This window comes from Myodes glareolus, chromosome 7 (assembly GCF_982192425.1).
Source record: "Myodes glareolus chromosome 7, mMyoGla1.1, whole genome shotgun sequence".
NCBI classification, from domain to species: domain Eukaryota; kingdom Metazoa; phylum Chordata; class Mammalia; order Rodentia; family Cricetidae; genus Myodes; species Myodes glareolus.
Window position 1 is genome coordinate 54,379,477 of NC_142032.1, and position 53,460 is coordinate 54,432,936.

At 40.3% G+C, this 53,460-nt stretch overlaps 1 protein-coding gene across 1 annotated transcript; it reads left to right on the forward strand.

Annotated features, from left to right (window-relative positions):
* The first annotated feature begins 5,519 nt into the window (after positions 1-5,519).
* LOC125415959 (solute carrier family 22 member 19-like) lies at positions 5,520-31,569 on the forward strand. The gene is made up of 10 exons (XM_048458575.3): positions 5,520-6,151; positions 7,173-7,276; positions 18,724-18,878; positions 18,979-19,147; positions 20,792-20,915; positions 25,919-26,034; positions 26,774-26,988; positions 28,642-28,750; positions 29,668-29,871; positions 30,804-31,569. The coding sequence occupies exons 1-10, from the start codon at positions 5,750-5,752 to the stop codon at positions 30,859-30,861; spliced, it is 1,656 nt and encodes a 551-aa protein (XP_048314532.3). The 5' UTR covers positions 5,520-5,749; the 3' UTR covers positions 30,862-31,569.
* Positions 31,570-53,460: the final 21,891 nt, after the last annotated feature.

The following is a 53,460-nucleotide window of genomic DNA, read 5'->3' on the forward strand; positions in this document are numbered from 1 at the left end:
AACCAAACTCATCGGATTTTTGTTAAAGAGATACCAGTCAGGGCAGCCGTGCAGCAGGTACACAGGACAGGCCATGGGAGTCACAAGAAGGTGTGGTAGCTGCCTGTGAGCCACACGTGAAGTTGGCAGCAAGTCACAGGCACTGAGGGAGCCACAGGAAGCTGCTAGGGGGCCAAAAGAAGCTATGTGGGTGTTGTGCGGGGTGACAGCAAGTCAAAGTGCCACAGGAAGCCATAGGTTTATGGGCAGGGCAGGAGAGAAAACTAAGCTGGGGTAGATGGGAACTGGGAGCTCTAGTTTTTCTCCTGAACACAGCGGGCTAGGTTTGGATCAAGCTCTGGCCTATGCCAGTGGCAAAAAAAGCCTCAGACAAATGGTCTTTTTTGTGAATTCATACCCCAAACATTTGGCACCAAATGTAGCATAATTAATAAAAACCCAAAGACATATATTGGGGTTCAATGTAAAGGTCAGAAAAAAAAAAAGGACAGCTAGCCACTGGCTCTCATCTCTACCTCAGTCCAAAAATGGTGACACTGCCTTCAGGAATTCTCAGAATGAGACTGTGTCTGAGAACTGTTGAAGGAACAGAACAAACTCCATTTAGAGAAAGAATTCCATTTTAGACAGGACCCAACTAAGAGGGTGAATGCAGCCCAGCAAAGTCACACACATTCCCAAGAACCTGTGCCTGCCCTGGTCAAAGTGACCCACCAGGGTGTCCAAACAACATCTTCTTGCTTCAAATGTCCTTGTAGGTACCTGGTAACAACTAGTTGGTATACTTTTACCCAATCTTGAAATGTCAAGGCTTGTGCCACAGTGCCTTATGGTTTTTCTCTTTAAAATTCTCTAACTTTGAAGCCACAGGACCATTCTCCCCCACCTACTGCAGTGGTATTTTGGATTACGGTCTGAGTCAGCTAACTTGTAATCAATAAAAACCCAGTGTGTTTGCATAGGATACTGGCTCTGTGGTGGTCTTGTTTGGGGGTCCTGTGACATGGGCATGACATTTGGGGGCTCATCTAGGATATCCAAGACCCCAGATCTTGGCCTGAGGGGTTCTAATCAACCAGTAAGTCTCTTTGTTTGTCTTGGTCTCTGCCCCTGCCTGTGTTTGTGTTGGCCCTTTCATTTTCTGGAGGGTACAAAGGGTGTGATGTGGTCCAGTAATGGTTGATATCAGAGGCAAAGTGGATTAGAGTCCCTAAGAATGCCAATCCCTCGCTGTTTTTAAAACTTTTTCTGTCATCTTATTTGTCTTCTTATATTGTCATCTTCTCCTGTGCCCTTGGTCTTTTGTATTGTTAGTGTTTATCTGTATTCCTGTTTCTGACTTACTGACGCTATGGGACAGATGATTTCTTTCACTTTCTCTTAACCCACTTCCTGGATGTGAGCTCAGGTACCTTACAATGTGTTAGTTCTGATTGTGTAGAGTTTGGGGGAAAGAAGATAAGAGCTTGAATGTGGGGAAAAGGGGGAGAAGGAAGGCAGTGGGAGTGGAGCAGATGAGAGGCTGGCTAAGCAAGCTGGAGGACAATAACAGGAGAGGGGCAGACGCCTCCAAACCTCTCCCATCCTGCAGGCCCTGTTTCTGTATCTTGAGGGTTGCACAGAAATGCACACATATGAAGGAGGGAGAGACCTGCATGAAGAAGGCAGGGAATTGACTGCCTGCAGTTGAAAAACTACATGAACATAAAACATGGGATTTGAGATGTGGCCAGAGAAGTTAACAAAAAATTTCAGGAGTATCGGTAGTCAAGGACACACTCTGCCCCCCAGTGCTGCTCCCAACTTTTCCTTCCTAAGTTAAGTTTTTCTTCATTATGGTAACAGTCGAAATATCTTCTGCTGGTTAACAGTTTTTCCATCTTAATCCTTTTCTATCTTGATACTGCTTGAAATAGAAATGTTAAATTATACCAACCTGTATACTTTGTGAAGAGTGGATTCTAAATTAAATGTCAAAAATGCACTATGTATGGGAAAAAATACGCTTTTGTTTCCAGATGAAAAGAAGCATATTTCTGCTTTTGTTTTAAATTTTATACCTATGCAATGATGCTATTCTGGCTTTTATGATTGCTGACAAAAAGTCTGAGGTAATTCTGACATTGCTGACTTTGTGTGTGAGTAGATGCCTTTCTCTTTCTCCTTTAAGGATTCTTTATTTACTTGTATTTTGGCATACTGACTATAACATGTTAATGCCGCAGGGCGATCGGTAATGAAAAGTCCCCAGACTATCTTAATACAAAATATACAGCTTTAATAAACAGAAGTAAGACTTACACCAGCTTACACCAGAATCCAAACGATCCGTCTGGACGCAGGAGCCAGGTGAGAGAGAGCTAGAGGAAGTGCACTCGCCAGGTTTATAGGTAAACTTTAGCCTAAGGGCGACACGCCCCATGAACAGAATGTGATTGGCTGAACTCCCATATCAACATGTTACAGAGTATTTCTTTTCTGATTATGTCTGATTGGAGTTCTATATGTATGTTTGGATGTCTGCCTTCTATACATTTGGGGAACTTTCTGCTATAATTTACTTAATGGTCTGTCTACTCCATTACATTTTACTTCTTTTTCTATACCATGAACTCTCAGGCTTGGTCTCTTGGACATATCCCAGAACCTGTTGGGGTATGCTGTCTTTGTGCCCTTAGCAGGATGCTAAGTCACAAATGCAATGAAGTCAATTTTGCTAGATTTTTTCCCCTGAATTCTGTTTTATGTTCTAAGGGCAAGAACATTAGGAGTCATTGGAATTGCTAATAATGTTGGGGCAGCTCTGTCTCCCCTTGTTATGATCCTCACAATGTACTCTGTCTTCCTGCCCTGGATCATCTATGGAGTCTTCTCCTTTCTTGGTGGCCTTGTCCCTCTTTTCCTTCCTGAGACCAAGAATCAGCCTCTGCCTGACTCCATCCAAGATGTGGAAAATGAGTGAGTAACCACTCTACCTCCCACTTAGGGGGACTTGTGTGTCAATGGTCTATGATGGCGAAAGCAAAATAGCAGTCAGACATCTAGGCTTTTTTCCCAGTTGGTCACTGAGCTTGGCTGTTTAATTGGGGTGGCTTGTTTACACTGTTAGAGGTTCAGCCCATTATCACCATCATGGGGAGCATGGCGGTGTGCAGGCAGACTTGGTGTTGGAGCTGAGAGAGCCAGATCTTGCAGGCAACAGGAAGTCAACTGAATGTCACACTGAGTAAAGACAGAAAAAAGACCTCAAAGACCACCCCCACAGTGACACACTTCCTCAAACAAAGCCACACTTTCTTATAACACCACTCCCTTTGGGGGCCGATTTCTTTCAAACCACAACAGTATCTGTATCAGCAGTTAAGGCAATAAAGACCTTCATTGACTCGGTCCCAATATGTTTCTTTTCCCCTAGGAAAACAGAGCAAGAAGGAGTTACTGGCAACCATCCCAGGTCAGGATATAGGTGCAGAGGACAGATGCCAGAAGGAAAGTTAAGGCTTTGAGTTTGTCAGAAAAGAGGAAAGGGCATTCTAGTCTTACAGATCTGAAGTAGAAAAGGGAGCACAGATTAGAAAAGGGTAGATCCCTACCCCTAAGTCTGTTCCTACTCCACTTCCAGGAAGGTGTGGGGTCTCTCACAGGAGAAAGATAGAGGCCAGGACTGTCTCTGAGTCCAGAGCATGATAGGTGCTCAACCAGAACCAAAAGTGGCCAAGGCAGTGTGGATGGTGTGAGGAATGGGATGTCCCCAACAGACGGGATTCTGAGGGTGACAGAGGGAGAGAGGAAGGAGATAAGTGATATAGATCCAGGGGGGAGTGGGGGTAAAGGGATGGAGTAGAGGGCAGAAGTGTATAGAGTTTAGTGGGAAAGGATGGAGGGGTCTGAGGTTGGAGAGAGGAGAGTGAGACTGGAAAGATTGACCTGAGGATGGGAGAAGTGAATGTAGGTTTTAGGGAAAGGCAAGAGAAGCCAACAGATGGCCCTAGACTTCCAAAGTGGCAGGACAGGTGGCAAGAGGTGAGTAAGGAGGTTTTAGAAACCCAAACAGTAGGATAATCCCTAAAAGTGCAAATCATAAGCCCAGCTAATGAGTTTTGAACAAATTTCCAAACATTTATCAATATAAGGGAACTGATCAGAGTGTACCAGGGTCACTGTGACCTTGACCCAGACTGCTTGTGAAAGAGCTGGACCTAGAGATCTGGTAAATGGTCATCAAGTTTCATAGGAGAGCCAGTCAATCTCACAAAAAGGTGTACATCCCTTTTTTTTTTTTTAAAGCAAATCCCACAGTCTTACCCAGAGTTTTGGAATAAAAAAACTTAATTACATAATTCTTTATTGATTCTTTGGGAACTTCACATCTTGTACCCCAATCCTGCTCACCTTCCAGTCCCTCCACATCTATTCCTCACCCTGAAGCATCCCTGCTAAAGAAATCACCCCCAAAAAATTAATTTAAAACAAAAATTACCACACCCCTCCATCTTTCTCACCTCTCTAACACCTTTCCACCCGTGCTAGTGCTATTTGGAGCTGTGGTGTATCACACAGTGTGGTGGCTTGAAAGGAAATGGCCCCCAAAGGGCATGGCACTATTAGGAGGTATGGCCTTGTTGTATAGATGTCGTCTTGTTGGAGGAAGTGCGTCACTGTGGAGGCAGGCTTTGAAGTCTCATATGTGCTCAGGGTATTGCCCAATGTCTCAGTCAGCTTCCTTCTCCCTGCATATCAAGATGTAACAACTCCTGCAACACCAGCTCTTCCTACATGCCACCATGTCATACCATGATTTTAATGGATTAAACCTCTGAAAATGTAAGCTCTCCCCAATTAAATGTTTCCTTTTATAAGAGTTGCCTTAGTCATGATATCTCTTCACAGCAATAGAAATCCTGGGACTCTTTTGTCCAGTCAGCCCCACCCACAAATGTTCATTGGTCTTGATCAAGGCTTCTGGCACACCATCATCACTGGACCCTCAACAAAACTCCTTCTGTTGTTGCCTCCAAGTTATGGAGATCCTGTGGCTATCGTTCTGCAGGACCACTCCTTCACTTGCTCCAGAAGGTCATAGAAGTGAGAGATGCTAGAGTTTGCAAACCCAAGGCCCAGGATGTTGATCTTGATGGTAGCTGAGTCTCCTCAGGTGAGGGAGGGTCAGCTCTCATATGCCATGTACTCAGATGGCTAACCAGACTCCCTGCATTCACATACCCCTCCATGGTAACAGAAGTCACAGACATCAACACAGACCCTGGATGTGGTGAGAACATGGACAACCACATTTTACTTCCAAATTCTGATGGTTTTCATTAACTCTTTCACACAAATTCAATACTAAGCAAAATATTAACTTTCATGAAGCAGAAAAATGAAAACCACTTTACTTTCAATTCTGGGAAATTGCAAATTCTGTAAATGACTGCCTGAAATAGTAAGTTAACTTGACTATTTTCAGGAACTTTGAAGATCAATGTCCAGAGTAGGTATGGGACAGTACACTGACAAAATTTCTCACAAAACAGATCATTAACAGATTCTATTACAGAAAGCAAATCATCCGACTGTTTCTCTTGGTGGCTCCAGAGCAATCAGCTCCCTACCTAACCCTGACTCAGAAGAGGGACACATGAAAAAGAGCTTGGAATCAACCCGTTTAGTGTGTCTTAGTGAAAAAAAAGTTTTAGAAACCTAGATATAATCATTTTTGCCTCCCACTGGAGATAGGGATTCAGCCTAGATGGCCTTTCAGGACCTTCTTATTCACGTTGGCAGTCTAGGGAGGTTCCAGATCCTTCAGATGGCTTTCCTTCTGATCTGCGTTGGCATGGTGTTTCCCCACTCTCTTTTGGAGAACTTTACTGCAGCCATTCCTGGTCATCGCTGCTGGGTTTCCATCCTTGACAATGACACTATCTTTGTCAATGACAGTGGGATCCTAAGTCAAGATGACCTCCTGAGGATCTCAATCCCACTGGACTCTAACCTGAGGCCAGAAAAGTGCCGTCGCTTTGTCCACCCACAGTGGCATCTCCTTCATCTGAATGGCAGCTTCTCCAGTGTGACAGAGCCAGACACAGAGCCCTGTGTAGATGGTTGGGTGTTTGACCGAAGCACCTTCCTCTCCACCACCGTGACCCAGGTCAGTCAATCCCTTTTCCCATCAAGCATTCATGATAGAACTTTAATAAAGGCCTAAAAAATGCACATTTTGAAAATAGCCTTAATTTTTAGTCATTGTAATAATTTCTCTACTTATTATGAAACACATATTTAATGCATTTAGTGGTTGTTTTGAAAATGTTAATAATTTATTCTCCTTGTCCTTTTATTATAGTGATGGCCATTGTTTAGGAAGTAATTTTTATGCCAAGTTAGGTTAAACAAATACTTCACATGGAACTTCATAAACATAACAAGTTGGTATCATTACCTTTAATTTCAAACTTAAGATATCTTGAAGATTACACAAAACTACAGAGGCTGACTTGGAATGTGGCTCAGTTGTATAACATGTGTGAGGTCAAGGATTCAAACACTAACACTACCACCCCCCGAAAAGACTTATGTTACCTTCTTTATGGACTAAAATGTAGCTAGTGGCTAGCATACTTCACAAATGTTAAAAGTCCTCACCAATAAATAGATAGGTAGATAAGTAAAGTCAGTGACAGTCTCCACAACTGAAGTAGTCATGTGAGAGATTGTGCACTGACACACAAGATCCAGCAAATTCTTTAACAGTCTAAAATCACTGCATGATATTTTCATATTTGAGAACTTCTTTTACGGGAGGGAGGGAGGGATTCAAGACAGGGTTTCTCTGTGTAGCCCTGTCTGTCCTGAAACTCACTCTTAGACCAAGGTGGCGTCAAACTCAGAGATCTGCCTGCCTCTGCCTCCCAAGTGCTGGAATCAAAGGCATGTTCCATCATTGCCTAGCCATTTGAGGACTTCTTAGCACAAGTTACAAGTCATTAATATAACAGAATTGCAGGAAGATTCCCAGAAATAGGTTTGTTTACGCTGACATGAGATGGTAGAAGTCAGGTGATGATAAAATAGAAGCTGGAGAGGAAGATGGGGCAGGTACCAGAAGTTCATGTGGAAGAATCTGAACAAGTTACATGACAGGTTATCATGCTCCTTTTCTTCTCTTTCAGTGGGACCTGGTATGTGGATCTCAGGCACTGAATTCGGTGGCTAAATTTGTATTCATGATGGGCCTTTTTACAGGCCATATCATAGGTGGCCGTTTATCAGACAGGTGAGTAGCTGTGCTCGACAGCTAGCTCTCTCTGCTTGTGGGTATTTTTATCATATGTGAGTCATTCATTCATTAAGAAGTAGTCATTGTAAATTAATTTCTCAATGTGTACCTTTGAGTCTAGAGATCACTGAACACAAATGGAAATGTTAAATGTTAAAAGTCCATGTACAAAAAAATCCATGTACTGTGTGGACACAAAAGTAGCTATGCAAGATACAATTTAGAGAAGAGGCAAAACAGTATGATTTAGAAAGATGAAGAGTTAACTATGAGAATGAGACAAATTGCTTCACCATATAGAATTCACCCTATTTGAACATTTAAATGAAATATTTAGTTGAAAACACCATTGTCACTCTTGGTCTGGGTCACTAGGCCCCATACCTCTCAGACATTGCCCTGAATAGTCATGACGACAATAGAATATGAGTTATGCTTTAATTGCTCAAGCATGACACTGGAATATCCTTTGATTCAGGCGCCACACAGGGAAAGGTGCAATGCATGTGCTGGGAATCCATGCCTGTTGTTTCCATTTTTGTTTCTCCCACAGGGAATTCTTATTTTTTAATTGAAAAGAAAATCTTTTCATACAATATTTTTATCAGGTTTGCCCCCCCCCATTCCTACCAGATGCTTCCTACCAATCCAACTTTAGGTTATCTTTCTCTCTCTCTCTCTTTCTTTCTCTCTCTCTCTCTCTCTCTCTCTCTCTCTCTCTCTCTTTAAAACAAATAAGAATACAAAAATAAAAAACAAGAAACATGTATACAAACAAAACTCAAAAAGCACGAAAATGGAAATCAAAAAAGAAACAAGGAAAAGACCAATGAGACCAAAAAAAATGCTCAAGTAAAGCAAAGTAAGATCAAAAGTCTGCAAAAATACCATTGAGTTAATTTTGTGTTGGCCAACTACTCCTGGGCCTGAGACCTACTCTGAGGTGTTTCTAATCCACCCAATGAGATCCCATTGACAAAAACTTACTTTTCTTTCACCAGAGAGTTTATATTTCAGAGAGCTTCTTGATTAGAGCTGGGAGCCTGTGCTCACTTCCCCTTCTCAGTGCTGGGATTGTGTCCAGTGTAAGTCTATACATGTCCTATGCATGCTGCCACAGTCTCTGTGAGTTTATGTGTGCATCTATCCTTTTGTGTTTAGAAAACAGTTTGATTCCTTGGAGACATCCTTCTCCTCTGAATCTTACAGTCTTTCCACCTTTTTCATATAGTTCCCTGACCCCTGAGGGTAGGAGTCTCAAAATATTCCATTTAGGATTGAGTGCTCCAAAGTCTTTCACTCTGTGAAATGTCCAGTTGTGGGTCTCTGTATTAATTCCTATCTATTGCAGGAAGTAACTTCTATGATAACTGAACAAAGTACTGACCTATGGGTTTAGCAGCATGTCAGTTAGCTTCATGTTATTGTTTTGTTCCTTTAGTAGAAATAATAGTAGCAGATTTTCCCCTATTCCCATGACCTACCTAGTCTGAGGATCTTCGCCACTTTAGTATCCTTGGGTATGGGCTTCAGCTTATAGACTGGGTCTTAAATCCAATCAGAAAGTAGTTGATTAGTCCCTTAACACTTGTGTCACTGTGGCACCAGCACATCCTGCAGACAGGTCACGGTCACAGATTACAAGATTTATAGCTGGGAGCTATTGATGATTGACTGTCTTCTTGAATAACATGCAGAAAACCTTCTGGTACCATGAATGCTAATCCATAGTGGTAAAACTTCTAGTTAGGCACCAGTTTGACTTCTCCATGATCACTGATATATGTTAGTGTAGCCTTCAGTAATAGTGTCTTACTATTAGGTTGTGGAAAGTAACCAATAACCTTGGCAATAGTCTGTGATGTTTGCAGATTTCCATGGAATCTCCTTGCCAATAACTCAACAAAATATAACCCATTCTTGGTATTGAAAGTTTTCATTGGTGAAATGAGATGTCTAGTTGAGACATTGCCTCCCTATTATTATTTGGTGACTCCATTTAGACTCCTTTCATATATGTATATTTTTAGCGAGCCTTTACAGTAGTATGGCTCCATATATTTGAAATGCCCTTAGTATTGGTTTTCTTTCCCCATATTCCCTCCTTTACCTTTCTCTCTCATCACCTTCTTTATTTAATCCTCCCATTATAGTTTTCCTTTTGTGTAACTGGAGGTGTCTCTCCCACACAGCAGTTCCTGAATAATCACTTGAGACTTAATATTAATTACAAATTGTTTAGCCTATTAGCTCAGGCTTATTATTAGCTAGTTCTTACAATTAAAATTAACCCATTTCTAATATTCTATATTTTTCCATGAAGCTTGTGGCTTGTTATCTCAATCTTGCTTCTCCATCAGCTGCTGGCATCTCTCTTGACTCTGCTTTATTTCTCCCTACATCTCTGTGTGGATTTCCCACCTAGATATATTCTGCCCTGCCATAGGCCAAAGCGTCTTCTTTTTTAATCAATGGTAATAAAACATACAACATACAAAGAAACATCCCACATCACTTTTGTCTCTCAATAACAATATATTCTATTTTTCCCTTCCTTAGGAGATCCTCTCGTCCTCCCTAGTCCTGACTGTGTACTTTGTGGTTATTGAGACTGTCATGCATACGAAAAGGCTCGAAAGCTAGCATCCACATTGTGGTGGCTTAAATAAGAATGGCCTCCATAGGCTCATTGATTTCAATGCTTGGCCACTAGGGAGTGGCACTATAAGGAGGTATTGTCTTGTTGAAGTACTGGCGGCCTTAAAGGAGGAAATGTGTCACTGGAGGCAAGTTTTGAGGTTTCAAATGTTCAAGCCAGGCCGGTGTCTGTCACTCTTCCTGTTGCCTTCTAATCTGATGTAAAACTTTCAACTATCTCGCCAGCACCATGCCTGCCTGTGTGCTGCCATGATGACAATGGACTAAACCTCTGAACCCGTGAGCAAGCCCCAATTAAATGTATTCCTTTATAAGATTGTTTTGTGGTCATGGCATCGCTTCACAGCAATAAAACATTAACTAAAAGCACACATATAAAAGACAATGTGGGAACTGTGAGAGTTACAGCTCTGGAGCTATAAAGATATCCTGACTTATCGGGCAAGCCAGGATATACACGGAGCTGCAATAGACAGTTGGGGGAGGGGTAGAGTTGCAAGATGACAGCTTCAGAGGAATCAAGCCCCAATAGCACAGCTCTGGAGGGGTAGACCTGCAGTAGGACAGCTCTGGAGGTTGGGGCAGCAATAGGATAGCTCAGCTCTGGAGGAAAGGTGTTATGACTTATTGGGGAGCCAGGCTACCTGAAGCTTGAATGCGGTGGGGGTTGGTCTCCCCGCAGGATACAGCAATCCTGCTCCTCTCCTGGAGAGTCGCTACTGCTGAGTTCTGCTCTGTTCCCCTAAGGGAACGTCCTAGCAGAGTTACCTGCTTCTTATCCAGCCCAAGATGTTACTTTTTTAGTTATCAGTCTGCTAAAAGCCCCGGAAGAAATGTACCAATCTCCTGCAGCTCCCACGAAACGTTGTTACTTTTTCTGCTCAGCCTTGATCAGCCGCTTACTGAGCATCCCAGCAAGGTTCTTCTGTTCTGCTGAGCCTTGCTCAGTCCTCCTAAGGGATGTCCCAACCAGGTTCTTCTAGTCTACAAGGCGAATGAAGATTCTCAACCAAGAATCTTCTGAGAAAAAAGAAAAAAAAAATGTTTGGGAAGGAAGAGTCCAGAAGAGTGACAGTTATGATTGTTTCTCACTTTAAGAGACAAGCCACTCCCACTCCCTGCAGTCCCTCCCTCCCTCGCCTTCGTGGCTTCTCTCTCTGTTCCCTTTGCGCCCCCCTCCCCGCCCTTCTTCTCTCTTCCCCCTCTCTCTGTCCTCTTCTCTCCCTTCCTTCTCTTTCTCTCCCTTTTTTCTCTCTCATCCCCCTTCTCCCATTTTGCCTTCCCCTCCATAATTTAACTAATAAATATCTAATTCTATTCTATACGATGTGTCTGTCGATGTGCCTCCCACCCGTCACATCACCTGCCCACACCATTTATTAACTGCTGTTCTTAGTGCCTTTGCTATCAATGTCTTTACTGATTTCTGTCTTTACCCATTGTTCATTCAGCAGTGACTTGTTCAGTTTCCTTGAGTTTGTAAAGTTCCTGTTTGAGTGAAATGTTCTGTAGATATTCACTTGACTAATCATAGGTTTTAACTATACCATTTCTCTGTTTAGTTTCTGTTTTAATTCCCTGTTTATTGGTGGGAGTGAGTTATTGGAGTTGCCTACTATCAGTGCATGAGGGTCAATATGTGTTTTGAACTGCAGTTGAGTTTCTTTTATGAACTTTGGTATCCTTGTGTTTGGTACATAAATGTTTATACTTGCAATATACACTTCGTGGACATTTTTTCCTTTGGTGGGTATGTAATATCCTTCCCTATCTCTTCTGATTAGCTTTGGTTTGAAATCTATTTGGTCAGATATTAAAACTGCTACAACTGTTTGTTTCTTGGGTCCATTTGCTTGTAATGCCTTTTCCCATCTCTGAGATGATGTCTATACTTGATGATAAGGTGTGTTTCCTGGGGGCAGCAAAAAGATGCATCCTATTTTCTAACCCAGTATGCAGGGCTGTTTCTTTTTATTTGGGTAATTGAGACCACCCATATTAAGAGTTAGATGGCTCAATGACCTGTCCTTCCAGAAGTCCTGAGTTCAAATCCCAACAACCACATGGTGACTCATAACCATCTACAGTGAGATCTGGTGCCCTGTTCTGGCCTGCAGGAATATATTTAGACAGAATATTGCATATATAATAAATAAATAATTTAAAAAATAATTATCATTGAGCAATGTCTGTTGATTCCTGTTATTTTGCTACAGTGTAGAGCTTTTCTCCTAGAATTATGCATTCCTTGTGACTTCTTGAGTGTGGTCAATCTCTTCAAATTGAAGTTTCCCTTCTAGAACCTTCTGTAGAGCTGAATTGGTCAATAGAAATTGCTTGAATTTGATCTTATTATGGAAAGTTTTTCTTGCTCGGGAAATTGTGGTTGATAGTTTTGCTGGTTATAGTAGTTTGCTGTGGGTATAGTAATCTGAGGTCACTAAGAGTCTGTAGAAATTCATCCAGGTCCTTCTGGCTTTTAGTCTCCATTGAGATGTTAGACATTATTTTAAGGGGCTTACCTCTTACTTAGTTACTTAGTCTTTTATTTTAGCAGCTTATAGTATCATTCCTTTATTCCATGTATTTAGTGTTTTAATTAAGTGTCATGGGGAATTTCTTTTCTGGTCCTCTGTGTTTAGTGTTTTGTATGTTTCTTGTACCTTAATAAGCATCTCCTTCTTTAAGTAGGGGACATTTTTTTCTATGATTTTGTTAAAAATATTTTCTATCTATTCAACTTGGGTTTCCTCTCCTTCCTCTATCTCTGTTATTCATAGATTTGGTCTCTTCACAGTGTCCCAGATTTCCCAGAAGTTTTGTCCCAGATTTCCTGAGTATTTTTATATTTGATATTTCCTTTGGCTGAGCTATTCATTTCTACCTTGTCTTCAACCTAAAATTATCTTTTCCATGTTTTGTAATCTGTTGATAAGGCTAATCTCTGAAGTTTTTGTTTGACATTCTAAATTTTTAATTTGTTGTTTTAATCTTCAGTTTGATTTTCCTTTAGTGATTTTCTTTGTTAAATTCTTCTTTTATATATTATACTGTTTTCATTATTTCATTCAACTGTTAATTTGTGTTTTTGTACACTTCATTAAGGTATTTATTCATTATCCTCTTTAAGATCCTAGAATATACTCATAAATTTTTATTTTGAAATACCTGTCTCCTGTTTCAGCTGTATTGCTTTCTTTGGGAGGAGTCATATTGTCTTGGAAGTTCATATTTGTGCTTTTGCACTGAGTTGTAGACCTCTAGAGCTGTGATATTTGAGGTGCTTCTTGGTGTAGCCATTTGGTCTTGTCTTTGTTGGATGGTTTTTTGTTCTTTGGTTGCAGTAGCCTTCGATGGAAGCGAAGCAAGTGTGGCGGCTGTGGAGTCCCTGGTAGAGAGTGTTTCTGAGGGTTGGTGGATGACAGAAGAGACTAGAGATAGACTGAGAGGAAAGGCTGAGAGGGTGGGTGGAAAAGCTAAGTAGTTCCAAAACAGATTTCTAAAAACACACTTCCAGCCATGCAAAGTAATCCATCTAACAACAATGGTCACAATTTGTGGTATAAGAATTTGGATTCTGTACCTGAAAATATGTCTTTTTAATGGAAACCCATTTCTGACAGACAAGTGGATACATTCTCACACAGCATAAGAAGCCAATATGGGACCCTCACATAGTACACAGTGCTTACAGTTCCTTTGTTCCTTTATCATAAGGTCACTAATCCCATAAATGAAGGTACCACCCTCATAATTAATGGAGTCTCAAAGATCCAATTTCTTAGTACTATCATTCTGGCCCATAAGTTTTAAAGTGTAAATCCTGGAAGAACACATTCAGATCACAGCAAATGTGTCCTCTGCCTTTCATGGGAATAGGGTGGTGTCTATACCAATAAGCTAATGTTGATGAGAAGGATCCATCCTTAAATCTTGTGGTTACTCACTACCTATTGTTTTGGTTACTGAGGTAGTGATGGTAAAATCTGTCACTCTGTGGCCTACTTTTCCTTTACTTTTTGTGTTTTCATTTTCTGTGTCTTGAACATATTACATTTATATAAGTTTAAAATTGATATTTTAGCATAATATGTCCTTCCATATCTCAATGAATACCCATTAAATTATTAATTACTTAATTACTTTATATATTTATTATTCCCTTTTTAAAGACACTGAAAGTGTCTATGAGTTGTAGAAGTTCCTTGATAGAATTTTTGCAATTGATTATGTAAATAATTATATCATCAGCAAATTGTGAGAGTTTGACTTCTTCTTTTCTGATTTATATCCCCTTGATCTTCTTTTGGTGTCTTACTGCCCTAGCTAGGACCCCAAGAACTATATTGAATAGATATGGAGAGAGTGAATATCATTGTCTATGTCCTGATTTCAGTGGAATCGCTGGGAATTTCTCTTTATTTAGTTTGATGTTGGCTGTTGGTTTGCTGTATACTGCCTTTATTATGTTTAGGTCTGTTTCTTGTATCCAAGACCTTTATCATGAAGGGATGTTGTATTTTGTCGAAAGTTTTTTTTTAATCTAATGAGGTGATTATGTGGTTTTTATTTTTCAGTTTGTTTATATGGTAGATTACGTTGACAGATTTTCATATGTTGAATCATCCCTGCGTCTGTGGGATGAAGCTGACTTGATCATGGTGGATGATGGTTTTGATGTGTTCTTGGATTCGATTTGCCAGTATTTTATTGAGTATTTTTGCATCAATGTTCATGAGTGAGATTGATCTGCAATTCTCTTTCTTTGTAATGTCTTTGTGTGGTTTGGTTATCAGAGTAATTGTAGCCTCATAAAAAGAGTTTGTCATTGTTCCTTCTGTGACTATTGTGGGGAATAATTTGAGGAGTATTGGTACTAGTTCTTCTGCAATGTTCCACCATGATGATAATGGATTGAACCCTTGAACTCTAAGCCACCACATTAAATATCTCCTTTATATGAAAGAAAAGACACAATAGCTCCTATTTTTGGTGATAGATTGACATTTGGAAGGACACTCCTTGAAGATGAAACCAATTTTGCTCTAATATTAGAGCTAGTTTGACACATAAACTTAAGATCTCCATGTTCTTTGAGGATGTGTGTCATCTCTAGTTATAGGATAATGTCTAAAAAATATCCAACGTGAAAAGGGTAAAAACTTCTCATTCTCATTATTCCTATATTTCATTGAGTAAATTGGTAGCATGGGGACCTTAGGGGAGGGTTGAAGTGGGTAGGGGAAAGGCAGGGAGGGGAACAGAGAAAAATGTAGTGCTCAATAAAAATCAATTAAAAAATGTTAAATAAATAAATAAAAAGAATTTCAAACATTCTCTTGAAGTTATTTTTCAGATCATTTTCTTCTGCTTCATGTATATTTGGTTGTTCAAGTCTTGCTGTTGTAGGGTCTCTAGTTTTTAATGGTGTCATGGTATTGTTGCTCTTTATGGTGTTGCATGTGTTCTTACCTTGTCTACTCAACTTTTCCCCTAATTGGTGTGGTTGGGGCTGTCTGTGATTCTGGTGATTAATCTTTTAGGTGCCAGTGAATCCAAGGCTCAAATGGTTGTTTCTTGTAGTACAATCAGTGCCACGATTCTAGTTACCCTACTAATCACTCCATGTTCCTGGAGGTCACTCAGCACTCCTGGGGTTTGCTGCACTCCCGTGGAGTTTGCTGTCTCAAGCCTGCTCTAGCCTAGGTTGTTGGCTCAGACCTCTTTCTGTAAATTTCCCCAGTCTGGGTCCACTCCTGCAGAGGTCCCTGTCTTGGGGTTAGTCCTGTAAAGGTCTCTGGCTCTGATCTACTCCCTTGGAGGTCCCAGACTCAGGTACACTCATACCTGCAGAGAACCTGGCTCAGGCCTACTCCCTCGGAGGTCCCAGATTCAAGCCCTGACCTGCAGGGCTCCTGGCTCAGGTCTACTCCCTCAAAGGTCCCAGATTCACACCTATATCCACAGTAGTCTCTGGCCCACTCGTTTAACAGTTGCTCCCCTGTACCTGCTCCTGTGGAGTTCGCTGTCTCAAGTCTGCTCTAGCCCAGGTCACTGACTCAGTCCTGCCTCAGCAAATGCCCCTGGTCTGGATCCTCCCCACTCCAATGGAGCTTGCTTTCTCAGGCCCTCTCTGGTCTAGGTAGCTGTCTCAGTCCTGCTTCCACAAATGACCCTGGTTCGGATCCACTCCTGCTCTAACTGAGCTCACTTTCTCAGGCCTGCTCCGGCCTATGTAGCTGTCTCAGTCCCACTCCCATGGAGCTCACCACCTCAGGCCTGCTCTGTCCTAGGTCACTGGCCCAGTCCTGCTTCCACAAATGACCCTGGTCTGTATCCACTCCTGCTCTCATGAATTTCACTGTCCCAGGCCCACTCAGGCCCAGGTCACTAACTCAGTCCTGCTCTTTTGAAGTTCACTGCCTCAGATTTTCTCTGGCCTATGTTGCTGGCTCAGTCTTGCTCCTATGGAGTTCACTGCCTCAGGCCTGCTCTGGCCCAAGTCACTAGCTCAGTTCTACTCCTGTGGAGTTCATTGTCTCAGACCTGCTCTAGCCTAGGTTGCTGGCTCAGTCCTACTCCTGTGGAATTTATTGCCTCAGGCCCTTTTTGACCCAAAGTCACTAACTCAGACTTGCTCCTGTGGAATTTGTTGCCTCAGGCCTGCTCTGGCCTAGGTTACTGGATCAGACCTGTTTCTGTAAACCCTGGTCTGAATCCACTCCTGCAGAGGTCCCTGGCTTGGGGTTGGTCCTTCAAAGATCACTGGCTCTGATCTACTCCCTCAGCAGTCCCAGACTCCAGGGCACCCAGACCCGCAGAGGACCTGTCTCAGGCCTACTCCCTCAGAGGTCCCAGACCCACACCCAGACCCACAGAAGGTTCTGGTTCCTCCCTACTCCCTTTGATGTCCCAGAATGACACCCGGACCCATAGAGGTCCTGGGTCAGGTCTACTCCTTCAGAGGTCCCAGACTCATGCCTGGACCCACAAAGAACTCTGGTTCCTGCCTACTCCCTCAAAGGTCCCAGACTCATGCCTGTTATAAGGATATTTAAGACTTCAGTGACAACACAGAAAAAAAGGACTGACTTTGCAACAGTTTGGTAAATGTTTCAGGCCACTATATTTCAAAAATGAAATAAATAAAGAACATTCTTTGCAAACGTAAGAGTCTGAATTCCAAACGCCTACATTGTAACAATCAAATATAATTTTTTACAAGAATAATAAAGCAATAAATATGACAAAGAAAAAGGAAGTATGATCACTCAAAAATGAAACATGCTAGGAATGGTCTCTGCGGGAGATTTACAAGAAAAATAATTTAAAAGGCATATCTTAAATATATACAAAACAATGAAATAGGTCATGGACAAGGTATTAATGACATCTGGGAAACTAGTGTATAGGGAAATCAGTAATAGAAAGTACATAAAAGACAAAACAGAAACCTGGATTTTAAAACTACAATAAATCAAAGTTTTCCCTAGAGACATTTAGTAGAAGATGGCACTAACACAATCATGAATTAGAGAAGAGCAACAGAACAGAAAAGCTGTTAAAATTAAGAAGCCAAAAGATAGATTGCAACTATTGTAACTAGTTTTCAGTAGACTTATGGGACATCAACAGGCTAAACAAAAATATGCATTATGGGAGTAAAAGAGAGAAGAGAGTGGGGAAGGAACAGACTTTTTGGAAGATATAATGATATGTTTGATGTAATATATCAATATACAAATTCAAGAAGTTAAAATCTAAGAAAGTGAATGCAAAGACCTTCCTGCACAGGAATAATCAATAGATTATAAACACTCAAAAATCAAAAGATTGTATATACACAATTGTATAAAAGTGATTCATTCTCATTTCAGATTTTCTCATTTGAAATTAAATCTTTTGACACCAAAGTTCATCATAGGTTCAAGTATTTGAATACTTGGTTCCCTAACTGGAGGACAAGCTTGGACGGTTATAACACTTTGGGATGTGAGAATTGATGGGCAGAAATGGGTTGCTTGAGGTTAATGTTGAAGGAGGTACCCACTTTGGTTTCTGTGTGAATTCTAACTGGTTTAGACTCAAAGGGAGGAACTCTGTCACCTGCTCCTGAAACCATGGATTCTCATTATGGCAGGCAGATGGCACCCTCAGAAGTTGTGAGCCCAAATAAATCTTTCCCCTAAGTAGTGTCTGTCAGATAGTTTGTCACCATGATTAAATAAATAGGTAATAGTTATGTTATTGCACAATTTAGTATGACACACTTGTGTTAAAATTCCAGATTTGTAGTCTGTCATATATGGCTTAACTCATATGGAAAACTAGTGATAAGAAATCAAGAAGAGCAAGGCAGTGGTGACACACACCTTGAATCACAGCACTTGGGAAGCAGAGGCAGGAATCTCTGGGAATTCAAGGCCAGCCTGGTCTACAGAGACAGCTCCAGGACAGTCAGGGCAACACAGAGAAGCCTGTTTTGAAAAGACAAAGAAGAAAAGAAAGAAATTGGGAAGAACAGATGGGAAGGTACACACAGTAAATCCCAGCACTTGGAAGGAAGGCGGATCTCTGAGAATGTGAGGCTAGGCTTGGCATCATGGTAATTCCAGGCCAGCAAGCACTACAGAGTAAGACCCCACTTAAAACAGATAGAGGTCAGAAAGAAGTTTTGCTCTGGAGGATGTCTGTCCTTTTTAATTTCCTAATTGTTTATCATTCCAAAGTGTTTCCTATCTTCACTGTTTATGCAGACTTATTGTTTCCATAATCCTTTTCCTCAGGTTTGGGAGGAAGTTTGTTTTCACGGGTGCTTTACTGCTGATGGGCGTGAGTGAAACCTGTGCAGCTGTGGCTCCCTCCTTCCTCATCTACTGCACAGTTCGCTTCCTGGCAGGGATTTCCTCCTCATCCATGAGGACAAACGGTGTTTTGCTCAGTAAGTCAAAGCTTTTGATAGACATTGACCAAACTCTGGGTTTGACCTGGATGTCCTGTCCCGCTTTCTTAGAAGTCAACTTCATTTTCTTTTCTTTCAGTTTTAGAATGGACAAGCCCTAAATTTCAAGCTTTGGTAATGGCACTGGCATTTTGTGCTGGGGGGATTGGACAGCTAATATTGGGAGGCCTGGCTTTTGCTATCCGAAACTGGCGCCACCTCCAGCTGGCAATGTCTGTACCAATGTTCTTCTTCCTTATTCTCACAAGGTATGAGATTTCTTTCCTCTTCTGTTATGGAGCCCAGGGATGGCAATGTGCATGGAATCAGGACATAGGAAACGCATTTGTGCTTCTGTGGCACAAGGACACACAGCTCTGTCAAATAAAACTGAGAAGGTTTAACTAACTTAAATCTAAGATAAGCGATAGGTTGTTTTAGAAACTCACAATCATACATACATATAGTAAAAGAACTGCATTTTCTGACATGTACTCATTCTTTATTTGAAAATTCTCTTTACCTGTTAGTTCTGTGCTTTGTTTAATAACTGGAAAAAATACATGACATTTCAGGATAGTCATATTACTTAAAATAATAAACACTTTCTGTGTTAATATTTCCAAAGTAACGGATGTGGTATGCTAACAGTTAATATAATATATATGCTAACTGAATGATGTTCAAATTTTACCATGTACAAAGTTATTTTATTTACTAGAGGAAAACACACCCAAAAGCAGAAATTAGCAATGAACCCTTATCAGAATGTTCTTGGCCTTTCTGTCTGTCTCTGCTACTAAGTCTAAATTATCTGGGCAGTAATAGGATAAACATTTCAAGATCATATTGCCTCTGTTACAGTTTGTATTTATACGAGTGGTTTCAAAAAAATACTTTGAAAATTATGGTAAATTTGATATTAATAAAAGGCATGTAAGGTCAGTTTATCTTCACAGCTGTTCAATGAAGGAAAATCATGGCTTCTCCAGTTTTAAGCTGTAGGCAAAATGACCCACTTCTCTCACTGGCTCTTTGAATTCCTTTGCTTTCCATTTAAAAAAAAAGAATTTAGAAATGCTATGATGCCATCAACAGAGGAGGCTTAACGGTCAGGAAAGACCATTAAATATTTATAGACTGATACAGTGAGAAGAGTCCATACAGAAAAGAAGGAAATTCCTTTTTCAGGTTCTTCCACATCACTTTCTCCTCATCGCATAGCTAACAAAAGTGTGATGCTGCCATAGCCAGGCAGTGGTGGTGTGCACATTTATTTAATCCTAGCCCTTAGGAGGCTAGGTAGACAAAACTCTTCGTTCAAGGCCAGTCTGGTCTACAAAATGAGGTCCAGGATGGCCAAAGCTACACAGAGAAGCCCTGCCCCCCTCCAAAAAAATATAAAACCGAAGACAGTTGTGATGCTGCTGTCCCCATTTTATAGATTAGAAATGAAGGCAGAGTTAACTTGCTTTTGCGACCAGAAAGCATTAGTTGCTAGGAGTAGGAATGACTATGGTTTGAATGATAGAGTTAGTATACAAAATTTATCCAGTGGTTCTTTTTAGGAAAAGAACAAAGCAGGAGTAAATGTTTACCTTAACAGGGAATTTGGAAAATGTCTATACAAGTATCCTTCATGTTGCAGTTCTGTGAACTCCATATAAATATATATTTGGGTAAGAATGGGCAGAAAAATATAACTCCAGGTCTGCATTCTGGAAGTGCATGTATAAGGTATACATGAGTCATTTCCCATTTTCCTACTGAAGGATAGACAGTGTAATATTGTATTTATTAATATAACTGAATGAGTGAGTGGTAGGTATTAAATTAAAGAATATAATTGCTCAAGGAAAATGTACTTTAAAATGACTGCTTGAGAATTATCTCACATCCAACATCTTGGGCAGGTGGCTGTCAGAGTCAGCTCGGTGGCTGATTGTGACCAACAAACCACAGAAGGGCTTAAAGGAACTTATAAAAGTTGCACACATAAATGGAATGAAGAATTCTGAAGATGTCCTAACCATAGAGGTGAGCACAATGGAAGCTCGTTAACACACACACACACACACACACACACACACACACACACACCACAAGTTTGACATTCACATGAGTTAGTGCCTGAGATGCAATGTGTGTTCACTAAAAACACTTCATAAGAATGTGTCATTCAAACAGAATTCAAGTCACACTGGCAGGGGTACACGCCTTTAATCCCAGCACTTGGAAGACAGAGGCAGTGAGTTTGACGATGGCCTCATCTACAGAATGAGTTCCAGGACAGTCAAAGCTACACAGAGAAACCCTGGCCTGAAAACCAAAAGAAAATTTAAATCACTTGTTTTTCTTCATTTTGTTTCTTGAATTCTGTGCTGGTTACTTTTTTGTTATCACAACCTAAGATCATCTGGGAAGAGGGACTCTGAGATGAGAAAATACTATGTCAGATCGGCCTGTAGGCAAGTCATGGGGCTCTTTCTTGATCAATGATTGATGTGGGAGGGCCTAGCGCCCTGTGCTTGGTGTCACCCCTGAGTAGGCAGTTCTGTGTTATATAAGAAAGAAAGCTGAGAGACAAAGAAAGCGAGCCAGTAAGTAGCTTTCCTCATGGCCTTTTTTGTTTGGTTGGTTTGGTTTGGCTTTTGGTTTTTCTTTTTCAAGACCAGGTTTCTCTGTAGCTTTGGAATCTGTCCTGGAACTAGCTCTTGTAGACCAGGCTGGCCCCAAAATCACAGAGATCCACCTACGTCTGCCTCCTGAGTACTGAGATTAAAGGCATATGACATCATCACCCGGCATCTTTTCTTTTTCAAGTTTCAGCCTCAAGTTCCTTCCCTGACTTCCCTGCATGGTATACTGTAAGCTGTAAGATGAAACAAAACCCTTTCCTTCCCAGTTGCTTTTGGTCATGGTGTTTTTTTGTGTCACAGCAACGAAAAACAAACTAGGGCAAATTCACTGAGTGGAACTAACTTAAGATAGAAATTAATATAAACTTATTATAAACAATATACAACTGGAGATATGACACCATCTAACCCCTTTAAAACTAAAGTCTCAGACATTGGACATGGAGCTATAGGATTTGATGTTTTCCTGCTGGGTTTTGGTCTTGCTTTAGTCAATTACTTCCTCACTATGCCCCCATTCTTATCTTTTGTAATGGGAATGTATACTGTGTGCTATTATGCTTATATGTAATCCTTTAGTTTCTGCAGGGAGTCACAGTTAAGAGGAAGCCCTAAGCTTTGGAACAATGTTGGGAATGTTAAAGACTATGGGAATATTTTTTAAATAGTAAATGCATTTTGCATAATGAGCTTGTCATGAGCTTATGGAGGCCAGGGGCGTGTTGTGGTTTCATATAAACCAGGCCCTCTGAATGCGGGTGACATCTGTGTGTCTAGGGTAGTCTCTAGGGCTACTGGCAGTGGGACCAGGACTTAGCCCTAGTGCTTGAACTAGCTTTTTAAAACCCATTTTTTTAAGAGGGGTACCTTGCTCAGCCTAGATATAGGGGGGAAGGGCCTTGGTCCTGCCTCAAAGTGATGTGCAAGACTTCGTTGAGTTCCAATAGGAAATCTTACTCTCTCAGAGGAGTAGGAGAAGAAGGGGAGGGAGTGGGAACTGAGATTGGTAAATTATGGAAGACTATTTTAAAATAAAAAATAAATAGGAACAAGTAAATGAGGGGAAAATGTCCCCTATATGTTCATGTGTCTTGATCCCCAGGTATTACCAACATTCATGAAGGATAGGACATTTAGGTGGACCTTACTAAGGGAAGTAAGACGTCGGCTTTAGACTTTATTGGTTTGTCCCACTTGCTGATCTCTCTTTGTTTCCTGTGTGCAGGTGCAGTGTGCTCACCCAATTTCCTGCTCGTGCCTCCATGTCTTCCCTGCCTTATACCATGTCTTCCTTACCATGGTGGTCTCTGACACACTGGAACTATAATATAAAATAAACCTTTCTCTTTTGAGTTAGCAGGGTATTTGTCATAATGACAGAAAAGAAATCAACAGAGTCATCGTTGACGTGTAGCCTTTACAATGTTGAGACGTGATCCATCCATTCCTAGCCTCTCCATGACTTTGATCCTGAAGGGATAGTGGGTTTTGTTGAATATTTTTTCTGCATCTTTTAAGATAATTATGTGATTTCTGTCTTGAGTCCATTTATATAATCACATTTATTAATTTATCTGTGTTGAAACATCCCTGAATATCTGAAGCCAAATTGATCATAATTAATTTTTTATTTTTTATTGATTTTTATTGAGCTCTACATTTTTCTATGCTCCCCTTTCTGCCTCTCCCCTCCTTTTCAACCCTTTCCCCAAGGTCCCCATGCTCCCAATTTACTCAGGAGATCTTGTCTTTTTTTACTACCCATGTAGATTAGGTCTATGTATGTCTCTCTTAGGCTCCTCATTGTTGTCTAGGTTCTCTGGGATTGCAATTTGTGGGCTGATTTTCTTTGTTTATGATTTAAAAATACTTATGCGTGAGTACATGTGATAATTGTCTTTCTGGGTGTGGGTTACCTCACTCAAAATTATGTTTTCTGGCTCCATCCATTTGCCTGCAAAATTCAAGATATTGCTATTTTTTCTTTGTGTTCTCCTGTGTAGTACTCCATTGTGTAAATGTATCACATTTTCCTTATCCATTCTTCAGTCAAGGGACATTTAGGTTGTTTCCAGGCTTGGGCTATGACAAACAATGCTGCTATGAACATAGTTGAGCACATGTTTTGTTTTGTTTTGTTTTGTTTTGTTTTGTTTTGTTTTGTTTTGTTTTTAATTCCATTGGCCAGAATTAAAATCTTTTTGTTTTGTTGAGAAGGTTTTGACATCAGAGCTATAATAGATTTATAAAAAAGATGATAAGCCTTCCTTTCTCTCCTATTTTGTGGAATTATTTGAACAATGTTGGTGTTAGATTTCTTTGAATGTTGGGAATTTTACAGTGAGTCCAAGTGAATCTTGCAATTTATAAATCTGTTTAAGTTATGTGTTTTATCTTACTTTAATTTTGGTAGGCAATATGCATCTATAATTTCACCCATTTTTAGATTCTATAATTTGGTGATATATTGGCTTTGTGTTATGTCATTACAATTTAAGAGTTATGCCATTAAAAGTTACGTCAAACTCTTTATCTGAGATTTATGAAAACATTATGGGTATCTCAGGCTATAAACTTTCTTCTCAAGTCTGCCTTTATGATGCCCCATAGATTTGGTAAGTTCTATGTTCATTTTTGTTCAGTTCTAGGAACCCTTTATTTCTTTCTTAATGCTCACTTGTCATTCAACGGTGTGTTATTTAATCTCTATGAATTAGTTTGTCTTCTGTGCTGTTTCTTACTACTAATGTCTAACTTTATTCCATTGTGGTCAGTTAGAACACAGGGTATTATTTCAATATTACTATGCTTGCTGCAGCTTACTTTGGACTCTAGCATGTAGCCTATTTTGAACAAGACTCCAAGAGCTGTTGCAGAGAATAGATATTTATTGGTGTTATGTGGAAAGCTCCTCAGATGTCTGTCAGGTTCTTTTGGTTTTGGATATTTCAGCTTAAATGTCAAGAATATTTGTTAGGCTGACTTTTGAAGATGGCTCAGAAGAACAGCGCCAAAAGCGGAGCTGGTGCTGAGTTGGGATTGCTTACTGGACTTGAGCCTATTTTGTGGGGGTACAGAGAACACACAGAGGTCAGTGGAACTGCACAGGACAAGGTAATGGTAGGGGTTGGGAAATTCACAAGAGTCAGAGGACCACACAGAATGATTTTCTAGATCATTCTATCTGAATTTGGGGTACGCAAGGCCCGCATCTCAGCAGGAACAGAAGAACTCATCGTAGTCAGTGGAATCTTATGAAATCTCACAACCCAGACCTTCACTATTCATGTTTTTGCCAGATTCTAATCTCCCGAACTCCCACCAGAATCATCCATTGAGTTCTGCTTACAGCATTCTAGTGTCCCTTACCTGTGTCAATACTCCTACAAAGAATTAATTCTCCTGAGACTATTTTTTTCTTTTGAAGGGGTTTGAGGTGTGTGTTTAGTCACACTATTTACCCTCCTGCTCTGCCTCACGAGTTCTGCAGTTAAAGAAGTAAACAACAGGGCCCAGCCTAAGACTATTTTGTTCAGTCATTAAAATTGAGTGGGTTTCCCCCTTTTGTGTTAACATGTTTACTGGTGTCATCCTTGTTCATATTTTGTCAAAGCAGCCATGTTGATGAGACTTCATATAGTTTCTCTGACATATCTAGAAGACGAAAATCTCACAGAAAATTTTCTGTTTCTCTTGCTTTTACAACCTTTCTGCTAATGGAAAGGGGAATTTCCAAGGAACCTCAACCATGGAGAATTTCAGCAACTAAGGAATTCTGTGAGCAAGAGAGTTCCTTAGGAAGTGGCCCAAATTGGTCATCTAATGACAAGCAGTTATCTCTGAAATCACACATACATAAATAATATTATAAAGCCTGAGCATATTATATTCATATATTTAGTTGTGCGTGTATGTGTGTGTAATTAAAGAAACAGAAGCCACATATTTGAGAGAGCAGGGTAGGTTGCATAGGACGGGATGGAGGGAGGAAAGGAAAGGGTGAAATTATATAATTATATTTTTCTTTCAAAAAGCTTTTAAAGTACCAGATGCCATGCCATGCAAATTCATCTGCTTTATGTGGAATGTGGGACCATATTCTAAATAACTTATCACTTGTTTTCCTCTCTAATCTGTGTCTCTAACATATAACTACCTTTCTATTGCCTACATCTAACTATAGTCTACTGGTTGAACACATTCTCTCTGTAGAAATGCCTGAGTTTCCTTTCACTACTGGGCTCACACTTCTCACCACTTCTTTCTATGCCTGCCATTATTTTCTTTATGTCTATATATTGTTCACTAGACAGGAACAATAACTGTTGGTCTTCTGTAGGTTACCAGCATGCCTCACAATGTTCATCATTTCATGACAACAGTTTGTTGATGTTGTTGAAGGTTGTGAGAAACACCATGGAAGATGAACTGGAGGCGGCACAGACAAAACATTCCCTGTTGGACTTGTTCCGTACACCCAACCTACGTAAGCGGGTCTGTCTCCTCTGCTTTGTGAGGTAGGTGTCACACAGATACTCTGAAAACGATGTGGTGGTGGCTCACACTTTTAATCCCATACTCAGGAGGCAGATGTAGGTGGATCTCTATGAGTTTGAAGCCAGCCTAGTCTACATAGAGAGTTCAAGACCAGCCAAGGCTATGTATTAAGACCCTGTATCAAAAACAGTATAGACATTAATCTTCCTTTAACAGACTTGGAGATAAGTGCTGAGGAACTTCTACAGCTGGGGGAATTCAAAGGGTTTGGACTATATTAACACAGAGTTTACTGTGCTGTGAGGAGTGTTTAACCAATCACTGTCACAAGTGCTTTATCAGAAACCGTTGCTTAGAATTCCAGTCATGGAGAAACTTGGAATCTAAGCTTCCTCATTTGTTTGTTTCCATTTCAAAGGAGATAAAACTTCAAACCTCAATTATATAACTGTATACACATTGATGGGTATCTACAGATATGAAGCTATAACTTTCATTCATATCAAGTTATAAGAAAACTCTAAAACCCTGAATGGACCCATCTTGTATCCCAAGAATTTCCTAACATCTTAAAAAAATTAAAGAGCGATTATATGTTTCCTCCATCATAGAATGTTTTGTGATCTCCCACATGCAAATTTTCCAGAAAACAGATGCCTCAATAATTTAACAACTAAAATGAGCTGCCTGAGATAACTATCATGTGTTGAGCAACCACTCAAAATCTTATGATGTGACTTTCTTCTTTGTTCGCTACAGATTTTTGTCATTGATAGCTGTTTTGGGTCTGCTTATCCATTTCCAATACCTGAGCAGTAATGTGTTCCTACTGCAGTGTCTCTATGGTGTAGTATCCATCCCAGCCAATGTTCTTGAAAAATTTTCAATGAACTACATGGGCCGCAGAATAACCCAAATGATTTTCATGTCTCTGATGGGAATCTCCATTTTGGCCATCATATTTTTGCCTCAAGGTGAGAAAAGAACACAGAATGAGCAAAGAAAATACATTCAGGATTTGTCATATCCTAACTATAAGAAGTTGGGGAGAAAGGCATTCTGTAGATTCGCTGTAGGTAGTCCAGACCTTTATAACACATTATTCTACTAAGATATTGGGATAACAGCTAAAATTTCAGTAAAATTTGGTTCAGATATTTGTCTTTATTTAATGGAAGAAGCATCTGATACATTTATACTCAAATGCATTTAGGTCAACAATGGATCAGTCATTGGTGAATTATAATTTTCATAGCAATTATGTAAGTTTAGGCTTTGTAATTTTGACCAAAACACAGTTACTTCCTCAGTGCTACAGGTTCTCATTACTTTAGTTTCAATGATAATTTATTTCCTGAACTGTGTGTGTCTACTCATAACTCTCACATTATATCACCATGAACCCAAACCTAGGTCGGAGAGTTGTCCCAAGAAAGAGGCATATCATTTGCATTGAAGCTCAAACAAAGGGCAAAGAAGTAGGAATGGACTAAGTCACAAGACTGTTAAAATTTACTTCATTGAGTTAAATGGATGTATGTAAGAAGGAAATGACCAGGTGGTCACCAAACTTTGCTGAAATCCAGGACTATAGCATGTTTCATAAAATTCCAAAACAGCAGTGTTGATGCCTAAATGTCATCAGTGATGTCAGTTTTCTGCCTTAACTCAAGAAACACTTCAACATGTAAAGCTTTCATGAGCCTTTTTCAAAATTTAGTTATTTTATTTTATGTGTATGTGTGTTTTGCCTGCATGCCTGTATATACACCACATGTGCCTGGTGTCCACAGAGGCCAGAAGAGGGCATCAGATCCACTGGAAACTGAACAGAGATAGTTGTGAGATACCATGTGGGTACTGGGAATCAAACCCTCATGAGACTTTTTAAATTGAGTGCCAATTGACCCTATGAATGGTTTTTCAACTTTGATAGTTTTCCTAGCAAGCATACTTACAAGTACTCGGACACTATTCCACATCAAGCCAGTCCCCAGCTTGCACACCTCTGTAGACTTTCTGTCCTTCCACTCTTCTGTAATATGGCACACAGGTCATAGACTTAAATACTGTGTGTTTCTGAATGAGTTGATAGTTCTCCATGGTTTTCTCCATGACAGTCCTGCATCCTGCATGAAGGATTGCTGAAACCCGAGAAAGAAAGGGCAGATGTGATTTTCTGCATCTGCCGAGCTCTCTACTTCTGTTGTTGTTGTTCAACACAGGGTTTCTCTGTAGCTTTGGAGCCTGTCCTGGAACTTGCTCCGTAGACCAGGCTGGCCTCGAAGTCACAGAGATCTGCCTGCTTCTGCCTGCCAAGGGCTGGGATTAAAGGGGTGCACCACCACCACCCTGGGGCTCTCTGCTTCTTATCCAAATATCAGAGATACAACATCTAATTTTTTTCAGAAGCTTTTCTTCATTATAAATCAATATATGCAGATAGGTCACCTTGTACCTTGTAGCTACTGACATTTTATACCTCTGAAGTCTCCCTCAACTATATTTTAGATATATGACAAGCTTCCAACAAAAATATGTTCCATTTAGAGTTGGGAGCTGCAGATTCGTGCATTCCGATTTATCTGTCTGTCTCACTTGACTGTCACTGGTCTTCCTCTATCCAGAAATGCAGACCCTGCGTACAATTTTGGCAACATTTGGAGCAGCAATTTCTTCTGCCTCTTTAACGAGTACTCTTGTGCATGCAAATGAGCTTGTCCCCACTGTACTCAGGTATGACTCAAGCAAGGTCAGAGCAGATTTTTCTCAGTTCATTCACTAAGAACAAGAAACAAAAACTGCTGGGTAATTAAGCAGTCAATTGTGATGACAACAGGAATGGCCACAGTGTCCTCAAAGTTTACTTTTTGTCAGATAGATTCAAGTCCAATGTACCACTAACCAGCATCTCCTGTACAACTTGGAATCACATAGAAAAAGGCAGCTACCAAGAGAAATACAACTTTTAAATATTTTTCTTTTTCATTGTGTGCATTTTTATATTTTTATGATTTCATGCAGGTATGCTGACACTCACTCCCCATTATCTTCCTTCTTTTATCTCTGCCCACTCTTGCTAACTCCTTCCACACTGATCTACCTCCTAAACTCATGTCTATTTTATTAAGTTGCATGTCTTTTAACTAGCATAGAAAATCTGTGTTTCAATATAAAATTTTCAGATACTATCTTTTTATCCATCTAACTCCCCTGTCCCTCCATGCTCACTTACATTCCCAGTCCATGCCTCAGTACCCCTTTTCCTTTCATGTCACATACATTACTATAAATCCCTCTCTCCACTAAGACCTTCTCCTCCCCTCTTATGATCACTTTTTCTAGTTTCATAGTCTATACCCAGACCCCACCCATGTGTATGCATACATGAAAAGCGTAGTATACAACTGTGACAGAAAACAGGTACTATTTATCCTCTATAGTATGTTTTATTGTAAATGGTATCTTAATATTCTGACCTTGACAAAAAGATAACACCAAATGAAACAGAAATTTGAAAGTCAAGAATAAGTTACCAGCATCCTTAAATCAATTACACTGTGTATTGATTTACAATTAATGTGAGATGTAAACTCACAAATTCTGTGTGTAAATTGTCTAGATTACATCTGATTTATACTTTATACCCCAAGGGCAACTGCTCTGGGAGTCGTTGGAACTGCTGGTAGTACTGGGGCAGCCCTGTCTCCGCTGTTTATGATCCTCACGATGTACTCTGCCAACTTACCCTGGATCATCTATGGAGTCCTCTCCATCCTCAGTGGTCTTGTTGCCCTTCTCCTTCCTGAGACCAAGAATCAGCCTCTGCCTGACTCCATCCAAGATGTGGAAAATGAGTGAGTAACACCTCTACTTCCCCTTAGGGGGCTTATGTGTCAGTGGTCCGTGATGAGGACGGTGAATGGGAATTCAGAGTCAGTCTCTCCATGGCAAGCTGACAACTAGGCTTTTTCACATATGGTCATTGGTATCGGCATAGGGACCCTTTGTACATCCCTTTATATAGGGATTTCATATGTGCCTGGAAACTCTACATCACAAGAACCAACTCTGACCAGGTGGTGCTAGAAGATTTAATGATAAATAGGACAAGCTCATGTGTCCTCTGTTTTACTCTGACCCATTATGAAACATGTATCTTGACAACATGTATCATGTACCTTCTGTCTACTTTGCTCCATTATAAAACACATATCCTTGAAGATATTTCACAATCACACACAAATATCAAGGGCATTTCATCCCTCAGACCAGTGAGTGCTGGTAAGCTTTCTAAAACTAAGTCTCTATAGACTTAGGATATGACAGTCATTACCTAACTTACAGATTATATACAAACTGAAGAATCTGCCACCCATGACAATGTATCTGAGGGAAGGACTTGTGCTTGCTGTGAGATTCAGAAAATATTTGTTCCACTGGGAATAAAATGTTCATGTCAGAGAAAAATGGAATAGTCAATAAAATTATTACAAAAAGAAGAGGGAAGGATTTTAAAACTTTGGTGTGATTCCCATGTGTTTTCCTAAAACTCGTCTGAGAACACCATGCTAACCAAAGTAGGAGGAGTCAGAGCTGCCTCACAGAGGTTCCCAGGGAGTTCAGTCTTCTATTCACAAGATTTATTCTAATATTTTGTGAAGAACCATAGCTTTTCCTAACACTGATGGGTAAAGGATGAAGTTGTTCTAAAGAACACAGGGATATCCCTCTTCTCTGTGTCCTTTCCCATTGTTTTTGTTTATGGTGTTTGCTGTATTTGTTTCAGGAGGAAAAGTTCAAGAGAGGCAAAGAAGGACACTATCACCAAGATGACACCATTTTAAAGAATTTCAACAACTGACCTCTGATCAAGAAGAAAAACAAAGAAAAATGTCATTCAGGATATAGTGCCCCGGGATTGTTCTTAAATGTTAGCAAAACTTTTCCATATGAACCGTATGTGTAAATAGTGAAGTAGATTAAAATTATACCAGTTTACCATATATAAAGTAACTATAATAAATCACAGCAAGAAATTTGAAGAAAGTCATACCATATTGAAGAAATTCTGCCCAAATTTTCTATAGTCAGTGAGACCAATCAAGTTTCTGGATAGAATGTGGATCGGTGATGTGTGGCAGATTCATGGAACTGAAACTTTCCCTCTAGGTCTGGAGTCTAAGAGGTGGGGGAGGGGATACCTCATGTGATTCACTAGCTAAACAAAAGTTCACATGTCTGGAAATTTGAGGATTCTGGAAAGCCCTTATCTAGCTTTATATAAGGAGTAAACAGTATTATGGCAGGAGAGAGAGCAGCCAAGCTTCAAAGGAGATATTATTCACTATCAGGAGGTCATACATAAAACATACATGCAGGTAACATTATACAGACTGAGCAGCTCGTGTTTGTGGTGTGTGTAGCAACGATGAAAGAAATGGAGAGATCAGGAAGGGTTCATGGGAATGGTAGGAGGGAGGCAACAAAAGGGATAAATGATGTAAATACATTTTAATTTCTAAAAATACATAAATATTTTTTAAAACTTTAAATACAGCTTATGTCTGTGAGGTCAGCTCCCCAGTGAGCCTTGAGTTGAAGAAGATGAAGGGCTGATTCATTAAAGGATAGCTAATGAGATTTGTGAGAGATGCCAGAAAAGCAAGCAGATAACGTTTTTGAGACAGGGACTCACTAGGCAGCCCTGACTGGCTTGGAACTCCTTATGCAGACCAGTTTATTTGCCTCTCCTTCCTGAATGGCAGGATTAAAGATATGAGCCACCATGTCTGGTCACAAACAGATAATTTTTTAACGACTGAAAATGCAAAAATGAAAGGGATGGTATTTTATGGAGGGAGGTTGGAGGGGTAGAAAATAAGAGGGTCTCAAAAAACTTTTGCTGAGAGAAAAAAACAGGCATACTTTTATTGATTTTATTGAGCTATATGTTTTTTTCTGCTCCCTCCTTTCCTGTTCCCTCCCCTCCCCTTCAATCTTTTCCCATGTTCCCCATGATCCCAATTTACTCAGGAGATCTTAAAAACCATACCTCTTTTTGGTTTAATAATTATTTTAAGTAGTAATCTGGATTAAATCAAAAGACTCTAAATTTAATTCAGAGAGAAAGAGCATAATTTGGCACCCTCCTGTTGATCATCCAGACCATCCCCCGCTACCCTTCGCTTGTCATCTCATAGTTGTGTTCCTGTCCCAAACCCATGCAGGTGGGCACCCCTGCTCAGCCTCAGATAACGCCTGCCAGTAGACCAGACAAGCTGCCCAAGTACCTCCCCCACTTTCTCTATTACCTCAGACCCAATTCTCAGGTCACCTCTAGTGCAATAGAACACCATGGGCAACTTCTTCTCCCCAAAATCCATGCCTCCTTGAATTCCTCAGACCATCTACCCCTACCTCCCTGCTATCCCAGCCTCCAACAGCAGCCAGCACTCCTTGTGAACACACCAATCAAGTAGGCCAGAAAATAGGCAACAGTCTGCCAACACGCTCTCTGAAAATGCAGAGAGGAAACAGAAACAAAGGAACAAAACACCCACCCAACCAAGACAAACCCACAAATCAGCACCTAAACTATACATACCTAATCCAGATGCCAGGATGCCAGTATAAAGACACAACAACAGCTGGGGCAGTAAGTCTCTACCAGAGCCCAGTTTTCCAACCACAGCAGGTTCTGCGTATTTCAACAGCTGGAGCACAAGAAAAGACCTTAAAACCAGCTATATGAAGATTAAAATAGAGGTCCTTAAAGAGAAAATTAATAAAACTCTTAAAGAAATTCAGGAAAACACAAACAAACAATTGGAGGAAATTAATAAATCCCTTAAAGGAAGCCAAGAAAAAACAACAAACAGTTGAAGAAAACAGATACCACAGCGTGGGAGTCCAGGGTTACAGAAAGCATGCCTTCAAAGCAGCAGGGTTTAGGAAGCATTTTTATCTGAGTGTTTTAGGAACACGTGTCTATCTATCGGAGGGGAAAGACTCACATGTACAAGCTGAGGATCAAGTTCTTTACTTCCAGCTCTTGTTCTCCTGCTCCAATTCTCTAACTTTAATCCTCACGCTTCAATTCTCTCTAGCTTCTTTGTTCACCGTGTGTGTGTGTGTGTGTGTGTGTGTGTGTGTGTGTGTGTGTGTGTGTGTGTGTGTGTGTGGTGTGTGTATGTATTCAACAACAAACTTTTTTCACTAAAAAGATTACAAACGCTACACCTGAGGGAATCTCAATGCCTGGCTTCAAGGTTCCTGCTGTACAGGCTGTGACCTGAGGCAGGAGCATAGTGCCTGGAGAGACAAGCTGCTGAGGAATTTGTGCAGGGAGTAAGTCTTTATTAGCCAGACATGGCAAGAGAGACAGGCATTGAGGAGCATCCCAAATCTAAAGATACATTTTCTATCCTGCGTGTAATCTTAGACTACAAGGAGGGAATCTTGTAACTTTGGCTGTAAGGCCAGGCTATCTTTCAAAGCCCTGCCTGTCTGTGAAACCTTTCCCACAGAGACTTGTCTAAAGCCCTTTCCTTCCAGATATGGTTAATTAGCTAATTGGTTAATTGCTTTTTCCTGCTATTCTCATAAATTCCAGAACTAAAACATAACCGTTAGTTAGCTGAGCCTAGGATTCTGTGCCATAAACTGAGGTTAGAGGTTCCTGCAAAGTGCTAATTGCTTAGGGAATCTCCACAGTTCCACCAGTCTGTGAGTTAGCAACTGAACCTGGCAATAGAAGCTGGCGAGTGGTTTGGGTCCCTCTATGTCTAAAAGACTTCAGTTAAACAAACCAGACATCTGCATCTCTGTCCTTGAGAAAGTCTAACTTGCCATCCATACACAGACTCTCAGGCTAACTAATTAGCTCTGTCAGTTTAACTACTTATAGAGAATGGGTTTCTAAGTTTCTATCCATTTTGTTGAACAAAGGCTGAACTATGAAGGCCTGTTTTATTCACCAGAATTATACAGGGAAGAGAAAAGTCATTCTTCTATCAGTGCCAAAAAATGAGAAACACTAGAGCCCATTTTCTGCAGAGGGATACTTTGCTCAACCTGGACCCAGCAGGGAGGGCCTTGGTCCTGCCTCAAAGTGATGTGCTAGACATTGTTGACTCCCCATGGAATCCTTACCCTCTCTGAAGAGTGGATGGGGCGTGGGGTGGAGGGAAGGTGGGGGAAACAGGAGGAGGGAAGGGAGTGGGAACTGGGATTAGTATGTAAAATGAGAAAAGAATGCTTTAAAAGAAAAATAAAATAAATAAAAACTAGACAGCGTGAGCCGTGGTGTACATTGTGTACGTTGCACTGTAACAGATAGCCCACACTTTGGCGGATACTGATAATGATAAAGACGTGTATGCATGAGAGCAAGGGGCAAATGAAGACAGCTGTGCTTTCTGCTAAAGTTTGTTGCGAATCTCAGTGTTCTAAAACAGTCAATTAAAAAGGTACAATTTTATTATAATTATTATTTTTATTGTTTATATTGAGATATGTTTTTTTCTCCACTCCCCTCTCTTCCTCCCCCTCCCCTTCTGCCCTCTCCCATGGTCCCCAAGCATTCAATTTACTCAGGAGATCTTGTCTTTTTATATTTTCCATGTAGATTAGATCCATGCATGTTTCTCTTAGAGTCCTCTTTGTCTGGGTTCTCTGGAAATGTGAATTGTAGACTGGTCTTTCTTTATGTCTAAAAGTCTCTTAAGAATAAGCATATATTATGTTTGTCAAAGTGGATAATTTTTCTGATGGGTTCTTGGATTCAGTTTGCCAGTATTTTATTTAGTATTTTTGCATCAATGTTCATGAGAGAGATTGGTCTGTAACTCTCTTTCTTAGTCATGTCTTTATGTGGTTTGGGTATCAGGGTAATGGTAACCTCATAAAAAGAGTTTGACAATGTTCCTTCTGTTTCTATTGTGTGCAACAATTTGAGGAGTATTAGTATTAGCTCTTTGAAAATCTTGTAGAATTCTGCATTGAAACCATCTGGTCCTTGGCTTTTTGGGGATGGGAAATTTTTGATGACTGTTTCTATTTCTTTAGCAATGATAGGTCAATTATAGGTTATCTGGTCTTGATTTAATTTTGGTAAGTGATATTAGTCCAGAAAATTGTCCATTTCCTTTAAGTTTTCCAATTTTGTGGAGTACAGGTTTTCGACGTATGAGCTAATGATCCTCTGGATTTCCTCCATGTCTGTTGTTATATCTATCTACCTTTTCATTTCTGATTTTGTTAATTTAATTTGGATTTTCCCTCTCTGCGTTTTGATTAGTTTGGATAAAGGTTTGTCTATTTTGTTGATTTTCTCAAAGAACCAACTCTTGGTCTCATTGATTCTTTGCATTATTTTCTTTATTTCTATTTTGTTGATTTCAGCTCTCAATTTGATTATTTCCTGTCTTCTACTCCTCCTGGGTGAGTTTGTTTCTTTTTCTTCTAGTTTTCAGGTGTTCTGTTAACTCATTAGGGTGGGATTTTTTCAGCTTTGTTATGTAGGCATTTAGTGCTATGAACTTTTCTTTTAACACTGCTTTAATTGTGTCCCATAAATTAGGGTATGTTGTATGATCATTTTTGTTGAATTTTAGGAAGTCTTTAGTTTTTTTTTTCTTTAATTCTTTCTTGACCCATTGGTGATTCAGGTGAGCATTGTTTAACTTCCATGTGTTTGTGGGCTTTCTGAAAATAGTTTTGTTCTTGATTTCTAATTTTAAGCCATGGTGATCTGATAAGATACATGGAGTTATTCCAATTTTTTGTATCTGTGGAAGTTTGCTTTGTTACCTAGTATGTGGTCACTTTTTGAGAAGGTTCCGTGGGGTGCTGAGAAGAAGGTATATTCTTTTATGTTTGGATGGAATATTCTATAGATATCTATTAAATCCGTTTGAGTCATAACATCTCTTAGTTCTCTTATCTCTCTGTTAAGTTTCTGTCTGGCAGACCTGTCCAGTGCTGAGAGTGGAGTTTTAAAGTCTCCCACTATTAGTGTGTGGGGTTTAATGTATGATTTAAGCTTCACAGAAGTGTTTCTTTTACATATGTGGGTACCTTTGCATTTGGAACACAGATGTTCAGTATTGAGATTTCCTCTTGATGGATTTTTCCTGTGATATAAAATGTCCTTCTTTGTCTCTTTTGATTGATTTTAGTTTGAAGTATATTTTGTTAGATATTAGGATAGCTATATAGCTTTTTTCTTAGGTCCATTTGATTGGAAAATATTTCCCAACTCTTTACTCTGAGGCAACGTCTGTCTGTCTTTGAGGTTGAGGTGTGTTTCTTGTATGCAGCAGAAGAATAGATTCTGTTTTCATATTCAATCTGCTAGCCTCTGTCTTTTTATGGGTGAGCTGAGTCCATTTATATTAAGGGATATTAATGACCAGTAATTGCTAGTTCCTGTTATTTTAGTTTCCGTTGTTGGTGGTATTATTGTGTGCATTTTTCCCTTCTTTGGGATTTGCTGCTGTGAGATCATCTATTGTCTGTGTTTTAGTAAATGTAACTAACTTCCATGGGTTGGAGTTTTCCTCCTAGTACTTTGGGTAGGGCTGGGTTTGTGGCGAGGTATTGGTTAAATCTGGTTCTGTCATGGAATATCTTGTTTTGTCCATCTATGGTGACTGAAAGTTTTGCTGGTTATAATAGTCTTGGCTAGCATCCATGGTCTCTTAATGTCTGCATAATACTTAACTAGGACCTTCTGGCTTTCATTATTTCCATTGAGTAATCAGATATATTTCTGATGGGTTTGCCTTTATATGTTACTTAGCCTTTTTCCTGTGCAGCTCTTAAATTTCTTTCTTTATTCTTTCTGTATGTTTAGTGTTTTGATCATTATGTGGTGAGGGGACATTTTTTGGTGTTCTGTCTGCTTCTTGTATCTTCATATGCATATCTTTCTTTAGGTTGGGAAATTATAGATCTTGTTGAATATGTTTTCTGTGCTTTTGATTTGGACTTCTTCTATCCCTACTATTCTTAGGTTTGGTCTTTTCATGGTGTCCCATAATTCCTGGATATTTTGTGTTAAGCTTCTGTTAGATTTAATGTTTTCTTTGACTGGTGAGTCTAATTCTTCTATCATATCTTCAATGCTTGAGATTCTCTTTTCCATCTCTTGTATTCTGCTGTTTATGCTTGCACATGTGGTTCCTGGTCATTTTTCCATATTTTCCATTTCCAGAATTATTCCCTCAGTTTGTTTTTTCTTTATTGTCTCTATTTCAGTTTTTAAGTCTTGAATTTTTTATTCATCTGCTTGATTGCTTTTTCTTGATTTTCTTTAAGCATTTTGATGAGTTCTTCCAAATTTTTCTTTGTCTTTCTCTCCATTTCTTTGAGGGAATTTTTCATTTCCTTTTTAAGGGCCTCAAATATTCTCCTAACATTATTTTTTAGGTAATTTTCTTCTGTTGCATCTCTTTTGGGGTGTTGAAGTCTTGCTGTTGTAGATCCACTAGTTTTTCTTGATGTCGTGTTGCTCTTTGTGGTGCTGAGTGTGTTCTTATCTTGTCTACTCATCTTTTCCTCTGATTGGTGTATTTGGGACCATGTCTCTGGTGATCACTCTTCCAGGTGTCAGTAGATCCAAGGCTCAGATGGTTATTCCTCGTAGTGGAGTCAGGGTCATGGTTCCAGTGAAGTCAGAGGTCACTTAGTGTTCCTAGAGGTTGCTGGTGCTCCTGAAGGTTGCCCTGCTATCCCAGAGACCAGTCGGTCCTGCTCCCATGGAGGTCACTTGCTTGGGCCTGCTCTTGTGGAGGTTTCTAGCTCAGACCTTGTCCCACAGAGGTCACTTGGGCCTTCTCCTGTGGAGGTTGTTAGCTCAGGCCTGCTCCAAAGGAAGTCACTGGCTCAAAGAAGGTAGCTGGCTCGGGTTTGATCTGGTAGAAGGAACTAGCTTGGGCCTACTCTAGCAGAGATTGCTCCCTTGAACCTTGTCCCATGGAGGTTGCTGGCTTGAGCCTGCTCTGGCAGAAGTTGCTGGCTTGGGCCTACCCCAGTGGAGGTCCCTGGCTCAGAACTGCTCCCATGAGTGTTCTTGGCTCAGGCCTACTCCCACAGAGGTCACTGGCCTGGGCCTGGGCCTGTGGAGGTCACTTGTTCATGCCTACTCCCCCAGAGGTTGTTGGCTCAGGACCAGTCCCACAGAGGTCGCTGGGTCGCCTCAAAGGTCATTCCCTCATACCTGCTCTGGTGGAGGTCACTGACTTGGACCTGGTCCTGTGGAGGTCACTGACTCAGGCCTGCTCAGCCAGAGGTCGCTGGCCTGGGCCTGCTCCAGCAGGGGTTGCTGACTTGGGCCTGCTTTCATAGGTGTCCCTCTCTCAGGCCTGGTCCCACAGAGGTTTCTGACCTGGGCCTGGTCCAGCAGAGGTTGCTGGCTTGGGCCTGGTTCTGCAGAGGTCACTGGCTCAGGTCTACTCCAGTGGAGGTCACTCACTATGGCTTTTTTCAGCATGGCATGCTCATCTTCTGCTTCCTCTGCATCTGGCTGGAGACTCCATGTTATAATTATTGATTTTACTTATTGGACTTTGAAATTATGAATATAAAGTGATATATATTTCTTTTTTAGAAAACATAAATGAAGAATACACTGCCAAGGTTGTAGAACAAATCCCATGACTGCTTTAGGGAGAGCCAAGGTAGCACACAAAAGAATTACAGACAAAAAAAAAAACATACAGCATTTATAAGCAATGTTTTCGTAAGTGTTGCTTATGAAGTTCCTCCATCAGATTAGTAGATCATCTGGTGGACTGGTCCTATAAATATCAGCTGTCCTCTACTGTGTATCTTTGAGGACCCCAGCAAACAAAACTGTTCAAGACCTGAAAGTGGAAATAGAAGCAATTAAAAAAAAAAACACTAGTCAGGCGGTGGTGGCACACACTTTTAATCCCAGCACTTGGAAGGTAGAGGTGGGTGGATCTCTGTGAGTTCAAGGCCAGCTTGGTCTACAAGAGCTAGTTCCAGGACAGGCTTCAAAGCTACATAGAGAAACGCTGTCAGAAAGGAAGAAAGAAAGAAAGAAAGAAAGAAAGAAGGAAGGAAGGAAGGAAGGAAGGAAGGAAGGAAGGAAGGAAGGAAGGAAGGAAGGGAAGGAAAGAACACACAAACTGAAGTAATTCTGGAAATGAAGAATTTAGGAATGCATACAGGAACTACAAAGGCAAGCTTCACCAATAGAATACAAGAAATGAAAGACAGAATCTCGGGTATTAAAGCTACAATAGATAAATGGATACATTGGTCAAAGAAAATGTTAAATCTAAAAAAATTATTGACACAAAACATTCAAGAAATCTGTGACACTCTGAAAAGACCAAATCTAAGAATAGCAGGACTAGGAATAGAATAAGGAAAAGAATACCAGCTCAAAGATGCAGAAAATATTTACAACAAAATCATAGAAGTAAATTTTCCTAACCTAAAGAAGGAGATGCCTATAAAAATTCAAGAAGATTACAGAACATCAAATAGATTGGACCAAAAAAGTCCCTTATTACAAAATAATCAAAACACTAAACATACAGAACAAATAAAGGTATTAAAAGCTGCAAAGGAAAAAGACCAAATATATATAAAGGCAGACCTATTAGAATTACATCTGATTTCTCTCGTTTTCTTCTTCCATATACTTTATTTTATTATTTTTTTACTCATTTTACATGCCAAGCACAGTTCCCCCTACCTTCCCTTCTCTCTCTTCTCCCACCTCTCCCCAACTCATCCCTCATCCACTCCTCAGAAATGGTAAAGCCTCCCATGGGAAGTCAACAAAGCCTGGCATGTTCAGTTGAGGCAGGACCAAGACCCTCCCCCCTGCATCAAGGCTGAGCAAGGCCTCATAGGGAATGGTCTCCAAAAAGCCAGCTCATGTACCAGGGATAGGTCCTGGTCCCACTACCAGGGGTCCACAAACAGTCCAGGCTACACAACTGTCTCCCGCCTAGTTCAGTCCCATGCAGGCTCCCCAGATGTGGGTCTAGAGTCAGTGAGTTCCCATGAGTTTGGGTCAGCTGTCTCTGTGGATTTCCTCACCATGCTGTTCATTCCCCTTGCTCATATAATCCCTCCTCCCTCTCTTCAACTGAACTCCTATAACTCAACCCAGTGACTGACTGTGGATCTCTGCATCTGCTTCCATCAGTTACCAGATGAAGGGTTTATTGTGACAGTTAGGGTAGGCACCAATCTGTTTATGTGGGAAAGCCAGTTCAGGCATACTCTCCACTATTGCTAGAAGTCTTAACTGAGATCATTCTTGTGGATTCCTGGGAATTTCCCTAGCACCAGGTTTCTCCCTAGCCCTGTAATAGCTCCCTCTATCATGATATGTCTTTCATTGCTCTCCCCCTCTGTCTCTTTCCCAACTTGACCTTCTCAATCCCTCATGTTCCCATCCCGCATTCTCTACCTTCTACTCCACATCACCCCCCAAAAAAAAAAATTTAAGTCTTTGAAAAAAGAAATTTAAAGAGATATCAGAAAATGGAAAGATCTACCATACTCTTTGATAGGTAGGATCGACATATTAAAAATGGCAATCTTACGCAAAAGCAATCTACAGAGTCAATGCAGTATCATCAAAATCCCACCATGGTTCTTCACAGAACTTGAAAGAACAACGCTCAACTTAGTATGAAAAAACAAACAAAAAAAACAGAATAGCTGAAACAATCCTGTACAATGAACTTCTGGAGGCATCATCAATCTTGGCTTCAAGTTCTACTATAGAGCCATAAGAATAAAAACAGTGTGGCATTGGCATAAAAGCAGACACATGGACCAATGGAATTGAATTTAAGACCCTGACATTAATTCACACACCTATGAACACCTAATTTTTGACAACAAAAAAGGCCAAAACTATAAAATGGAAAAAAGAAAGAATCTTCAACAAATGGTACTGGCATAACTGGATGCCAACATGTAGAAGATTGACAATAAACCCATATCCATTGCCATGCACAAAACTCAAGCCCAAGTAGATAGATCAAAGACCTCAACATAAAATCCAGGTACACTGAACTTGATAGAAGACAGAGTGGGAAGTAGTCTTGAATACATTGGCACTGGATACACAAATATCAAATAACCAAAAGACTTTTAAGGAATTGCTCAACATCCTTAGTCATCAGGGAAATTCTTGACTTCTCAATGGAGATAACAAAAGTCAGAAGGACTTAACCAGATGTGCTGCAGACTCTGAGAGACGATAGATGCCATCCCAGATTTCTATACCCAGCAAAATTTTCAATCACCATAAATGGAAAAAATAAGATGTTTCATAATAAAGTCAAATTTAAACAATACCTATCTACAAATCCAGCCCTATAAAAGGTGCTAGAAGGAATAATTCAAACCAAGGAGGTTAATTACACACATTAAAACACAGAAAATTAAGAGTCTCATATCACAGAAAAACCAAGAGAAGGGAAACACACATACCCCATCACCACCACCAACAAAATAACAGAAATTAATAGTCTTTGATCACTGATATTACTCAATATCAATTGCCTCAATTCTCCAATAAAAAGACACAGATTAACAGAATGTATTTGAAAATGGGGCCCATTCTTTTGCTGCATACAAAAAACACACCTCAAAATCAAGGATAAACATTATCTCGGGGTAAAGGGTTGGAAAAAACATATTCCAAGCAAATGGACCTACACAACAAGCAGTTGTAATCATTTTAATGTTTATCCAAGAAATAGACTTCAAATGAAAATTAATCAAAAGAAATGGAAAAGAACACTACATATTCATCAAAAGAACAACCTACCAAAATGACACTTAAACCAAGAGCACCCAGCTTTGTAAAAGAAACACGACTACAGCTTATGACACATTGACCCTTACACACTGATAGTGGGAGACTTCAGTAACCCATTCTCATCAATGGACAAGTCATCCAGACAGAAAAAGAAATGCTAAAGATAAATGATATTATTTTAAAAAAGACCCTAACAGATATTTCCAGAACATTTCACTCAAACACAAAAAACTGCATTCTTCTCAGAACTTTATGAAAATTGACCATATGCTCAGACAGACACAAAACAAGTCTCAATAGAGAAAAGAAATTGAAATAACTCCCTTCTTCATTCTATCAGATCACCATAAATTAAAGTTGGATTTCAACAATAGAAATAACCAAAAGGTCACAAACTCATAGGAACTGAACAAGTCTACTCAATGAAAAATGGGTCAAGACAAAAATAATTAAAAACTCCCTAGAGAAGTAGAAAAGGACAAGATCTCCTGAGTAAATTGGAAGTGTGGAGATTGAGAGAAGAGGAGGGTGAAGAAGGAAGAAGAGTGGAGAAAAATATATAGCTCAATAAAATTTAAAAAAAAACTCCCTAGAATTCGATGAAAATAGATACACAGCATACCCAATCTTTGGGGCACAATGAAAGTGGTGCTAGAGAAAAGGTCACGGCATTAAGTGCCTACAAAAAAAACTGAAGAAATTTTATACTAGAAACATAACAGCACACTTGAAAGCTCTAGAACAAAAAGAAGTAAACACGCTCAAGAGGAGTAGATGACAAGAAATTATCAAATTGAGAGTTGAAATCAATAAAATAGAAACAAAGAGAACAATACAGAGAATCAACAAAACAAAGAGTTGGTTCTTTAAGAAAATCAATAAGACAGACAAACCCTTATCCAAACTACCTTAAATAACAGAAAGAGAACATTAAAATTAATAAAATTAGAAATAAAAAGAGAGAAAAACAACAGAAACCAAGGAAATTCAAAGACTTATTAGGTCATACTACAAAAGCCTGTACTTCATCAAATTGGAAAATCTAAAAGAAATGGATAATTTTTCCAATAGATATGACGTATCAAAGTTAAGTCAGATTAGATAAACAATTTAAATAGGCTTACAACCCCTAGTAAAATAGAAGCAGCCACTAAGAAGAGTCTCCCAACCAAAAAAAAAAAAAGCCCAGGGATGGAAAAGGACTACTTTTAGCAAAGAATTCTATCAGACTTTCAAAGAAGAGTTAATGCCATACTCCTCAAATTATTCCATAAAATAAATGCACAAGGAACATTGTCCAATTCCTTTTATGAGGTCACAGTCAGCCTGATACTGGAACCTCACAAAGATTCAACAAAGAACAATAATTATAGACCAATTTTCCTTATGAACACAGAAAAATACTCAATAAAATATGGGAAAACTAAATCCAAGAACACTTCAAAAAGATCATCCACTGTGATCAAATAGGCTTCCTCCCAGAGATGCAGGGGTACTTCAACATACAAAAATCAATAAGTGTAATTCATTATGAATAAACTGAAAGAAAAAACACATGATCATCTCATTAGATGCTGAAAAAACTTTGACAAAATCAAGCACCCCTTTATGATAAAAGTACTGGAGAGATTAGGGATACAAGGAACATACATAAACATAATAAAGGCAATTTACAGCAAGCCAACAGCCAACATCAAAGTAAACGGAGAAAAATTTAAAGCAATTCCACTAAAATCAGGAACAAGACAAGGTTGAACACTCTCTTGATATCTACTCAATATAACACTTAAAGGTTTATCTAGAGCAATAAGACAACTGAAGGAGACTAAGGTGATACAAATTGGAAAGGAAGAAGTCAAAGTATCACTATTTGCAGATGATATTATAGTATACATAAATGACCCCAGAAATTCTACAATGAAACTCATATAATTGATAAACTCTTTCAGCAAAGTGGTTGGACAGAAGATTAATTCAAAAAAATCAGTAGTTCTCCCATATACAAATGACAAAAGGACTGAGGAAAAACTCAGGGAAAGAACACCCTTCACAATAGCCTCAAATAATATAAAACATCTTGGGGTAACTCTAACCAAGCAAATGAAAGACTTATATGATAAAAACTTCAAGTCTTTGACAAAAGAAATTGAAAAAGATAACAGAAAATGGAAAGGTCTCCTTCCAATAGCCATGTCAGAGGAGCAGAAGGGGGCAATTGAGCTTCAAAAGTTCAGTCCACCAAAAAGCAAGGCACTGATGGGTGGACCTTAGATAGGCAAGGCCCTGAGGTCTTCAGAGCCAGAATGTCTCCTGCTACTGCTGTGCCTTTACGTGTTTGTCACTGCCATTTTCCTCTGGTATCTGGAATGGTGTGAATGGGTGTGGGGAGACCCCCATTGATTTTAATGTAGAGTAATTCATGGAAATATCCCATTCTACTGGACATTTTATCTGTGGATTATAAGAAAGATGATTTCCTGTTAAGCTGTACTATTTAATTGAGTTATGATTTAATACAATTGTTGTTGTTGTTGCTGCTGCTGTTATTGTTGTGTGTGTTTCCCTTTTTCACCAGCCCCAGAGAATTAAGTTTTACTCCCTCAGATGGAAAGGTCAACTGCATGATTAGGTTGCCAACTCCGTGGCTTCCCTTCAATTCCTGAGCTGCTAAAGGCTGCTCCTTGCAGCAGCAATCTCCCATGCCTTTTTTTAATTGCTTTATGAATAACGCCATTCAAAATTTCCACTTCCTCCCCTCTTCCCATTTCCCTCCCGCTCCCCAACTCACCCTCCCACCTCCCCCTCCAGTCCTAAGAGAGGGCAGGGTACCCTGCCCTGTGGGAAGTCCAAGGCCCTCCCCCCTACATCCAGGCTTAAGAAGGTATGAATCCAAATAGACTAGGATGCCAAAAAGCCAGTACATGCAATAGAGACAAATCCCAGTATATTATTATCATTGGCTCCTCAGTCTGTCCCAATTGTCAGCCACATTCAGAGGATCCAGTATAATCCCATGCTCCTTCAGTCCCAGTCCAGCTGGTCTGGTGAGCTCCCATTAGATCAGGCACACTGTCTCAGTGGGTGGGCCAACCCCTCACAGTCCTGATTTCATTGCTCATCCTCTCCCTCCTTCTGCTCCTCATCTGGACCTTGGGAGCTCATCCAGTGCTCCAATGTGGGTCTCTGTCTCTATCTCCATCTGTCACCAGACGAAAGGTCTATGGTGATATTCAAGATAGTCATTGGTCTGACTACGGGATAACGCCAGTTCAGGCACCCTTTCCTCCACTGCCCAAGGTCCTAGCTGGGAACATCCCCGTGGACACCTGGGATCCCCTCTAGAGCCAAGCCTCTTACCAACCCCAAAATGGCTCCTTTAATTAAGATATTTATTTCCCTGTTCCCATATCCATCCTTCCTCCATCTCAAACATCCCACTACCCCAGCTTTCCCCAACCCTCCCTTTCTACCTTCTCTCTCCCCCTCTCCCCTTTGCCCCACCCCATCCCCACTGTTCCTAACTTTTGCCTGGTGATCTTATCTGCTTCCAATTTCCAGGAGGATCTATATATGTTTTTCTTTGGGTTCACATTATTACTTAGTTTTTCTAGGATCGTGAACTATAGACTCAATGTCCTTTGTTTATGGCTAGAATCCACTTATGAGTGAGTACATACAATATTCATATTTTGGGGTCTGGGTTATCTCACTCAAGATAGTGTTTTCTACTTTCATCCATTTGCGTACAAAATTCAAGATGTCATTGTTTTTTACCGTTGAGTAGTACTCTAATGTGTAGATGTGCCAGACTTTCTTTATCCATTCTTCCATTGAGGAACATCTAGGTTGTTTCCAGGTTCTGGCTATTACAAATAATGCTGCTATGAACATAGTTGAATAAATGCTTTTGTAGTATGATTGGGCATCTGTTGGGTATATTCCCAAGAGTGGCATTGCTAAATCCTGAGGTAGATTGATTCCCAATTTCCTGAGAAACCACCTCACTGATTTCCAAAGTGGTTGCACAAGTTTGCATTCCCACCAGCAATGGATGAGTGTTCCCGTTACTTCACATCCTCTCCAGCAAAGGCTATCATTGGTGTTTTTTATTTTAGCCATTCTGACAGTTGAAAGGTGGTATCTCAAAGTTGTTTTGATTTGCATTTCCCTGATAGCTAAGGAAGCTGAACATGTTAAGTATGTTTTGTCCATTTGAAACTATTCTGTTGAGAATTTTCTGTTCAGTTCAGCACCCCATTTTTAATTGGGCTATTTAGAATTTTAATGTCTAGTTTCTTGAGATCTTTATATATTTTGGAGATCAGATCTTTGTCTGATGTGGGGTTTGTGAAGATCTTCTCCCATCAGTAGGTTACTTTTTTATCTGAATGACAGTGTTCTTTGCTTTAGAGAAGTTTCTCAGTTTCAGGAGGTCCCATTTATTCATTGTTGCTCTTATTGTCTGTGCTACTGAGGTTACATACAGGAAGTGGCCTCCTGTGCCCATGTATTGCAGACTACTTCCTACTTTCTCTTCTATCAGGTTCAGTGTGGTCGGATTTATATTGAGGTGTTTAATCCATTTGGACTTGAGTTTTGTGCATGGTGGTTTCATTCTTCTATAGGATGACATCCAGTTATGCCAGCACCATTTGTTGAAGATGCTTTCTTTCTTTCATTGTATAATTTTAGCCTCTTTGTCAAAAATCAGATGTTCATAGGTTTGTGGATTAATATCCGGGTCATCCATTCGATTCCATTAGTCAATATCTCTGTTTTTATGCCAATTCCAAGCTGTTTTCATTACTTTAGCTCTGTAATAGAGTTTTATGTCAGGGATGGTAATGCCTCCGGAAGTTCCTTTATTGTATAGGCAACCGACTGACTGGGAGAAGATCTTCACCAAGCCCGCAACAGACAAAAGTCTGATCTCCAAAATATATAAAGAACTCAAGAAACTAGACTTTAAAATGCTAACTAATCCAATTAAAAAATGGGGTACTGAACTGAACAGAGAATCCTCAATAGAAGAAGTTCAAATGGCCAAAAGACACTTAAGGTCACGCTCAACCTCCTTAGCGATCAGGGAAATGCAAATCAAAACAACTTTGAAATACCATCTTATACCTGCCAAAATGGTTAAAATCAAAAACACCAATGATAGCTTTTGCTGGAGAGGATGTGGAGTAAGGGAAACACTCACCCATTACTGGTGGGAATGCAAACTTGTGCAACCACTTTGGAAATCAGTGTGGCGGTTTCTCAGGAAATTTGGGATCAACCTACCCCAGGATCCAGCAATGCCACTCTTGGGAATATACCCAACAGATGCCCAATCATACTACAAAAGCATTTATTCAACTATGTTCATAGCAGCATTATTTGTAATAGCCAGAACCTGGAAACAACCTAAATGTCCCTCAATGGAAGAATGGATAAAGAAAGTGTGGAATATATACGCATTAGAGTACTACTCAATGGTAAAAAAAAAATGATATCTTGAATTTTGTATGGAAATAGAAAACACTATCCTGAGTGAGGCAACCCAGAGCCAAAAAGATGAATATGGTATGTACTCACTCATAAGTGGAGTCTAGCCATAATTAAAGGACATTGAGCTTATAATTCGTGATCCTAGAGAAGCTAAATAAGGTGAACCCAAAGAAAAACATATAGATACCCTCCTGGATATTGGAAGTAGACAAGATTTCCAGGCAAAAATTGGGAGATTGGGGGTGGGGTGGGAAGAAGGTAAGGGGAGATGGGGAGAGAGAAGAGAGAAGGGGAGGATTGGGGAGAGTTTGGGGGAATGGGATGGTTGGGATGGAGGAAGGGTGGATATGGGAGCATGGAAGTATATATCTTAATTAAGGAGCCATTTTAGGGTTGGCAAGAGACTTGACTCCAGAGGGGTTCCCAGGTGTCCAAGGAGATGTCCTCAGTTTGTTCCTTGGGCAGCTGAGGAGAGGGCACCTGAACTGGCCCTATCCTATAGCCACACTGATGAATATCTTACATATCACCATAGAACCTTCATCTGGCGATGGATGGAGATAGAGACAGAGACCCACATTGGAGCACTGGACTGAGCTCCCAAGGTCCAAATGAGGAGCAGAAGGAGGAAGACCATGAGCAAGGAAGTCAGGATCGAGAGGGGTGCGCCCACCCACTGAGACGACGGGGCTGATCTAATGGGAGCTCACCAAGGCCAGCTGGACTGGGACTGATGGAGCATGTGATCAAACCGGACTCTCTGAATGTGGCTGACAATGAGGGCTGACTGAGAAACCAAGGACAATGGCACTGGGTTTTGATTCTAATGCATGTACTGGCTTTGTGGGAGCCTAGTCTGTTTAGATGCTCACCTTCCTAGACCTGAATGGAGGGGGGAGGACCTTGGACTTCCCACAGGGCAGGGAACCCTGACTGCTCTTTGGACTGGAGAGGGAGAGGGTGAGTGGGGGAGGGGGAGGGAAATGGGAGGAGGTGGAAATTTTTAACTAAAAAATATTTATTATTTATTTATTAATTATTATTTATTTATTATGTATACAACATTCTGCCTCCATGCTATGCCCACATACCAGAAGAGGGCACCAAATCTCATTACAGGTGGTTGTGAGCCACCATGTGGTTGCTGCGAATTGAACTCACCACCTCTGGAAGAGCAGCCAGTGCTCTTAACCACTGAGTCATCTCTCCAGCCCAGATCTTGTCTTTTTCTACTTTCTACTTCCCATGTAGATTAGATCTATGTAAGTCTCTCTTAGTATCTTCATTGTTGTCTAAGTTCTCTGGGATTGTGGTTTGTAGGCTGGTTTTCTTTGCTTTATGTTTAAAAATCAACTATGAGTGAGTACATGTGATAACTGTCTTTCTGTGTCTAGATTACCTATCTCAAAATAATGTTTTCTATCTCCATCCATTTTCCTGCAAATCTGAGATGTTGTTATTTTTCTCTGCTGTGTAGTACTCCATTGTGTAAATATACCACATTTTCCTTATCCATTCTTCGGTCAAAGGGCATTTACGTTGTTTCCAAGTTCTGGCTATGACAAACAATGCTGCTATGAACATAGTTGAGCACATGTTCTTGTGGCACGATTGAGCATTCTTTGGATATATACTCAAAAGTGGTATTACTGGATCTTGAGGAAGGTTGTTTCCTAATTTTCTGAGAAATCGCCACACTGACATCTAAAGGAGCTGTACCAGCTTGCATTCCCACCAACAATGCAGAAGTGTTCCCTTTTCCCCACAACCTCTCTAGCATTAGTTGTCATCAGTGTTTTTGATCTTGGCCATTCTTACAGGTATAAGATGGAATCTCAGTGTTGTTTTGATTTGCATTTCTCTGATGACGAAGGATATTGAACATTTCCATAAGTGTGTTTCAGCCATTTTAGCTTCCTCTGTTGAGAGTTCTCTGTTTAGGTCTATACCCCTTTTCTTATTGGATTATTTGTTCTTTTGGTGATGAATTTCTTGAGTTCTTTGTATATTTTGGAGATCAGACCTCTGTCTGATGTGGGGTTGATGAAGATCTTTTCCCATTCTGTAGGCTGTCGTTTTGTCTTGTTGACCATGTCCTTTGCTTTACAGAAGTGTTTCAGTTTCAGGAGGTCCTGTTTATTAATTGTTTCCCTCAGTGTCTGTGCTACTGGGGTTATATTTAGGAAGTGGTCTCCAGTGCCAATGTGTTCAAGTGTATTTCCCACTTTCTCATCTATAAGGTTCAGTGTGGCTGTCTTCTCCGCCTACCAAAGTTCTGCCCTATCAGACCCAAAGCAGTTTCTTTATTCATTAATCAACGAAAGCAACACATGAACAGGAGAACCTCCTACATCATAAGTGGCTTTTAGAAATAAAGCAAAGAAAAATCAGTCTACAATTCATAATCCCAGAGAACCTAGACAATAATGAGAACCCTAAGAGAAACATACACGGATCTAATCTACATGAAACGTAGAGAAGGACAAGATATCCTGAGTTAATAGCTCAATAAAAAACAATAAAAATTTTAAAAATAGTGTAAAAATCAATATATGATTAAAATTTAAGATAACTAAAGCTAACTAAAAGTTTTTTTAAAGAGAGAGCATAATTTAAAGTGAACCCAGGCTGGAGGGATGGTTCAGTTGTTGAGAGCACTGGCTGCTCTTCCAGAGGACCCAGGTTCAATTCCCAGCACCTACATAACAGCTCACAGTTATCTGTAACTCCAGTTCCGGGAGGTCCAACACCCTCACAGTGACATATGTGCACTCAAAACACCAATGTATATAAAATAAAATAAAAAATAAGTCATAATGTGATACCCAGTATTTTTAAAACTACATTAAAACCCATGTCATTGACAAATAAAAGATCTGGGGAATTATGTAGTATTGCTGTATCTTAATTATATGAAGTAAGATGATTTTTTAATATTAACTGATACATGTTATCTCTTTTCCATCCCCAAATTCTCTGTGTATGTGTCTCCTGTCTCTGTCTCTGTCTCTCTCACGTGCATGCAAGCTCTCGCCCTTAATTCCTTTACTTCTGCACTGCTGTCATTCATCCTGGTTTGCCCAAAGTGGATCTGATTTGTTCCTGTGACCTGGGCTTAGCTGTGCCAATTTCCTCTCTCACTTCTAAGAGAGCTTCCCTTCAGGTTAGAGCGATTATCCTGTCAACGCCTTTCTATCCAGACAAGGCATCTGGAAGTGAATGGTTACACCTCACCTCCTCACCAGGAGTCAACAGACCATGAGAAGGAAATTATCCATGTAAAATAAGGCAATGTTTGACTCTGGATTCAAAAAAATTGTTCAGGTATTAACTTACTAAAATGTCTCATTTATAGTCATCCTTGCTAAGGAAGAAAGGTTGGAGTAATAACGAACTTCGATCATGGAAGTACCCGGTCATCCAGGACAGACCCACTCACCCCACCAAGGACATGAAGATGTGCATTTACACAGTGAACTTAGAACCAGCGTGTGGATGTGTGTGTGTGTGTGTGAGAGAGAGAGAGAGAGAGAGAGAGAGAGAGAGAGAGAGAGAGAGAGAATGCACTGGGCATGCACACACTTGTCCAAGCACGCAAGAAGAGGGCATTGGGTCCCCTAGGAGCTGAAGTTACAGACATTATTAGTGAGCCACTCAACAGAGTTGCTGGGGAGCGTACTGTGGTCCTCTGAAAAAGCAGCAAGCACTCTTAGTCTAGGAACTTGAAGTCACTTTTTCAAACTGACTAGGACACAGGTTTCATTTTATCCTCATATGCATTTGCAGTCTTATTCAATGAATAAATCAAAACCTAAGTAGAATTAAATCATTGTGTTTTGTAAAATATTTTATGTTATTGCTTCATGTCATCGTGTCTATGAGTTTCAATAAAAGAAACTCCACCATCTGCTGATTTGAGTTTGCTTCATATGATAATTATTGCTGAAAATAATGGAGTCGTGTACAGAATTAAAATACAACCCATAAGTGGCCAATGTGCTTAGGTATTACTTCTGTAAACTGCTGAACTGAAGAACTAGACACTGTTTCTAACAGGAATTCTGCCAGTTTGAAGCAACTTGGATTACACAGCCTCTGCACACGGTCACAATCCTGAACAAACTTCTACAGCCAGGAGAACCACTAAATGTGACAACTGATGACACAGGACTTTCACAGTCTCAAGAAGGATGCACCCTAATAGGACATTGTAGCAAATGCGTCTTTGGACACCTGTTGAGGGCGGCAGACCAGACAATCACAGACATGAGATGATGAGCTAGCCAGCCTGTGGTAGATACGAACAGAGCCAAACTTGCTTTTCCTCCTCATCACCAACCCTGGGCAGAAGAAAATACTCTGAAATAGGTGCATTCGTTTTAAATCTTATATAACAGAATTTGCTTGTCTTACATCAGGCAGAACTGGGACTCTGAATAAAAGTGAAATTCTGGGCTTTTTTCTAAGTTATCTTTCCTACATCCTAGCTATTTGGTTTTAAAGACAATTCTATCCATTATATTTACACATAACATTTAAAAAGAGAAATTGTTTTCAGATTTTCCTGTAGGATAGCATTGATAGCATCAGTGGAAGACAGGCAATACTACGCCCTTCCTAAGTCTTTCTAATGAATGAATTCCCCCAAACTAACAATGCTTAGAGAATGGTAGACAGTGCACAGTGTTGTGTACTGCCTACCCGATCCTATTACCTACAGTACTAAAAGGTTAATTCTTCCAACTGCTAAGGTCAGATGATTGATGTTCTCAACTAACTCTTCCCTGGGAGAGTGACCTTATCTTCTTTGGCGTTCGACATCAACAAACTAAGCAAGGGGGGTGTGAGGGACGGGTCCTCTCACTGCTCCACAGAAACACGCAGCTCAGAGCTCAGGTCTTTCCTGTGACTGTCTCACCACTCAGTTTCTCCCTCTGCCAAACCTGCTTCCTCCCTCAACACCCCAGAAATTTCCTGTCCACTAATATTAGTTTCAGTGTCTGTTTCCCGAGGAGCCTGGCCTGCAATGGTAAGTATTGTGTAATGCTAAGATGGAACAGAACTACAGAACCCATAAGCCCCAGGGCAGGTGTTTCTTATGGAATAACCAGAGAGGGCAAATCTGTTTCTGAGCACTGCCCAATGTGTCTCATTGACTGTAAAGCTTCTCTAAGGAAGCCCGGTGAAGGGTCTGGACAGAATAACACCTTGGTGCATCCCAGCCTGTTCTCACCCTGGCGGAAGAGAAGGAAGAGGTCTCAGATAGAGATGCTGTGACCATGCTCTCTCCACACACCTAGCTCCCCCCCTTCTCCATAATAATCACTGACATGGTGTGTTATTTTAAAGCTAATGCCATGATTCCCTAATCCAAGACATACTGTCTTCCAGGATTTGACAGTCACTTAAATCAGTAAATTCCTCATATTGATTAAGCTATTTTGTTGAGTTTTCTGAGCAACTCCGAGAGTCCTAACACTGGTCCACTTCTGACTTCTTTCCATATTTAAAGATTGGCAGGTCGACAATGTCATGCATTTTTAACCACACATTTCTCATTTTTAATACATGAGTATACATGTGTAGAACGGTTGTGCACGCATATGTATGCATGTGTATATGAGGGCCAGAGGACAGCCTCAGGTGTCATCCACTTCCCTTGAAGCAGGGTCTCTCATTGACTGGAAGCTTACTAACTAGCCTCGACTAGCTGGCAAGTGAGCTCCCGGGATTCCCCTGTTTCCACTGCCACAGCACTGGGGTTACAAGCACACACCACCACACTCATAACTTTCTACACAGGTTCCTGGAGTTAAACTCAGGTCCTCCGGCTCACAAGGCAAGGACTCTGCTGACTGAGAAATTTCCCCAACCCATCTTTCTATACATTTCTCAGTAGCAAGTATTTGCTGGGCTCCCCCATGTGGAATCTGGGTGTACAACCTCATGTCCAGGCCTCAATGAGCCTTCCTGGTCCACACCTCCTAAACCCAGCCCTGAAAATACTAGTCCTGTGTAGTGATAGAAGTGGCGGGCCGCTTCCCACCGCCCGCCCGGCTAGCTTTACCCAAAATAATTACACGGAAACTGTATTCTTTTAAAACACTGCTTGGCCCATTAGTTTCAGTCT

Coding starts and splice junctions, on each gene's coding strand:
- LOC125415959 (XM_048458575.3), top strand. CDS start 5,750: ATGGCCTTTCAGGACCTTCTTATTCACGTTGGCAGTCTAGGGAGGTTC. Junction 7,277..18,723: donor GGTGGCCGTTTATCAGACAG/GTGAGTAGCTGT, acceptor CCTTTTCCTCAG/GTTTGGGAGGAAGTTTGTTT. Junction 26,035..26,773: donor TGTCTCCTCTGCTTTGTGAG/GTAGGTGTCACA, acceptor TGTTCGCTACAG/ATTTTTGTCATTGATAGCTG.